Source organism: Seriola aureovittata, chromosome 15 (genome assembly GCF_021018895.1).
Source record: "Seriola aureovittata isolate HTS-2021-v1 ecotype China chromosome 15, ASM2101889v1, whole genome shotgun sequence".
In the NCBI taxonomy this organism is placed as follows: Eukaryota; Metazoa; Chordata; class Actinopteri; order Carangiformes; family Carangidae; genus Seriola; species Seriola aureovittata.
In genome coordinates this window covers 9403867-9475955 of record NC_079378.1, presented here as the reverse complement: position 1 = coordinate 9475955, position 72089 = coordinate 9403867, and the positions used below count along the sequence as shown (strand labels likewise).

General features: G+C 38.1%; 1 protein-coding gene across 1 annotated transcript; it reads right to left on the bottom strand.

Annotated features, from left to right (window-relative positions):
- Nucleotides 1-19402: 19402 nt before the first annotated feature.
- Nucleotides 19403-57631, bottom strand: nsg2 (neuronal vesicle trafficking associated 2). The gene is made up of 5 exons (XM_056398438.1): nucleotides 57291-57631; nucleotides 56754-56929; nucleotides 45889-45999; nucleotides 24923-25033; nucleotides 19403-21174 (listed from the first exon to the last, which is right to left on the bottom strand). Exons 2-5 carry the CDS (start codon nucleotides 56880-56882, stop codon nucleotides 20956-20958), a joined length of 570 nt encoding a protein of 189 aa, XP_056254413.1. The 5' UTR covers nucleotides 56883-56929; nucleotides 57291-57631; the 3' UTR covers nucleotides 19403-20955.
- Between the last annotated feature and the right edge of the window lie 14458 nt (nucleotides 57632-72089).

Genomic DNA, 72089 nt, shown 5'->3' with positions numbered 1-72089 from the left:
CTGGCACTGAGTGAGTAGCCTATCTGTCTTTGGCTCTGATATAGGAGACTGAAATCTTGAAGACCTTGATCATATTCAAGGTTGGTCTCAAACACAATTGGATTACATTACAGATTAAATTTACGGAGGGCAACCGAGGATCGTGACAATGATAAATTATAGATAAAAGAAGTACAATCATAGAAGAAAGGACAGCAGAAACAGAAACTGGGAAAAGCAGGCATTACTCTGGTATCACATGTTTACATGAGTATTACAATTTCAGATTGCACACAGTCAGAAACAGCTCAGCAAAGTCTTGCAACGTAACCAAAAGAATGCTACGAGGCAAAATAAATCGTTGCGTTGTGTGGATCGTTCCTTGTGCTGGTTGGTCGTATGCCATGGCGTACCTACTCCCAAGCCTTGGAATCTAATGTCTACCTAGTTATGGTTCCTAAGCTACAATTGGATAGTTAGTGTTTAGTATTTAGGGTTTAGCGAACAGTCAATTTGAAGCTACTGAACCACTGTACTTCACTGCAGGTAAATGTTATTTCTGCAGAACATGAGAATCTCACTTCCCAAACTTTAACTGAATCTCAAAAGAACTCACCCATCAGGGATTCAGTGACCTTGAGCAGTCCAGTTGTGTCACACAAGCCCGGGTATTATTAATATACTGTAAGTTTTGGTGCACACATGGAGGACCATATTGCTGCACATATCTGCATGCATATTTTAACCCACAGACCCACATGTGTACTTGGAACCACCTGGATGTAGGTGTGGTGAGAAATTACAAACAGGCTCTGTTGCTGTTAGATATTTAAAACTGACACCTCATTCTAGCCTCAGGCATAAAGTCCAACATTTTGATAATGCAGCTCTGATAGTAACTTCTGCAATGTCAGGGATTTCACTAATCTACTTTAGGGCTGGTTTCTAAAATAGTCTGGTATTTGATCTGTGCATTAACATCGGTCTCATGCATTTTTACACCAGAGTGTGTCAATAAAAAAGTTTCATGCTTCTTTTTCGAAAACGGTTGACTCCCTTTCTCTGTTCTAGTCACGGAAATTATGTTATTTGAATCAGTGATAATGTAGAAAATGTCTCCATGAAATGGCCATTTGAGTCTGTACATGTAAATTGAAATTGATATTTTTTTTAAATTAAATACCTATCACAAATGTTTAGGGCTCATTTGCTTTTTTTTATAATACAAAATAAAAAAAAAATCCAAATTAAAGACTAAAACTTTTCAACATAACTTTTGCATTTCAAATATTAATTCTGCTGTCTACTGTAATTACTGGTTGGTTGGTTGGTTGGTTGGTTGGTTGGTGCTTAATTACTGGCTCTTTTATATTTTCTAATTATTATTCTGTTCACTTAGTATCACAGGAGCATTTTCTGAATTGGAGTTCATTTGCTCTATTCTCTGATAGTCTTCTTGTGGGAAGATTTGTGCAGACAGAAAATCCGAATACATCTTTCTTAGACATTAAAATTTTAGTTCTATATGTTCTATTTACCAAAATATCAATTCTTTTTTATTCTCCTTTTTCTCTAATTGTCACATTATGATGTTTTTGGTGTACATGTTGGAATGATTCAGCTCTGATTTCATGGTGACATCAGCAGCAGATTTCAGGGAGGTCGTAGCAACAACAAAACAGGATGCCAGTTAGCTCCACCTTAAGCTACAAGCTGCCCCGGGTGGACAGCTTATCCAGACGAATGACAGGAGTTGGGTTCTGAAATTGTTCAGAGAGTGGGAGTACAAATACAATACCACTGCTGGCCAAAGGCAAAACCTTTCATAATGTAAAGTGAGGTGTTATGATCTCAGACTGGAATTATAGCTCCCATGCACGGTCGTTTTTACGGAGGATGTGAGTGATGCACTGCAATGATCTTATTCCTAAGAGTTCACTCTAAATCATGCATCCTTATTGGTTTATGTGGCCTACTCCCAGAGGTTTTCCTGGCACTGTTGTAGATGAGTCAGACACTTCACAAACACCAGAGATCCTGCAGCCTTGTGGTGTTATTCAATGGTACTTCACAACACAGTTATCTTTCCCCCATCTCCTCCAGCCTTCTTGTTACCTGCACTTTTAGTACTTCCTCTAATTGAACAGCTCTCAAAGCATGTTTCTGTCTGACGTTCAACTCTTTTTCCTGAGGGTCTATTTTTTCTCTTTCTGTGTGTGAGCGTATGTGTTTTTCAGTGTGTGTATTAGTCTCCGTATATGGTTTTTCAGTACAGTTTCTCTAATACCACTCATCTCTCAGAACCTGGCTTTCATATGATAATTCAGAAGGTATTATTCACAAGTATTGTTCAAGGTGTTTTGATGGAAAACCGCCCTGAAGAGTAGATATGACAATGAGGATGAAACATGAACGGGAGAAACATGAACTAAAGATGCAGTGACAGAAAGTCTAAATAATATGCACATGTATGGAGATGCATTTCATTGTACCTTAGAGAGAGGAGATGTCACTTGAATAGGCTGCTCTTCACCATCTACACTTTCAACTTCATGACTAATGCTTAGGTCTGTGAAGTAGTGCATCCCGTGGGAATCAGTGGAGGTATTTTATCTTATGGTAACTCCTAGTAAGATAGCACTCAACATTTTTCATATAGTCTTACAAATAAATCATGTAAATCTTTGAAATAACGTAAGAAAGAGAAATGCAAGAGTAGCATTATCATACACGCCAGAGTACAGTTAAATTTGTCTCATAGCCAAAAAAACAAAGACATTTTTCATTTGCTAACCATATACCATAATCCATTGCCCCAAACACAGTTCTTCTGATATTTCATTCCCACATTCAGTATGTTTTTTTTTTTTTTTCAGGGGAGATTAGGTTTATCAGCGCAGCAATTACCATTTCTAAAAAAGACCCTGTGGTTGTCTTTAAACATAAGGACGATGTGAGAGAGAATTCTCCTGATACCACATTTCCCTCTCAGAGTTTTAGTTCAACGGGGTGGTAAACAGATTATGGGGATTTTGAAAAGCTCTCCTTCACTCCTTGGTGCACATACACAGACTTGACGTAATAATCATACTCTTAATATATTGTCTGGAAATGTGCCGGAATATGTCATTCTTTTTTTTTTAGGTGATTAACTGTAAATTCCTGAAAGGCACACTGTGGGTGCAGTGCTGCAGCTGTAGTCGGTGTTGGATGGTACAACACAATGGGTGGGTAAAAAAAATTAAAAAATGAAGAGCAGGGGAAAGTTGGAACCTATGTAATGTATAGAATGAGTTTTTTTTCTGTATGAATGTAGAAATCTTTAAAGAAGAAAATATCCAGAAAATATTCAGTGAGGCCAACTCAGTGAGTTATAAAGGTGTTGTAAAAGACATATGTGTGTTTTATTCTTAAACTGCATTCAGTGGCAAAAATGTTCCTAAATCTCACATACTTAGTAAGGGCATCAGGTCAATACTGCAACCACGAAGGCCTATGCATGAAGCCATACACACAGGGCAACTGATACAGCTTATATGAAACCTTCCATGCAAGGCATTAATTTAGAAATCAGTTAAAACTGTGACGATAAAACAAAGACGAATTTCATGGGTTATTAGTTACTAAAAAGAAGAAAGTGTGTTTCTTTGTATTTTACCACAGCATCAGTGACAATGAAGTTCATCTGCCATTTATAATTTAGACTTTTTTACTAACCCAGCAGCAAGATACACTCCAGAAAAAGAGACATTTTAAAAACAAAAAATGAAAACTCAGTTAATTAAACAGCATTTCAATTGTGTCTGTCCCCGCTATTCTATTACTCTATCTACACTATTGCCTACCCTTGTCTCCCTATGTGCAATGTGGTGCATTACTCCACACAGAACTTGTGTACCGGTAATATAGTAATGTACTTTTTATTCATCAGTCCATTCATTACAGTTGCTGTGGCAACAAGGGCCAACAGAAAAGCCCAAATACCTTTTCTAAAGGTCTTCCAGGTCCTTCAATAAATTGCTAGTGGTAGTTGGAAGTGGTTGATATTGAGACCTTAATGAGTCACTGAGATCCTCACTCCAGTGAAACCAGCTGTGATCTATGGATCACAGATGAGCTGTACTACAACAGTCCAGATCCAAAGCCTACATTCTTGCTGCTTTACCTTCATCACAACCGCTCCTTCAAATTAATTCGTCATTTTTTATTGAAACATTATGTGTTAATACATTTAGTAGGAAAAATAATCACTTTCTGGATTATGTTCATAGACAGCATAGTTTTTGGACGAATGCTACTTTTCACTATTTCACTATTTGTGAAAAGGTGTATAGGGGTGAACAAAGCACATGACTGTCATATGAGATGCCGGAATTCGAGTCATATTTGCGATTTGCCAGACATGTAAATTAACATATCCCAATTACGTTAACATCAAATGTAATCTGATTACTGTTTCGTGCAGTTTAGTTGTATAGAAACATAATTTTTAGGAGACAGAGGTTGATGTCAGAAGTCAGGGACAAATAAAACCGAAAAGGCAACATCGTCTGCATATAACCGAAACTTTCCCTTATAATTAACAAACCTGATGTGCTTCAGACCTCAGTATCCTGTCCCATATACTCGCATACTGTCTCACCACCTACTAGACCACCTCAGATTAATGAAGCCTACTTCAAATATTCTCTTCCCTTTGTAACCCAATACCAACTCTGCTTATCAGTCTAAGGGACACCTTTTCTCACATCCATGCAGCATCAAAGAAAGGTATCAACCATGTCATTTCAGAAGTGTCCTAAACCTTCAGCACTTCAGGGCAAATGAACGCTAGTGCTTTTAACTGAATGTCACATGCAATAGATTACATTTTAAGCATGGATTCCCTTTGTCTATTCATCCCTCATACCAAGGTCAAGCAGTCTACCTAGGCTGGTTTGAACTTGTAAGGCAGAGTCTTGTAATATCACCTCCTTTCTTCTTACAGCTCTGTTTTTTTCACTTCAGTGGAGCCTTGAGGTTCAACTTATTTGTATTTTCTCATCATTGCGAGCCGCATTTTAAAATTCTTCACATAGTCAGGGAGCTGTCTAGACTTCCTTCTAAAGACACGGTAAGGAAGAAAATGTTAATATAATGCCTGGATGAAAACACGGCTACGAAAATAAAGAAAAAGGAAAAGAACTCAAACAGACAACCATTGACAACTGTTTAGTAGCAAAGACGTTGACAGTGATACATATTAAGGGTGTTTTATCTTTCTGAAAACACATGCTGACAGCCTCAAAGAAAGGTCATTTACTGTATAGTTTGAATTTTTTATCTGTGTCAGTGGAGGGCCATAAAGTAAGCAGAGTGCCCCTGATAAATAACATTAATGATATGTGAACAGTCAAGATGTTAGGACTTACTATAGGATGAATTGTGCATATATCATTCTCTATGTCAATGATAATTTGAATAATAATCCATTCATTGTTATTGATCATCACAGTTTTCTTGACATTTGTAATTGAGATATAATTGAAGCTTGACAAACAGAGATTGAGCACTTGTAGCACTTGCCAGCTCTGTGCCAAACCAAATGAAAAAACATTTTTAACAAGAAGCTAAAATCACCAGATATATGCCATGTGCTTAAATTTTATTCTTCAATCAAACAAGTTGTCCAACAGAAACAACCATATAAGCAATTTTCCCCCTACCCTCGGAAATGGCCCATAGGAGTGTACCACTGGCAGCTGTACCGGACCTTTGTCGTGACATGTGGTTAAGGCTGTGGTATGGCCACGGTTTGCTTAGGTTTAGGCACAGAAACTAACTATAGCCTGCTATGACACCAGACTTCTTTCTTTGCTCCCATCATAATTAGTATGATCACTAGAGGTCACTTTATAATAAAACATAATTATAGTTTGTAATATTCTACTTGCATAAACGACCTATTGGCTTGCACAATCATAACAAGCATTATGCATTCAGGCCCACTCACTGTGTCTAAGAGAGCTACTATAGAGTGTATTTTTTTAGCTGTTGTGTATTTCAAAGCTACTGAAATAGCTTTGAAATTGAGTAAGCTTAACCTTTCATCTTGATACAAGGCTGGGTGTTTACCTAAGTAAAGCACAGTTGGCTGGAAATGATAAATTGACTGCATGAATAGAAAATATCAACAGAATAAATAATGTAACGAATAAATGTATGGACAGCGATTCCTGTAGTACCCTCCCTCGGCATCGGACATGTCAGGCCTGTTTGCCGAGCAGTTTCTCCTTGGATGCACCCATCCAGTTCAGAATCTGCCAACTATATGTCAGCCCCAGGATGTCAGACAGACACCGGAGTCCTCTGTGTGTGTGTGTGTGTGTGTGTGTGTTGAATCAGGACGTACCCTGAGTGTCCAAGTTTTTAGATGCATTTTTGCAGTCAGTGGGCGCCACAGGTTGAACATGTGCTGGGCAAAAAAAAACATGCACATATACAGAGTAAATAGGATGTAAAGATTGTGACAAGAGACAAGTATGACTTAACAACAGTAGAAAAGCATTCACAAGTTCATCCTCCTTTAACATGAGAAGTGTAAACATCTCAGTTATGATACACTGCACTCTGAGTGCCCTCGCTGTGTATGTTCGTGTGTCTTTAGATGCGGGTAAGTACATCCTCTATTTTCTTGACATTTTCCGAGGAGCGAGAAGAGATTTACTTGTGTCAGGAGAAGTGATATGAAGTATTAGTTTCTAAAAATGTCTTGACCTCAGTGAGATTGTCTGTCCTCAATTTTTGTGACACTTTGAGTAACGTGGAAGGACCCACGGCAGCATTTGTGAAGGAGTAAACATGGTGAAGTTTTTCATCACAGTCTGATTGTGCAGAGCACTTCGGGCGTGTGTGGCCCTGCTCAGATCAGGTTTTGAAGTGAGAGAGAACATATGTGGATTTCTTTCTGGTGTGCATCACAGATGGAACATTTTTATCTCCTTCTCCTTCTATCTATTTCAGTTTTATTCCAAAATAGAGACCTTTTTTTTTTTTTTTTTTTGCTGGCGTTTAAAAGTGCAGCACAAAGCAATAATTAAACGATTTGATTGATTGACTGGTTAAAAAATTGATTATTTGAAGACAGAAAAGTGGTTGGATGATTTCATTCTCGCCTCCTTCCCGGGGCATCAGACACTTCAGCTGAGGTCTGCGTTTGTTTAAGTTTTCCCTTGGATGCACCCATCCAGCCAGTCACGTCAGCCTCGGGACTGTGAGACCGACAACAGTGCTTCATGTGTGTTTCCTGTTTGTGTGTGTATGTGTGAGAGAGTGAGTGAGAAACAGAGACAGAAGAAGTCAGACAGAGAGGTCCCTGTGCTTCCTGTGTGTGTGTGTGTGTGTGTGTGTGTGTGTGTGTGTGTGTGTGTGTGTGTGTGTGTGTGTGTGTGTGTGTGTGTGTGTGTGTGTGTGTGTGTTTGGTGTGCAAATCAGAACATATCTGTATCCACCGCATGTTACTGTGGCTGTCTGGTCGAGATCTTGATTCGATGGAGCAAACCTGTCATGCAGCGAGTATGAAATCAGATGGATAAGCCAAGAAAGCGAAAGAGGGAGAGAGACATGCTCCTCTCTTCTCTCATGTGCCGCCTCTCATGTGACTCGCTGATTGATTCACAATTCTGAGTGCATAACTTGTAAATATAAATACATCTGAACTTACTGTACTACCACATATGGTTTATGATTCAACGTGTGCTGGTGGGCATAATGAACATAATGTGGAACTGACTGCCAATCCATATCAGTAACACCTTCCTTGTGACTAAAGCCAAAATATGTGACAAGACACGTGAGTGCGGCGTTTCTGAACACTGAAGAATAATCATTTTCACAGGTGAATTACAGTTTTTCCTGCTGAACTGACATGTTGAGTGTTTGTGTGTACGCCTGTTCAGCTGTGTAAATTTAGACTTACTTAACAAGTAAAGCAAATGGACCAAAAAAAAAAAAAAGGGAAGAGAGTTCTGCAGTGGTCCTCAAGGCAGATGTGATTAAATGCCACGAATTACTTGATATATTTAGCAGCACTCAAACAACAGCAGTATGAGAAATGTCAGCTCCGTTAACTTGAGGGCGCAGCAGTAACATGGAGCCTGTGATGCTGTCTTCAGCTGCTAATTTCTAACTTCCCATTTGAATGCATGATTCATTTTGACAGTGTGAATAACATCAAGAAAGCAGCTAATGTTTGATTAATCACGCATAAAAATAAATGTATTCTATATTGTTAGGTAAATGTAAATGATTTCTGTCTTCAGGTGTGAACATGCTGATAGCTTAGGTGCCAGAGGTTTTTATGTGTTCCATCTCATTTCATTTCATCAAAGCCTGCTGGGCTTTAATGAAATAGCTTCATTGTTTTTTTTTGTTTTTTTTGGAATCTAAATGGGAAATGGGTCCCAATCTGTGACAGTGTTTCAGGAAAAACTAAAGTAACAACCACTAAACCTTGTATGTTTTAGTTTTTGTACATATTGAACATGGCAAATTATTTAGAATGCAAATTCCAGCATGTACATTTTGTCTTAAGTCTCTGCACAAAGTGTCATTGCAATGTATATACTGTATATCTAACAATACTGTATGGTGCATATTGAGCTTTACATATTACATACACTGTGAAAGTGTACCAGATGTACTTGTACAGCAATACTGACACAAAGAGACACAAAAGAACAACTAAACGATGACACAAACAAATGAAAATAAAAACAAACAAACATACAAAAATGAAAAATTAAATATTGTTTATAATCAGAGTCAAAGTCACTTTTTCTTCCATTTCTTCGAATAGATGTTGGTTCATGTATCAGCTTAAAGGGAAGTCTCTTTTAAGAGGCCTCCTGATGGGGAACAGGCACTCAACGAAAGAGTAGAAATTTTTACTCTTGAATGTCAATGTCATTTATTTTGCAGCTGCAGCTCTAAATCTATTCTATTATCAAATGTAACTCAACGGACTTAATAGACGGAGGTCTAAGGTCAGAGTGTGCTGTATGTATAAAATTGCTTTAAGTAATGTATCACACTGTACGTTAATAATGTAATAATGTGCAACAAATGATGTCGTTTTCTTGCCCTGCTGCAGTATCCAGACAGTGAAGGGTGGGTCAGTGGGCAGAGTATCTGCAGCTTGGTCATTATTTATTTATTTTTTGTTTCTTTCCTTTTTAAAATAGCTGCATTTTATCCCATTCTTCACTCATGGTAATCAAATCTCGGTAAGATATATGAAGAGGAGATAGATATTTACACATCTGATAAAGGAACCACAGAAGAATTCTCCTGTCTCCCCTCAGGCTTTCCGTGTGAGTGTCTGTTACTTCCATGTCTTTGCCTTTTTTTTCTCTTTTTTTGATGTCATCTGAAGCTTTTATTTTGTAAAGAAACTGCAACAAAGAGATTATATCTGAATTTCAGTTTTTCAACCTTTGATCTCTATTTGATCACATCATTGTGAAACAGGGTTGCTGTATCAGCATGGGAAAGCTCATCTGACCATTATGACATATTCTCAGACTCAGTGTTGCCTTCCTGTTGTTGTTATTTTTTATAAATAAAAAAAAAAACATGCAACAAGGCTTAAAGGGGAACTTCACTGACTTTACACATCAAAGTCCGTTTACAGGTCTTTGGCAGTAATGCTGCATATACTGAAAATAAGTTGTTTAAAACCTTTTATGACTCCAGAGGGAGCTGTGAGAAGGCTGATAAGTTGCCTCAAGTGATGTCACTTGAGTCAGTGTTGGTTGACCAGACGTTAAAAAAAAAAGCGAAAGACGTGAGTTTACTAAACCTCTTCGGCCCACTCCTCATCTCTGCTTGAGGCTAGCAGCTCAAGGCTACATTAGCGCACCCAAATCTCTGATCTAAATGTCAGCGGCCATGTTGCATTGTGGGTAATGTCGGCATCAGGTTTTGACACAGAAGAAGACTGTGTGGAATTTCTGTGGTTCTGCTGCATTAATCCCTTTCTTTTAAACTTAAGATTGTGAGTCCAGCAGTGTTAAATCAGCAGAGTGCTCTTTGAAGGGCACTCAACTACCTGCACACATATACAGTATATGAAAACACACACATACAAACACATCTACAGTATACGGACATACACACACATACAAACACATACAAACACATCTATGCATCACAGTGTCAATGTCCACATTCACACCTCCTCCTCCTCCTCTGCCTTTTTGTTCATCCTCTCAGGTGGAAAGAGCTCACGTTAGCTTCGTGTGCATGAGAAAACCTCCCCTCATCCACAAGTGATCAGACTGCCCTCCCTGCCTTTGCAGCTTGGCCAAAACTAGAGCGCCTTCTCTCTCTGTAATTATTCCTCTTCCTCGGAGGTAACTCTTTGTATTTTTATGACTCACCCTCCTCTCTCTTTTGCTCCGAATGTTTTATTCTCTGAATTCCCTCTGTCATCTACTTTATACTGAATTCAACTCTGTTTTTCTTTTTTTGTTTGTTTTTTTGCGATGGTAGGAGAAATGATGAGTGGAAAATGTGGCCAGCCCTGTTTCTGATGCAGAACCTACCGACTAGTAGAATACATAAGTTCAAAAGTAAACCATAGGGAAGAACAAACACACCTGGCTCTCTCTCTCTCTCTCTCTCTCTCTCTCTCTCTCTCTCTCTCTCTCTCTCTCTCTCTCTCTCTCTCTCTCTCTCTCTCTCTCTCTCTCTCTCTCTCTCTCTCTGTGATCAGGTTTCATTGCCAGCTGACAGTGTGATGAGACAGATATGCTGGTGAATGAAGGCCCTATTACAGGGTAATTAGAGAGGGAAGTGAAGGAGAAAGAGAAGAATCCAGGACAAAGGATAGTGTGAGGAAAGTTGTGAATGTTAACTCAGCGAGAACACCGCTCTCTCTGACTTTTAATGAGCACGAGGCCAAGAGCCGCAGAGAGAGTCATGATTTAGCACTTGAAAAGGTAGTATCATTAGATTGTAAAGAAAACAGCTTTGTTAAGACCAGTGTCAACACAGACGCCTTGACTGACAGTGACCAGGCAAAGACTGTGATTTAGATTTACTGCAGTCGTTGAGTGAATCATAAATCATACAGTCACAGTCCTGATTAAACCAGTGAATTGAAGCCAGCACAAAATGCCAGTGGTATGATCACATTAGTTAATATTATTAAAACAATGTTGATGGTTGATCGTTTGAGTCATTTATTAAGCGAAGTTGCCAAACATTTGGTGCTTACAACTTCACAAATGTGAGAATGTTTCTGTGGTTTATATAGTCGTAAACTGATTATCTCTGTTTTAGTTTTATACGTCCTTCATTCTTAAATTAAGTTTTAATTTTAAGTATGACATAATAATCCTCTAATATTAAGCACTGTAAGTTATTATGTTTTTCTAGTGTGGAGATCTAACCTTAAACTCACACACAGTGTCCGTCATCCTCTGCTGTATTCAACAGGACCTGCTCAGTATACTCAACACCACTGTAAACATGTTGTACAGTAACACCATCCAGTCCAGCAGTCGTGCAATAAACACTAGCTCTCTATGCCTAACTTGTAAACACAGCTGTTGAGATTGTGTCAGACAGGAGTTGATTGAAACATGAAAAACATTTAAGGCTGAGATTTGCACTGGGTTGCATCATATTATAAAGATACATTTACGCTGTTTTGTGATGATTTTTGTTTTAAAAGTGTAACAGCTTTTTTTTTTTTTTTTTTTATATCATAACAGCTCAGGTCTAAATTCTGAGTCTATTTTTTGCCAAAGCCTTAAATAACCCAAATTGCAAATTAGATTACCTGGAGGGACATGGCTTCCCTCAGAGGTGCTAGATTCTTAAATTCATCATCTGTGGGATCAGAGTGATGTGGACCAGTCACTGGAGCAAAGAGCTTTGCTGTTATAACTGCAAATTAAACAGTATCCAGCTCATGTTGGGAGGTCCAGTCTCCTTGAAAAAAAAACTGACTCACATGAGTCATAAAATTAACACACTTTTAGCCGGGAAGCTCATATGAAATGGATCCAGGTTGGTATTTAACATCATCTCTTGTTAATCCCTGCTCTCATAGAGCACAGTTTGCAGTCAGCAGCACACACTGTCTTGGCATCCGCTCCTAAATATGACTGACATCTGACCAGGGATTATCCCATTGCCCCAGTTTCACTGGGACTAGTGAGCAGAGAGCGCTGTGTCGTAAATAAGCTGCACAGACTACACAAAGACTAGAGAGTGGTTCTGTGTATGTGTAGGTTTGACTGTCTGAATCATTTCCTGTCCATGTATGTGTGTGTGTATGTTTGTGTGTGATCAAGCATGAATGTCTACACGCATTCACTGTAGTCTGTGTGAGCATATGTCAGTGATTGTGTGTGTGTGTGTGTGTGTGTGTGTGTGTGTGTGTGTGTGTGTGAGTGAGTCTACAGCTGTAAGGATAAACAAAGTAGACATGACAAATTTATGTGCTCACCTATGACCTCGTGGGTTTTCTTTCCTGAAGTAACACAAATAACAAAAACCCCGGGTCAGTACATTGTAGAGCTGCGTGTTCTGTTTTGTGCAATAACAAACACTGCAGAGAGCCAAATTATTATGCTACCACTGTCGCCGCTCTATGAGAGAGAGACAAGACTTACATCCCTTAACCCAGACATTTTTTTCTAAATAATTTAACTGTGCTCAGCATTTTGAATATTATATGTACCAAACTCTGCGAGAGCACCCGAGCAGCAGCAAGGGTTCGTGGACTTAACTGATATCCCCCTAAATGGGTGGGAGAAACTAGGCCAGAACAAAGTACTCCCCCACACACACACACACACACACACACACACAGGGACACACACACACTTAAATGCATTAACATCTGAACATTTATATGTTGATTTAATCTTGCAAATTACACAGTTGGCATGGCAAAGTACATTTGCATTTACTATAGATATACCACAGTCATCACTGCCGTAGCTACTTTGTTCATACTCTGTAGATTATTTAAATTCAGATTTGACACATACACACACACACACACACACACACACACGAAGAGAGAGAGAGAGAGTCCATTTTGAAAGCCCAGTGAGTCTTGCAATGAATTGAATTTTACAAGGCTTAACTAAGTACTTCCTTTGACATATTAAAGTCCTTTAAAATACATCAGTAACACACACACACACAGACACACACGTAATGTTAGTGTAGAGGAACCCTACATTTTTAATACAAAATGTTGGTTGTGTTAAATGCTTCATGCTCTTTTTTTAGTGCTGTAAATCTTCTTGAGTATATTGTGGCTGGCCTTTCACTAACATCATCAGTAGTCCAGCAGGCAGGCCAGGACACCAGCAGACTGTGGGGAGAAGGGTGTGGTGGTGTGAGAGACCATCACTCCCGTTCCTTTCAGGCAGTAATAAATCCATCTAATCCTATTTAAAACTGACCTCCACAAAAGCATAGAATCATAAAATCTCATCAGCAGCTACCAGAAGGAAGGTGATGGGCACAGCAACATTCACCCGCACGGCCTCGTGAAACAGGCAGCGCGAGAGGCTTGGTGACATAAGGACTGCTCACAGGGGCTGTTGGTGAATTACTGCTTTGAAAAAGGTGGGAGGGGGTTCCTCTGTTATTTTAATGGCCATTTGCTTAAGACACATCCAGACTTGGGTGACTTTTACAGCGTTTGCTGTCCACTAATCACAGGGTTGGAGGTTTCACGCCCAGCTCCTCCTGGCTACATGTCGAAGGCCAGCACCTTGTATGGTAACCCGCTTCCATTGGTGTGTGTGTGTGCGTGTGTGTGTGTGTGAAAGAGTAAATGACAGGCAAATTGTAAAGTGCTATTTAAATGCAATAGTCATTTGTCCAAATGCTTAAAACATCCCTCTTGTGGTCATGACATTAATTACTGTCTTCTCTCAGAGGCAAAGGCAGAAGTAATCCTACATTATAACACTGCAGAGTTTCTTAGGGGGGAGGCTGGGATGGAGAGCTGGCTGTACAGATGTGTAAGACGTAGACGATTGCACCTCACATTCTGTCTCCTACCAAGAGTCAGCCATCTTTTAACCATGACGGTGATCTATGTCAAAGTGTCACACTTAGACATCAGATATCACAGTTATCCCACAGAAAATTCTCATATGAATTTGTCGTATGGGTCGTTCTGATTCACTGTAGTAAAAAATGTATGATATTTTGAATTGACTCACCCGTATGTGCAATCCAGAGTTTATACAGTGTTTTTATTCAGTGGCTTTTGTATCCCATCTGAAGGCAGCATTTGATTCAGATGGAAGATAATACATTTTTGGATAATGTTTTTCAATTGTCTATTGTTTTTTGTTTTCGTAGTGTAGAGTGCTGTTGTTATGTTCTGTTTGATTGAAAAGTATCCAACTAGTAGAAAAAAAAAACTGTTTACACCAAGGACCAATTCCAGCCAGACTTCAATTCAAACACTTGATTAATATCAAACTTCACAGCATTTTTGTTCAAACACAGTGTTTTCACCATTTAAATCAACAGAAAACGCCGACTTTACAGAGAGAGGGCAGGAAGTCTGTGCATGTTTTCTGTTCATGTTTCTTTCATCATATATTTACATTGACGGGAAAAGCTGAGCACAGAAAAGTGACAAATCAAACTTTTAAGACTGAATGCAAAACTGTCAGTATCTGCCAATGTGCAGCTCCAGTCTAGTGCGCATTACCGCTGCTGCTTCCCCACCATTTACCTGACAACCCGCCGTCCTACCCCACCCCATACCCCCCTTCTCCCCCCTCTCCCCAGGGTCTCCCCCCCTCCTCTTCTATTTTTCTCCTTCTCTTCCTTCTGTTTTCCTCCTCCACAGATCCGAGGGCCAACTGCTGAGAAGCAGCCTTTCTCTGACAGCAGGGGAGATGGCTGAAGGGAGAGAAGGAGGTGTAGAGCACAAATTACACAGATGGCCATACAGTATGTGTGTATGTTCGAGTGCATAAGAAATCTGACCTGTGTGTCTGTCTGTGTGTGTAGGAGAAGAAAGACCAGGTGGAGAACAGGGAGTCATGGGAAAGTCACACAGCCTCACTGGTGCTTTGGCCTTAATAACTCAATTCATTTCATTTTCACTTCAGCTGTTTTGAATTTTTGGGTATTTTTTAAGGGGTACATTTACGATACAGTTAAATAATTAGATTAGATGAGTGTAACCAACAAAAATAAAGCAATCGTGGTTTCATAGTATTAACTGAGGAGACTCAAATGCTGTTGTATAAAGATAAAAAAGAAACGGTACTTGAAAAATCACAAAGATCAGACGGTTGCACAGTCTGGGAATGACAATGAAAATAACTGAAGACTTCACCTGGAGATGTAGAGGAGTAATTCATCAGGATTCACCTGGACATAGAATATAGGGACTAATGAGATTGGTGATGTACTAAAACAGTTATACTGTGCCATACCAATGAAATGTCTAGGTTCTGATTGCTAGGATGCGTCCGATTAACTTTTAGTAGTCGTGTTTTCATTGTCTGACATTTTGTGTTATCAGTTGACACGGACGCCGCAGCATAGGCTAATAGCTGCTGAGAACAGTTCATGTTTGTCATGATTGAAAAAAATGTACTGATTTAAAAGCTGTTAGTCAGAGAACAACAGCCGGCAGGGAGGTGCTGATCTCAACCACTTGTTGCCTTTTTTGTGACAATTTTTCTATCACTATTTCTCATGGATATAGCTTGGTAGCCAGCCAGCTATTAATCCTGCCCACAATGCTGTGATTGCTGACTTGTTTTTTTGACCAGGGGAAATAACAACCAATGAGCATGGTATACCAGATCTCAGCTATGAATATCTGCCCAAAAAAAAAACAAAACAAACAGGAAACTGGGATTGTAAACAATGTTGTTTCCTTCAATGCCCATGGCAGCCTCACACCATGAACTGGTCTGTTGAATATTGATTCTCATGGAGTAATGGAAGCCAGCATTTTTCGAAAAGCTTCACAATAACTCCAAACAAATATTTCACTCCTGTTTTTTCTGTTGTTTCAAATGTGAGCAAATCTCTAACAAGCTAGTTGTTCATTAAAAAATGTATGATGACAGCAGCTGATACATTTGTTAGCCTTGGTATTAAGACATGTTTCCACTACTTCAGAAAATCAAAGCAGTGTTCCCCATCTCAACTATTGATTTTTTTTTTCATGCAGGCTGTTTTGTTTATGCTTGGCTCATAGTTGGATCCTTCAAGGAAGCAAAAAAAAAAGTAGCTTAGAGTTGAGGGAGATGGGAGATGACAGCAGCAGAGGGTGTTTTTGAAATAAAGAGTGTGGAAGGAAGAAAGATATAGAGGCACAGACAGAGAGCTCGAATATGAAACAAAGAGGACAAAATGTGAGCGAAGGAAAAAAAACATACATGAAGAGAGAGATAGAGAGAGATACTCTGCATACAAAACACAAAAAAAAACTACAGAGAGGCGCTTGTTATCTCTCTATAGCGGGTACAAACACAGCACCTCCAGGTCGTCTGAGAAGTTCCTGTGTCGGGAGACAACAGGATGGACATATATGGCTGTTCATTTCCAGATGTCAGGCTTAATTTCCCTCCGTGCCAGTCAACACTGTGCCTTTCTTTTCTCTCTTCCCATCTTCTTCTACCTTTTCCCCGTCCTTCCTCCTTCCTCAGGAAACACCACTGACCTGTCGGCTACAATTAGTACTCCTTCACATCAACATCTAATATCCTGCACTGGAAGGAATTTAGCACGTATTATACCACTAGAAGCTATTTACTGTTATAATTAGAGAGCCATAGAGGGGATTAAGCCACAGTTCATCCTATAAATGATTGCCGATTGTCCCCAGTAAGTAATCAGGGTCGTAAGGTCTTTCAAATGAATGGTCTAATAAGCTTGGTGAGGATTGTACGCTTCCGCAGTGTGAAGAGAAGAAAATGGTTCTTAGGCTACACCGAGCAGCTAAAAATCAGTGAGCTTCCAAAATCATGCATAGATGCTACAACGGTGTCAAAAGAGGATGAGCTTCTGCGAGGTTTATCTCTACACTCACTTCTCTCTCAGTTTAGACGTTGTTGATTACAAATGTGTAGCTACCAAGGCTCTTTTTTGCCAACCTGTTTTGGCCCTTGAAGGAAATAGAACATGTCAGCATTATGGTAGCATGGTGTAAGCGCTGCATAAGCAACCATCTGTCCGGTTCATCCAGACTCTGAGTCAGTGCTGTTGTGTAATCCACGTGGGAGAAAAGAAGACAGCAAACATCAGGAAAATCATCTTTTATGATCATTTGTCAAGATTTAAGTATCAGTTGTAACTGTGCTCCGTAACAGCTTTTTTTTTTATTTGCAACTGTTCAGCATCTGTTATTCATGTATTTTAATGTCCTATGCTTTACATCATATTTCCATCAGCCTCAGCTGTACTTTTGCTAACTTCTACTAATTAGCAAATATGATACTAAGATGGTGAACATGGTAAAAATTATAGGCTTACCTGTTAAACATCAACACGTTAGCATTGTAAACCTGAGTATGTTATGATTGGGTTGTTATATTTAACACTTGTTTGGAGCGAATGGTAGTAATACTTGCTTAACATCACATGAACCTTTATTTATTCCAGTTAGACAGAAACTGTTCCTGAAGTTGTTGCTGCTTTATTTATTTTCTAGAAGGATTCAACACCAACACAACACCGTCTGATTGTGAGAAGTCAAGTTGTTGTTTTTTTTTGGTATTTTGACAAACACATGCATTGACTGGTTAGTCCCACACTTTATACTTTATACCTTGTTCAATTCCCCTCAGAGACTCAATGGGAAATCTTTTTTGTGTACCTGGTTGATAACACAATGTAGAGGATGTAAATTAGTCTATTGTTATCGAACTACTGTATCTCATAAACATTTGTAGGTAAAGTGTAGACATTATGTTTTATGGTAAAATTGGATTCTTGTGGGGTTTTTTTGCATCAATGTGATGTAGTACTTTGGTTTTTCAATTTTTTGCTCCATTAGCCAAAAACAGGTTATTTTAGTCATTAACAATTTCTCAATTGTTGATTTTCGAGAAACTGTATAATATTATCATATATTTTATATTGATTGCAACATAAAATTGCAACCAATATGCCATGATATAGGATTTTTGTATATCTCCACGTTTTTTATATTCCCCTAGCAGCACTATACTGTTTATGTTAAGATAGGAAAGCAGGTAATTCGAGGAGGAAAGAAAGAAAAACCTTGTATGGGTCTATTGTGAACTTATTATGGAACAACATGGCCATGAGCACAGAATAATGAATTAAGTGGGACATTGTTTTAGAGAAAACCTGTCTCCTCAGTGTGAATGTGAAAACATTTAGTTTTATGAGTGGATCATCATCTGTCATTTAGCGATATTTTTGTTTCATTCCAGATGATAGCAAACTGTTATGGTTGGTTCAGGGTTGAAACCCAGAACAGTTAAGTATTATATATTATTGCAAAAAGTAGACTTCAACAATAGTAATACATTAAACTAGAAGGCTTGTATTATTGCTGCTACTATGTCTTGGAGACATAAAATACCCAGGTTTGCTTGGTATTTAAATCCTACGTCACAGACACTACTGGTGACTCATTTAGTCAAATGCTTAAACACAAGGTCCAAAACTTCAAACTAAGTATTACTGCCGCAGTATCTATGTGATTATGTGTAACATGGAGGGATGGTGTCTGTCTCCTCCGTCATTCATAGATGCTGATAAATCTAGTTATTGCTTACTGATGCCAACTTTCTTTACATTTTTAATCAAATGTGTTTATATTAGTCCAAAGTGATACACATTTTCCTCTCTCTCTCTCTCTCTCTCTCTCTCTCTCTCTGTCTCTCTCTCTCTCTCTCTCTCTCTCTCTCTCTCTCTGGCTTGCCTGTTTTACTCCTCAGCAGGGAGAAAACACAGACAGCTGACAGATTCGTTAGAATACAAGCCTCTAATTAGGGAAATCAACTATTCATGTCACTCACTGAGGACACTGTTGTTAGTGCTGCACATAAGAAAAACAGAGGCCTTATCTGCCATTGACAGAGGGCCCTGTAGATGAATAAATAAATATATTCACTATCTATTACAGAAACAGCTATTTTTTTGCCTGTCAATCACAGGTGCTCATCATTACAGCCTACAAACCTGCTCTCCACTGCTGTGGAAAGTTCCACACATGAACAGTAGACCACATTTCTGATGTAGTATGAATTGGAGTAGAAGTATGAACATTTGAATAATATGACGTGCCCTATGAAAATTCATCACTGTCATTCAGATTGCACTGCCTCTGGGCTGCATTAGGCGCCGTGTGAGCACTAAAGAGACACAGCGGTAAGCGGGACTGACAGGCACACTCAGCACAGGTCACAGCTTGTTTTTATTTTGAATTCAAACCAAGAGAAGAGGGACGAGGATGCACACTGATAAATTACACCAGGTATCGCTACATATTAACTGACGACATCACAATATCTCATAAAAGCGCTCTTGACAATGGATCCAACATTACAAAATGAAAAAAACTAACAAAAAAAAACAGTACAGGAACAAAACTTGGCTGCAGTTGAAGCCCATCTATAAACATAAGGAAACACAGCGGAAAATAAAGAGTTTTGGTGAGGGACGGTGGTACGCACAGTATTTCCTTCCCCATCTGCAACACTGTGTTTAATGGAGCTACAAGACTGGCAGTTGAAGCAATATGTAAGTAACTTGCATGGAGGAATTGTCGGCCTGTAAAAAAATAAATAACTAAATAAAAAAGAAAACGAAAAACCTCCTAATAAAAGCTACTACAATGCATACACACAAAAAACTAGCCTGAATGCACAGTTCTATGTACAGCTTGGGTCACTGGGGGGGGGGATTTAAAAATGTATAGCACAGCACATTGAAAATGTCACCGAATGTGAGCTATCAAACAGCCATGATGGAAAAATTCATTCAATCCACTCGGGATGTGTCGTGGATGTGGACATTGGCATTACGCCTTCCTCAGAGCTGAACTTTTGTATTTAAAAATGTATTACAGCAATACAAGACCATACTGACGTATTTTGGGTTGGAATATGACGTTGTGTGTGTGTGTGTGTGTGTGTGTGTGTGTGTGTGTGTGTGTGTGTGTGTGTGTGTGTGTGTGTGTGTGTGTGTGTGTGTGTGTGTGTGGTGTGTGTGTGTGTGTGTGTGTGTGTGTGTGTGTGTGTGTGTGTGTGTGTGTGTGTGTGTGTGTGTAGTGACTGACAGATGTGCCTAAGGTTATGCAGCTCATGGCAAGAAAGAAAAGGAGCTGTGAATGAATATACAGTAACTGCAGTATACACACTTGGAAAAAAACAAAAAGACTCCAAAGTCCAAAGAATCTCACAGAGAGGAAGCGTGAAATTCAGCATTTGACTCGTGCCTTTGTACAAAGAGTTGCCTGGTAATCACATACAAAACATCCATACATTACAGTAAAAAATAAATATATCATGACCATCAATAATAATAAATGAGAGGAGGGTAACAAGAGAGCAGACCGTGTGTTTGTGTGTGTGTGTTTGTATATGTGAGTGTGTATCAGCAGTTGATGATATTCCCGAGAGCAAAAGATCAATGGGAAATGCTCCTCGATAAGAGAAAAGAGCATAGAAATGGGCAGACAGGGTAAATCAGAATATGGCCTAGCGTGTGCTTGTGTTTTCATGTCTGCATGCATGTTTTCACTCTATATTGGCATTAAATATGTAGCTGCTGTGTTAATGTGCATCTCTTTTGTCTAGTTTTCTACATATTCTCCTACGTGTTTGTGTGCGTGTTTGTGTGCGTGTATGTGTGTGTGTGTGTGTGTGTCTGTCTACACTTGCCTGTGTCTGTATGTGTTTCTTCATGTCTGCGTGTGTGTTTACAACATCCTTTAACCCTTCAGCTAACTCAGTGGCCCTCACTGCTGGGGGGTTTAGTGTCATGCTGCTGCTGCTGCTGCTGCTGCTGCTGCCCCCCAACCCCTCCAGGAAGCCAGGGGGAGACAGAGTGCGAGGTGGTCTGCTTGGCCATGCTGTAGTGGCTGATCACTGTGTAGAAACGGCCCCTCGAGTTGGCATCCTGGGCAGCGTAGTACGCCTCCAGAGAGGCTGGGATACACCGCTTGTGCTGTGACAGAGAAAGAGAAGAGTGAGGTTCAGAACATTTTGTTAAAGGTGCTACACCTAGCATCTTTTTATTACCTATTATCAAGATAGGACAGTTCCACTGAACAATTTTTAAAGCACTGAATGATTTGAGGAAAATATCTAAATACAGATGTTCTGACAAAAAATGCAATTCTGACTTAAATTGTAATTATTTTCCATGACTTAAAAAACAAGTCTGTTGGTGGGGTATACATCGTTTTGAACCATATTTGTTAGTTGTTATTATAAGTAGTGTAAGTACAATCAGAAGCTTATCTTGTTTCTACATTCACAGAATCTGATAAAACTATGCTGTTGTTGTTTTCAAATGTTCAGTTTTTAAATAACATTTCTTGTTTCAAACCTTTTCACATTGTTTCTTTTAACCACTACCGTTACACCACCACCTGTTTATTATTATTGCCATGCCAATAAAGGTCCTCTAACCTTAATAAAGTAGGCTACTTAATTTATCACGTCATGCAGAACGCATTAATCAGAAAATACACAAGATTGATTTTTTTTTTTTGGCACATAATTAAGGTTAATTTACTACAACTGAGCAATCTTCCACTGACCACTTAAACGATTGCTCGCTACAGGTTGTTAAAAACTGTTAATTAGGTATAATTATGTTCCAATTAAAATCAGCGCTCTTGCCATTTGAAAATTGCATTCATTCAATTCACAGTTTTGATATAAAAAATATTAATTGTGCAGTTATACCATTTTGTTGTAAAGGAAAAAAAACCACCAATCATAATGTAAAATATACGGTAGGCCTACATAATTTCAGCTAATTTCAACTACAATGTGAACTAAACAGCAGAGAAAGGAAACTGATAAACGGCTTATTTCTTCATCTTTCAGACTTTCTACAGTATAAGTAACTGTCTGAGTTTGATGTTTTGTGTGTGAATAGCCAACTCAGTCTGTGAGGTTTAACCATGTTTGAAAAAATCGCTTTATCTCACTAAACAGTCAACATGGTTCCCATTAAATGGAACAACAGAAAAAGAAGTGGAACTGATTTTCTATATAATTCAGATACACCTGACACAGAACGTTGAATTACCCTTAAATACTACATGTTGCAGCTGAATAGTCTTTTTTAATGAAGCAAGAAAAAAAAAACACAGCGAAAAGAATTTTCATCAGTGACGCTAAATATTGACTTGAGACCAAAAATGTCTCACAAGAAATTCAGGTAATGGACTCTGAATAGCTTTGAAAAGAAGAGAAGAAAAAAACACTGTTTACTGTCCCCATAAATAACAGCCTCAAACCAATAATCTGGATGAGTGGGAGTAGTAAAGAGGAAGAAGAAGCCACTTACAGTATATAGCTGAAGCTGATAGCACAGCTCTGTGTAGTAACATATAGAGGAGAATGGAGCCCATAATGCTATAATGGAGTGTATTAGCATATTTTGAGCCCATGTATATTCTTAAGTCTGTATATATCTCCAACCTTATGTGTCATTGTGTAGTGTATGTGCGTGCAGGTGAATGCACACGTTGTTCTATTGACACTTTTTGCACCTGGTGCGCATGCATGTGGCACTGCTAATAATACCTCTGCAGACTGCAGTCTGAGCCCCTGCAGAGTTTGTGAGCCTGTGACTAGATTTATTCCGCCTAAAAGACCAGATTTGACCAGAAACACAGACTTCCAAGGTGACCTCTCACAAAGTACTGCGAAACTTATAAGTGCAGTGCAGGGGTAATCTGTAAGTACCGGAGAGGAGAGGAGAAGCTGGAGAAGACGGTAAAACTTAAAAGATTTAACTGTAACACAGTACATTTCTGAGCAGGAGATTTTTGGATGAGGATGGCTGTATGTGACATTTCAGGAGTTATCCATAATGTGGTACTAATTATTGTAAAATAGGGAATTAAGACTAATTTGTGTAATTTTCATCTAATAGTCAACATAGCTAATGACATATGTGATCGCTCTCAATGCTCAATGGAGTCTCTTTCTTCAGCTTCTGTGTCAAGAAACAAAAGCATCGAATTACACTTGATTACACTGGTCATGACAAAACCACTGATACCATTGATTGATGACTGATAATCCTCGTTAGCCTCTTCCTGTATCCTGACCTCACAAATTAATAAAAGTAGGGCAGGAGCTTTTTTTTTTTTTTTTCTCCCGTAGGAGACTGGGTGGTGAACTCATCCTAATAGGAGGAAAGTAGAAAAGGAGATCGTGAAGGGCAGAGAGGATTCAGTGTGTTGCACAAGGACATAGCGAGGTGAATATTTGGCAAAATGGCTGACTGAATTTAGTGGTGAATCGAATAATCAATAGATCAGTTACTGAAGTGACACAAACTAATGTTAACTGATTAAAGGTCCCATATTCTACTCATGTCCTGTTTTTTATTTGAAGTGGATATGTTTGTGGTTTTAAGAACCAAAAACCATCTCAGTGTAGATTTACATCTCCTCTCTCAGGCTTCTCTCTGAGCTCTAGTAACAACAGGTCGGTGAGCCAACTATCTAATTGGCTGACTTGATTGTTTTCTGAGTTATGTAATAAAAATATAGCAGATTTCAGGTTAACACTCAGAGAAACCAAATCCTGCAAGGTTGGAGAGTGGGTCCAGGTGGGCGGGGCTTGGGCATGTCTGAGAGCAGAGACTCTGCTTTGTTGTGACATCACAAAGTTACAGAAGTCCTGAATGCTTGTTTTTATGCTCGGTTTCTGAATACAGGCTGTGTGCATTTCTCTGTATTAATATAGAACCTAGACCTGCTTTATAATCAAAGAAGAAACTGACATCCATCTTAATACAATATGGGCTCTTTTAGTCACTTCTCAATCAAAATACAGATTTGCTGCTTTTGTCTGTTTTTACATCACTGATAGTTGAAAATCTTTTGGATTTGACTGTTGGTGTGATAACACGAGTACCTTGGGCTGGTGGACATTATTGGCTGTGTACTGTTTCACATTTCACATACATTGATTTATTTGTAGCGGCCCACCACAATATCAACATTGAACACTCCATATTGATTTTCTTTTCATTTTTTTTTTTGTATTTCAAATGGGTAAAATGTTATTTCATGTGTGCAGCGCATTGATTGCTCAGCCCCCCCTTGCCCTGCTCTCTCTCTGTATCTCTCTCACACACACACACAAGCTCATTGACAATGGACCTGTCTGTCAAAATCAGACTGGCTACAAGGTGCACCGGGAGAAATCCCACTGCTTTGGTGAACTGGTGGAGTGTCAAAAAATCCATAAACTTTTTGCTGTCCCTGTCTGTCTCTTTCTCGGCCCTCTCTGTGTGCCTGTCATTCATGTTGCAAGTGAGAGTGTGCAGCATTCATGTGCTAGGGCTTGTCTCACAAGCCAATGTAATCAACCCTCACCAAACTTGCTCGCATCAGTGAGGGTTTTTCTTTGTTTCACACAATGTGAAGCAATGGAGCTGTATATATTGTTCAGTTATTTATTTGTCACAAAGTAATTGGCAATTAAAACATTTGCAGTGGAGAAGCTTATATACTATTTGATTTAACAAGCAACTGTTTATATTAATGTATACCATGAACATGAACACTAGCACATACAGTAATCACTAGTTACAGACCTATTTAATTGTGAAGAGGCTATCTCATGACCCACTGCACTGTTAACCACCTGTCTATCTCAGGGCTGTGGAGTGATGTGTTGTAACACTAGAAAATGAAATAAAGGCCAATTATGGCTGTTACCTTATAAATGAATCCATCTGGGCAGGCATGGTCATAGGTGAAGGCTTTATAAACCACCAGGAACACAATGCAGGCGAGGAAGGCCAGGGCCAGGATGATCAGGATCGTCACCTGCAGGGAGGACAAACACTGGTCAGTGTGTGTGTGCGCCACAGCAATAAAAAAGTGTTTTGAGTGTATGGTTTATACTGTATATGTGAGACGGGGTTAGGGTTAGACAGTGAGAAAGATGGAGTGTGTGCACTAGTGTGTGTCTGTGTGTGCGTGTGTGTGTGTAATCATAATAAATGGTAAGATGCTGCTGACTGAGGTCAATGGCTCCTCAAGGCAAGGTGTTCCTGTTGAGTTACATGATGAATGACTCAGGTCACTGTTAAAACTGCTTTGTTTCCACGGACACAGCCGCCTCAGTTTGGATAAATATAAGGCACCAAGTCAGTAGCATATGAGAATAAAATTACTCCACCGTTTACCTGTGTGCTTGTTTTCTATTTTTACATTACATACCTGGACACAGATCAATTCATTCATAAAATCGTTAATTTCATTATTTATTTCATTATTTAATATGAGGTTCCTTCCTCATTAAATTACCAATGTCCTGCAGAAGTGAAAGAACAAAGTAGTCTCAGTACAGCTACTGCAGACCTGTCTCAGCTTTCCTAAAATCTTCCTGTAATCCTCAATGATATCACCTCCTGTTACGCAGATGGTGAAATTTTGTCATATGACGTGAGCTCAATATACAGAACTTAATTATAACAAGCTGTGTTTCCATAAAGGTCTATCAAAGTAGGACTGGGCAAGAATTAATTAGTCTATCAATTTTCAGTGGACTATTATTATTCATTCATTACATTGATTTGACAGACGCTTCTGTCCAAAGCAACTGAAATGTCTGAGTTTTACTTTGATGATGATTTCAGTTGTGGGTATTTTGTTTTTGAATCAGCTCTCATGAATCAACCAGTGTAGCTCCTGCCATCAAACCTGTGCTGACTGTCGGTGCTCTCCAGTCAGCAAGAGAAATCAATTACAACCTTCATCTACTTTCTGAATGTTTCCAGCTGTTTACAGCCAGAAGCATAAAAAAGAGAGGGGGGGCACTTCTTTTTCTCACTGGTGGTGAACAGATTTATGAATCGCATTTTCTGACACTGCAAGCAGCTCTGAGGCACTCAAGTGTGCAAATTAAGCCATTCAATAGCTGGTCTAAACAAAATATATAATTTAGGAAAAAAAAAACTGGAACAAACTAAAATGTTCTGGTCAGTTTTCACAACAATGAACTATGAAATGTTATCAGCGTTTGCTTGGACAAGCATTTGTACAGAATCAAAATACATGCAGTGTGAAAAAATGCTTAATAGTAAGCAAAAGCAGAGCTAATCTAAAATGATGGAAATAATACATTTATTCCTGCATATTGATGTCTCTGTGTAGTTTGAGGTGTGAAATATTTATTTCCCTGGCAGGCTAGACAATGTCATATAAAGCTGATTAACATATAAAAGGATTTGTTTCCTCCTACCTTTGACTTGACAACATGATCGGGTGCTTCTAAGCCAGCATTTAATTAGAATTATGTAAATGAAGTGCAAAGGATAGCTGTGTTTAAAAATGGTATTGTCTGCCAAGCCATAAATGCCACCATTGGTAGCCTATGTGTGTGTGTGGAGCGGGCATATGCCTGCATGAATGTGTCTTTAAAATGCCACTAAAAAGTCAGATTTACCCCAGTGAGTGAGTTGAAAATAGAACCTTCTGTAATGGGTGAATATCTCTAATTTCCTGTTTTCATGTCTAGTCAGAGACCGGCATTAAAGCCATCAGCAATTTCCTGCTCTCTATACGATCTGTCACAGCGAGACGTCAGAGCAATTACACGTGGGTGTGATCATCAGTCTCCATCAGCGTTATGGGGGTGGACAGGGACTCGCAAGTTAAGTGACTGTTTACTTGGTGTCAACTGGGGGACACGACTCTCAGCCTTGGTTGCCGCTGACACTCTTGGTAAATTACATCTCCCACATCACACACTGCGATACATTAAGGTGACACATCTTAAAGTCACGGCGATCCGCCTTTTGGAGCGGCAACAGACGTGGAATGACTGATTAAGACCCACCCTGACCCCCAATTGAATAGTGGAGTACATGAAATGGCTTATTAAGAAGAGGGATTACTGTAAAGCTCCTCATATCATGGAGCGAGCAATGAGAGTGTTCTGTGCATGGAGAGACCCAACTTTGCTCAGACACTTTGAAACATGAAATGAAGACTGCAGTCGCTAATAACTGAGGAGATTTGCTCTGTTGCTCAACTAAAATGGAGGAAATTTGTCTCCATATATGCATTTGAATGATTTATCAGACACTGAGATAGTCATTCAGCAGATTGCTTACTGAATGAAACCGCTGCCTACAGGATATGTGGTCCAGCCGCTCTTTAATGATACTTAATATTGGGTTATGACATTGCACATACACATGCACATTAAACAGATTAGTGGGATGAACACACTGTCATGGAGAGTATGGCCTGTGTTAACATTCAATGATTCAACACAGCAGTAGCAGCAGTCGGAGCAACAGTTCAAGCCAGAACATACCCTCTATAATAGAAATGATCGCTCTGAAATCCCTGTTGATGCAGCTGCAGCCATGTGGTGTACAAATCCATTAAAAATCTATCCTGACCTTTCTCCATTATTCATAATCTGGCTGAACTCCGCAGTAAACCTTAGGAGGTCGTCAGGGCAACACCACAGCTCGAGGATGAAGACTCCCTCCATGCATGAAGTGGATTCATACTTTTAGCTGCCGGTGTCTGCTGGCCTGATGCAATATTCCTCTATGATAAGATAACACTCTTACACTTATTTACCTGATATCAGCTGAAGCTGTGCCAAGGGTGTGGTCACAGAATAGAACAAAATAGAGCAGAAAAAAGCTTTGCAGGTCAATATGAGGCCCTGATATTTCCCTACATGGCAGTTTCTCCCACTCACATCACCATCATCCCATTTTCGATGTGGCTGTTGTGTCATTAGTGCTGCAGTATGTGCCATCCTACACCACTATCGCCACCAACACAACCATCATCCTGTGTTCTGTGCGCCACAGATAACAGACAGGCGTTTGTTTTTCTTGGATGCAGGTAGGCACGCAGCAAGCGGCTATAATTTGGACAAAGAACAACATGTCCTTAACAAGGATTGGCTCCATCAGGAGAGATTGGATTGACTGCATGGCAGGTGACTGTGCCCGCTGGGCTTTAATCGTTTCCCCGAATCCACCCAGGGTCGATAGAAACCCCATGTGTCTCTTCACATGCATAAAAAAAAACATCATTTTTTCCCATTCATTTTTTTGGGGGCTTTTATTAAAAAAAATGCATTTTCACCACCACTGCCAAATGAAATTGGAACTGACAAATTAAAACTTGAAAGCAAAATTAAAACTGAACACAGATAAAACTTGAAAAGACGGACACATCTCGTAGCCTTTTTATATTACACTGTGAAGTGAAACCTCACAGGTTCAATGTTCCTTGTGCAGCAGTACTTTATTTTATTTAACAGGTAGTTAACTTTGATATGAAAGAATCTCATTAAATAAATTGATAATAACGATCACAAAGATCTCATCTTTGAAACAAAATGAGGTGGCACCCTAAAGACAACGTAAAGGAAAAGTTTAGGACATTTTATACACTTTGTTGCTGAGTTGCCCACCCTGGGGCAAATCACATATATTGTCAGTTTTTGAAGTGAAAAGAGGAACACAAGCCCTGCACCAAACAGACATTAAAAATGACCCCTTCTTCAAATGTTAATGCACTGTTACTTTTTATGTCATGAACTTGGAAAAATAAAATTATCAGTAACAGTAGTGGCATGTGCAAAAGTTTAGGCTAAGTCAGATAAGGAGCTACTTTGCAGCATCTGCCAGGTAATGAGTGGAGACTCCAGGATATACAATTAGTCCCAACCAAGAAATAGTCAGGTACATGACCCCATAGGAAATGTCATTTTTAAACTATGTGTTCTGCGTGGATCAAAAGAAAGCTTAAAGGTGCTGTTAGGCAGATTTTGTCACCTTTGAACAGACTAGACAGACAGGCTAGCAGTTTCCTCCTGATTCCATTCCTTATGCTAAGCTAAGTTAGCCGGTAGTTTCATATTTAATGCAAAGAAAAGCGAGTGGTGTATATCTCTGCAAAACAGTGAACTAGTACATCTCCCAAATTTTTCCTTTAACATTTTGTTGAAAATAAAATGCTATCTACTTTGAGCTATAAAACTCCAAATTGAACTATATGCTACTGTTTTGATACATACGATTTTCCCTGTCTTTTGTTCTTGCATCACAGAGTCCTATCAGTGAAACAACAGGCAGGTGCAGCTGCAGACAGCTCTGTATTATGGAGAAAGACAAACAATCAAACCGGATTACTGAAGATCCAGTAGGATTGTTCCTCTGCTCCCCTGCTTTCTCATCTCTGACTGCAGATTAAGCATCTACACCTATTGTTTATGTTTACCCACATTTTTCATAGCACACACCACAATTTTGCTTATGCCTTTGGACATAGAAAAGAAAACCCTGCTTCATACAGTATATGTCTCATTTCCACGAAATACATTTCCCTTTAATTATTTATTGCTGTGCACGGTGCATCATGAGTTCAGAGGCAGTCTCCTGAATGGAGATCCTGTTTCACAGCCTATTTCACCACAGTACAACATATGATTTCTCTCCTGTTTTTATTTTTTTTTTCATAACACCATGTTATGTTAGCTTGCACCACACCACCCACACTCTCACTGCTGGAACTTGACAGGCCATATGGGGGAGCAGACACCTCCTCAGATTCACTCGAGGAAAAGAGGAGAATATGTAAGTGTGTGTGTGTGTCTGCAAGAGAGAGAGAGAGAGAAAAAAGAAGATAGGGGAGATGTGGGTGTGTGACAAGGAGAGGGATGTGAGAGAAAAATGACGCTGATAAAAACAGATAACGGAGCGACAGAGGGAGCAAAGTGAGAAATAAAGGAGGAGATGACAGAGACAATAAAGCAGTGAGCAAAAAGGCAGACAGAGAGCAAATGATAGAGATCCAGGGGCAGATGGAGAATCTCGTTGCCTCTCTTGGTAGCAGGTGGCGCAGACAGACAGACGGACAGACAGACAGACAGAGAGGCAGGCAGGCAGGCAGGTGGGCAGCAAACACAGTGGGATATCAGTTGATGCATCAATCAATACCACCACTAAAAGCATAAACAACTATTTTTCATTCATCTTACTCTTACCCCTCTGACACCTTCTCGGTAGCAGCACAAAGGAGGCTCAGCTCCCTGTTTTTTTTCATGGATATATCCTGCTCTTTTGTGTTCTCTGCAGCGTGCAAGATATGCTGAGCTACGTGCATAAAAAGAGCTATTAATATCAAATGTGAAAAGTTAGTCTTTTAGATATTAAATACATTTTATCTCGGCTGTAATAATCTGTAATGCCCTCCGGGCAAGTTTGTTGATTAATGAAATTAATGAACTTCTTGACAGGTTGAGCCAGAGCGGAGAGAAAGCCTCCCCTTAAGAAAATAAATTTAAAAAGCTTAAAGGTCAGATTGCAGCAAAAAGCCAATGCATGTTCACCAGATTTTCACATCCAACAGTAAAAGGACAAATGAGTCTCAAACCCTCCAGAAAATGGTGAAATGACTTAATATCCGTCTATAGACCAAATTCCTGATTCAAATTTCACTTACCCTCCTTCCTGTAGTTGTGTGCACACAGTTTTGCTGTTGGGTGTGGTATTATTACCAATATTACAAGTGCACACACACATAATGTGGTTTAGATGATATCATAACTGTTGGCTTGTTTACAACCTGTCTGATCACCTGAACAATTGAGTGTCCTCCTCCAAATGACCACTTATTCACAATGTGGCTACGTTTTATTACAACAGATAAAAACACACCACAAAAACAAGTTGAAATGGATTTGGTTTTAGAGAGTTTCTCTGTCCTATCCTTGTAAATTGCATGTGTTTTGGGTTTTGGGACTACATTGAACTTGTAGGTATTTTTCTCTCCCTTCTCTGTAAAGTGTTTCAGCTCGTGCAGGAATCAGGAGCTGTCCAGCCTGGGGTACGTCCTGCAGCAGCTCACACTAGCTCGAAGCCTCAGTGTGAGAGCAGCAGTCGACCAGAAGCTCGTTCATGCACTGACTGACGTCTATGAGCTCCCCTCCCCTGACTTTGGCCCTCTCTGATTCGTTAGACCGGTGAGGCTCGCTCAAAAACTTCTATATCTCTGTGCTGCTGCTGGGCTGCTCAGTGAGCCTGGGTCTTTGATGTACCTCTGCACATTCAGATATGTTTTGGAGCAAATTTCAACTGAAGAATATTAGAAAAAAAGCTACACACTGCAGCTTTAATATAAACGATTATGTCAGACATCAAATTGTTCATACAGCTCAGCTCAGAACATTAAAATGCAGATTTAAGTAAAAACATTCTTCATTCATCCCCTCTGGGAACATACCAACCAGTGTAGCCTCAAGATTCAGCAGTGTGGATGGAAATGTGTCCTGCTGAAGTCTCTAACCGAGACACTGAGCCTTCACCAATATGTCACATGTATAAGCGTTTAAGTCAGGGATCAGCAAGCTATATAAACTTGTAAATGAAATACCCTCTTATCCTCTTAAGGCAGTTTTGCACTGTTGAAATTAATGAAGTGGGTCGCAGGATACCTGTTAGGGCAAGTGGGTGGAAACAAGGACCGATAACTGAAAGGTCACAGGTTTGATCCCTGTGTGTCCTTGAGCCAAACACAGAGCCCCTACCTACTCTGTCACTGTACATGGAATATAAATGTGCAGGTTATGGATGAGGGCATTATGTAAATGATGACAGAAAAAAAATAAATGGAGTATTGCATTAACGCCTCAGGGCTGCTTGGTGATGTTTGAAAATCAGGAACTAAAGTAGTTTGGCAAACGACAGCGGTGGGCATTCTGGCTCTGAACCAGCTTTTTAAATCTTGTGGTTTTTGCAGTGGTCGATGAAGCATCTGGTTCCTTCAAGTAAAAGTAGTGTGAAAACCATCCACTATGACAAAAAAATTCTGCATCTATTATATCAGGAAAATGTACTTTAATGTATTAAAGTGAAAGTAGTTTTTCTGGGACTGATATATCTTTATATATTACATTATTAATACTGGTTCATTAATGTATAAGCAGCATTTTCCTGTTGTAGCTGGTGGAGCTGGAGCTAGGTCAAACTACTTTACATGCATGCAAGTAGTTTAGTCCAGTGACCCCCCCCCCCCCCCCGAAATCTGCAGGGTAGCACGATGCATAATGGGGTAGGATGTTTTAATTATTGATGATAGATTCTTTTCTGTAATCCTTACCTCTTTCAAATGAAATACTAATTGACCTATTTAGGCTGTGAATACTTATCTAAATGAAATCATCTGAAAAGTTTATGGAGTGATCTCTCTTGTGGAACGTCTGAAATGTGACAACAGGCCTAATATATGTGTTGTTAATGTAAAATCTAACATGAAAGGTAACTGGTAACTGCAGCTGTTGTAAAAATGTAGTGAAATTAAAAGTAAATATCATTTCCCTCTGGGTTGTACACTTGCGTTCAGGCACGAGCAAGATCCAAGAGAGAGAGAAAAAAAAACACCTTTTTTCTACAATGATATTTCTAGCAGGGGGCAGCACAATGGAGCACGACACTCTGGTGTATTTGAGAGGAGCACACTTTTTTCATTGATTTTCCTCCAAAATGCTTTTTGCAGTGGCGCCTGCTAACCGTGTGTGCTGTCTTTCCTCCCGGAGCGTCTCAGTGCAGAGATTCTTTGTTTTTAGCCAGTGGAACAAAGACAACTCTCAAAGCAGAGAGCGTTCGGGGAGCCGGCTACCTCAGAGCGGAGTGTATGAGACAGGGCAGAGGGATGTCAAGGAGACTGTGTACAGGGATTTGGGGCTCTAGAGGACTGGCTATCCGGTTGAGACGAGCGCAGCTACAGTAGTGTGGCAACAAAGTACAAACACTCCACTGTCGAGATGCATCGCGTCTCGGATGGAAACACAAACTGTTAAAATGTCAACCTGAGAAAACACAAGATTTTCCTCTGATCTCGGGTCAGCTGAGGTCTGTCCCCCTCAGAGCTTTGCGGGAGGTTTTGTCTAGTAGGTCAACAGGCTAGGTGCATTGTCTGATCTCATCTGTGTGTCCGTGTATGTGAGGTGATTTTATTATAGATCCACCCTTTCATATAAAGGTCACTCGGATGCAATAAGATTTGGTCCTGTTAAAGCATCTGTGCCACATACATGGGAAAACTACATCAGAAACTGTTGTCATTTAAAACTAGATTCTGTCCGGTATGACGAATATAAACTCCTCTCCTCTCTGTGACAGTGCACATCCAGAGGGGAACCACTTACAAACATTTCGTACTTGAGCGTCTCCTCCATGAAAGCACAGTAAGTTGCTGAAATTTTCTTTATAGCCCGACCAAGTTGGCCGCTGTACTGACTAACGGGAACAAAGCGAGGGCTCTGCTCAAGCTACAAGGGAGATATTCAAGCCAAAAACAAACTAGGGAGGACTTTTAAAATCCGCCCCATGAAAAGTACCAGCATCACACGTGTGTAACAACTGGTTTACTGCAGATTACAGTCATCTCGTTTCGAAAAATGTTCAAATTGTAATCATCTTAAACCGCAGGATCACACCAATATTAGTCCGTTCGAGTTATAGGAATCAAACATTCCTGATGTAATCTTGAAGGATCCGACCGCTCTTGATGCTTCTTCACTGGGACACGAGAGATTTAAATCCAGCGCGCTAAAAGATAACGTGCTGACTGTCAGCAGCGGCTTGGCCTATTTTCCAGGAGGCCAGCGCTCTCAAAAACCAGTCTTCATGGGAAAGTTAGGATGATAATCAGCCTTTATGTCATGTATTGTGGTTCCATCTGTAGTGAAGAACAGAAGTGCATTGGTATTTTCCGTGTGTGTGTGTGTACAGAGGGCATCATTATGAATTTTTACTTCTGTTTTGTAGTAAGACATGTCATTAAAGGACATCAAAAGTCTTCCTTTCACATGCACGCAGAATCCACAGGCTCTGTACCGACTGAGACAGTGCATGTTCAGCAGGAGATAGATGCTAATTATGCTAATGTATCCCAATTAAGCGAGGTCTCTATGGAGACAAAACTTCAAAGGTTTTTCAGAGCACGCTGTCATATTGGTTAGAGACGCCGCTCGGAGGAGAATGTGCTCTCGGGGTATAGACTCCAAATCAAATAGCAGGTGGGCTTGAAACGCCAGAAACGAGAAACACAAAGTGACAGAAAGGGTGAAAGAGACAAAGACATAAACGCACAAACATGACCACGATGAATAAACATCATCTCATGCTGTATCCCTGAAAAAACCCTACTCCAAGGACTCAGTGGTACTCACGTCTTCCTGAAATACAGTATGATGCGAAACCTCGTGTGCACTCTCACCTATCAAACATGTGCACCGAGAAAATGAACAACACAAATCAATAACGATCACAAATCCAAATGTATCCTCAATAATATGAACGCATGAGCGCCCACATACACACACAAACAGACACACACAGACAAACCAACACGCACACACAAACACATGCTAATTGTGAATCAGTAATAAGTCTCTGAGGAGGAACTTAACATCTGCATTAGATTTGCTAATCAGCTCCTTCTCTGCTAGATGAAGATGTTGCAGAAGAGGAGATATTAATAATGGTGGGATCCGCCTTCTAACATACACACACACACACACACACACACACACACACACACACTTAGCACACCTCTAAACAGTTGTTTACATCACAATACAAGGTTCATTACTCTAATGTCTCCCCAGCTCTCAGTCTCCTGGGTGTTTTTATGTTCCTACACCATGTGCAGAGCGCTGCTGTGTGTGTGTGTGTGTGTGTGTGTGTGTGTGTGTGTGTGTGTGTGTGTGTGTGTGTAATGGGTTACTTAATGATTCTTAGTTTAAGTATTCACCCACTTTAAAGTGTTCTTGTTTTACGGCTCTATAACATTAACTAAATTTATATTTTGTTTGGCTTTTTTGACACTGATCAACAGAAGGTCAGTGTCAGTTGCACATTTTTTCTTTTCAAAACATCTTAAGCTGCTTAAGGTTACACAGGTGTTTTTTTTTACTCTCAGGTTTTCCACAGCCAAATTTTAATTCAATTTAAATCAGACCCTAAAATTTATAAATTTATAAATTACAAGACAAATTTTTCTTATCCTGTATGACTACTCTAATTTTTAGTGTTAATTTTCATTTTAACACATGCTTTATCTTCTCTTTTACCCTTAAAGCACTTACAAAATCTTATTTCGTATTTACATAAAAAGTAATAGCAGTAGTGTTATCTTGCTATTTTAGCATTAGTTTTATTACTTTTATACTTTTATATTATGTATTGTTTTAGGTTCTTATATGATGCTCTTATCTAGAGCAATTTACAATGAGTACAAAACTGAAATTAGCTTCAGCTACTGGATCATCCAACTTGAAGTACATACAATAGAAATGGCAAACTCAGAAGCAATGGGACCTGGCAATCCTGCTGTTACAACAGAATGAACACATGAGAGAAATATGAGAAATAAAAGTTGAGGAGACAGATAGAAAGGGCTTTTGTACTTGGAGAGAGAAGATTGGGAGATTTTTGCGAGGGATATGATTCAGTGGGGAGAGGGGAGTGTGGGGATTTGTCTTGAAGAGCAGAGCTTTCAGGGTAAAACAAATGATGGGGTGATGCTCTAAGCTGCCGTGATCATAGTTGGAAGGTCACTGCACTATTTCTTTTTTAACTATTTCGCAGCCAGCTGTCAAATCTGTCAGTCAACATGTGGTGGTTTATCAGAGCCCTTAGTTACATGTGGGGAGACAGAGGAAGCTGAATTACAGTAATGACAATAAACCAGGAAGACAAGTCATGATACTAATAATAAATAAGGACAGTGATGACAGCATAAGTGGCATAAGAAGCATAAGATTGGTGAATCACAGATAAGGACACAGACGTTAAAGTGAAAGGAAGCAACAGAGGAGTGAGAATTGGAGGGTCAGACGAGTCATCCACAGTCTGTCCGTCCCCTAATCGCTCCCATGGCTCAGCTTGTCAGAACAACAGCAGCGGAGTGAAGGACTCAGCGGAGGACACGGGACACATTGACCGCTCACTTTCTTTCTTTCTTCATTTCACTACCATTTTTCAAAATGGAAACATCAAAGCCTGACTTTCTTCTTGGTTTACGTCTCCATTTCTATCGTGAACAGATAACTGGCTGGCTGTGAACCCAGAGTACACACAGTGAAGCAGATGAGATGCAGCAGGGATTTATTCTTTGAATTCATATCTGCACAGGGCTTCAATTAATAGATTACCTTTTCACATTCGTATGCCTTGGATGATCACCGTCCACCACAACCACCTTTTGAACATATGTCGGTCTGGGGTGATTCTTGGGAGGACAACCTGGTTTGAATTCAGTAAAAGCTAAATATCCACACATGAATCATGGTCTTTACCTCTAGTCCAAAATGCACAGCCTCACATTGTTAAGAAATCCTTTAAAAACTGCCGGATCAGCACCAGACGCTAATTACTTTTTCCTTGGGCAATGACCTAATTTTCAACCAAATTTCATCGAAATATGCTAAAACATTTCAGAGATATCCTGCTGGCTATCAAAATAAAAGACATAGATAATAATTATATTCACAGGCAGTTTCCAGCCAATTAATTAAGACCTAAAGAAACTTGGACTTTATTTAATAATATCTAAATAACAGAATTGGATTAGTGCCGTGATGAGCCGTGTGCGGTGGATTTAAAAACAAAATGATGAAAACTGACTGATATATTCAAACAAGTCGGGCCGCATATGAAAAATGTGTGCCAAGAGATTTAATGCTGTCAGATTGCATGAGTTTTGGGCCATCGATCAGGGTCAGAAATCCTTTGTAGTCTTGGCAACGTCTGACAACTGACTTATTAAGTCCGACAAATGGAGTTTGGATGCAGCCACCTTCATGTATAAAAACAAGACGGGATCTGAGATAGATTGTTCTTCTTTCTGTAATCGCAAATTGGATTTCCTCTGCGCCTTGACCTTTGAGATAAAATAGGACGTGCAGTTAGAATTTTATTCAAGTGTTCCTTATATATCGAACGGATGAGAGAGATGATTTATGTATATGTATTCACATCTGCTGATATTGATAGGCAGACAGTGATTGAAGTCCGCTGTCCTTTGAGGTGCTGCTTGATATGGGATCTGAGGCGAGAAGTAGAGCAGAACAGAAGCCATCTGGACTTATAAATCATCCTAAATATCACTCACACAGCGGCAGTGTCTTTCACTGTTGTTATCTGCCTGTCTGTCTGTCTGTCTGTCTGTCCAGCCTGGCTAAGTGTCTGTCAGCGTGCCTTTGTAAGGCAGCTGACACGGGGGACCTCTTTGCGATGACAAATGACTCAAACTTGAGTCGGCTCCGAGGCCTTTTGGGATGGCAGACTGACCTAACCAGGGGTGCGTTTGTGGTTCAGTGGAGCGTAAAGAAACACGCGCTGCCACCGTCCTGATCTAGGCTGGTTTTGATTTCCAAAGTGTTCGATTTTCATCCTGTTAACTCCGTCCTCTTCCTGTCTGTTTTACACTGATAACTGATTTTCTCCCTCGCATAAAGCCAATACAACCATCGTATCCAGCTGTGATCTAAGCTGAACACTGCAGCCTGAACCAATTCATAATTTAACAATGAGCAGTCAGCAACCCAATGTGTCTGTGTGTACTTCAAGTGTGTGTGCACGCCAAGGCTGTAAGATCTACGGAACACATCTGGCTAGTTCATTTTATCAGAAGCCAATTTGGAACAATAAGATGTCTGTGAATATCAGCCAATAGGAGCTGGCGCCGTTATAACAGGAACTGAGTGTGTTTGTGTTCAAAGTGTTGTAAAATGCTTCCCAGCAATGAGTTTGATGATGAGAGAGTGTGAGCATGCTGCCACTGATTGCTGGTTTGTGATGACACAATGGAGAGCGAGAGAAAGGGAGAAGAGGAGGGAGAGGGTGGAAGGAGGCAAAATGGCGAGCAAAAGCACGAGCCGGACAGATCATCAGAGGGAGGAGAATAAGGTGAAGGAGGGAAGATGGGAAGGAGAGAGAAAGGATGGGTGTGAGGAAAGATGAAGAGAGGGTGAACAACGATGAGTTAGACAGTGTGAGGGAAAAAAGACTGCCAGGCTGAATCCAAGAACAGGTTAAGAAACTCTCACCTCTGTCACCAATTACTTTCAAGTTGCCTTTGGGCAAAACCACATCTGCTGAGGAGCAGATAATAATAAGGCAAGACTATTACTACATTCAAGTCAGCTTGGTAAAAATGAGCTCATATGGGGAAAAAGGAAGGAAAACCCAAAGTATAAATAGACAGCCCTTAGGTGTATATGTTTTAGGTTGTCTGTCTGTAAATGCACTCACTTAATGCACATGTTCCTACAGGACCTGCAAGAAGCATATAGCGGTGTGTATACTTATCATAGGCTCTCATACGGAAAACGAGTGTTTGCATTTCCTGCCAGATTTCTCTTGAACGCAGCACATATCCAATGTTATTTAAAGCTATAAATGTGAGGTCAAAGGTGCTGGAATTCTTTATTTTGTGAATCTTTTGTGACTGCGATGGCGATTGCCCATTAGAGTGAAATATCTCCACAGATATTGGATGAATTTCATTAAACTTTATACAAACATTAATGTTTCCCCAGACGATGAATCCCCAGGATTTTGGTGATCCTCCGACTTTTCCTCCAACACCACCATTAGGTTGACATTTGTGATTATGAAAGAAATGTTTCAACAACTATCAGATGGATTGCCATGAAATCAGGTACAGATAATACATTGACACCTCAAGATCAGGATCATCGGGTCAAAATTCCAAATGATAGCATGCCAACATGCTAAACTAAAGGAATGAACCCAGTAAACATTACACTTGCCATTAATCGGCCATAGCGTTGTTATTGTGCGCATGTTAGCATGTGGATGTTAGCATTCAGCTTAAAGCACAAATAGAATCCAAGTGAAAATCAGGTTTCAAAAACACTTTTGTTTGTTTACTTCCTCAGAGGGACGCTGGTGCATAATCAGCAGCTTATTCGTGTTTTCTTTTCCACTTTCTACATAACCATGTTCTGACCTGTCTTTACAAGAGTATCTTGATTAAAGTGAGGTCATCACTGTCCTCTTGCGGCTGACAACCCAGCAACTTTTGGATGCACTGGGAAATACAATTCTGATGCAAAACTGTTGAAACAACTCAAACACTTAGCCTTACATACACAGTATTTTTAAATGTGTGGTAGGTTTGAACAATTAACCGAAATATAATCGAAATGACATTATGACCAAGTGAATATCCAAATAGCAGGAGCTGCAATTTTCTATTCTTTTTTGTTGATAAAGGTAAAATGTGTCTCAACATACCATAAATGAAGCATTGTGTTGGCACAGAGACACTCTGGCCTACAAATAATATTCTCCAGACATAAAGGAACATGCCTGTTGCTAAGACCCAACAAAAATTACATCATCATCATTTTTTTTAATAGTTTTTCTGTGGAGATCAAATTCAAAAATCACCATTCCGACTGAGATCGTGACTCATATATCAATATCTGCCAAGATAATAACAATATGATTTTTTTCGCATATCGTTCAGCCCTAATGTATGGATTCAAAAAATAAAAAGGAGCATGACCACAGTGGGAGCTGATGCCTCTGTACAGGCACATTATCATCTCTGTTTTCATAACACCTGCTGTGCTCCGAGTGCAGCAGAGGAGTACAGATGCAGTCACTTCCACATAAGCAAAAAAAAGCATCCGCCCTCTCCTTTCCCTCCCTCTGATGTTCTCCTTCCTTCAACAGCACACAGGGTTCAGAATATAATACTAGTGCTGAAGGTAAATCAATTGTTCCCCCAATTGTTCACTTGTGTGTATGTGTGTGTGCGCGCGTGTGTGAGCATGCGTGCGAGCATCAGTGTGGGTGTTTAACTGAGAGTAGACGACTGCTATAAACTCTCCCTACAATCAGCGTACTATTAGTCATCCATACAAAACAAGGAAGAACAATATGTGGAACGGGAGGCTGCGTGAGGTTTCGAACCACAGCAGTAATTACCTCCAACCTGACAAACAGTGAAGGCCTTCTGTGGAGGCGGCAGACTGCAGCAAAGCTTTTATCTGAAGGCGAAGTGGAGGTAATAATGGGATAATTGTTTTGGACGATGGCAGCCTCTCCCACCGCTACCTGCTCAGGCCTGCTAACTTCTGCTGGCGCCAATGCGTGTTCAGCTTGGCAGTCACGGCACTGCCATGCAGTCAGCGTATATGTGCATGTATGTGTGTGTGTGTGTGTGTGTGTGTGTGTGCATGTTGAGGTTTGTGTTGGCTTGCATTCGAGAGTGCCAGTCCTGTAGGAGTGTGCACGTAGGTTTGAAGTGTGTGTTGGGCGAGAGCCGGCCAAGTACACCATGTTTTCTGGATAGCGAGCCAGCCAGAAAACCAGGCAGGACAACACGAATTAAATCTCCCCTTCATCAGTCTCTACACCTGCATCTCTCAATCCCCGCCCCACTGAGCCAGACTAATCCGCTCTTCTCTTCCAAGTCCTCATTTTCAGAGATGCTCTTCATGGCATTTTAGTTTTTTTTTTTTAATGGAAAGTCTGCAGTTGAGCGTGATGGAAAAATGCAAAACAAAGAGAACAAGTCTTTTGCAGCAAAGGTCGTGAGTTGAATTTAAACCAAAACAGTGCATATGCCTTAACACAACATCTTTCTCTATCCCTCGTATTAGAGCCAGACCAGCACTGAGTTTCTGAAGCCAAATCCGATAACAATATTTTTGTTTTCAGACATCTGATAAAGATTCAATATATTGGCTTTTTTTTTTACATAGCAGATAATATAAAAAATTTGATGAGGAAACCCCAAAAACATTATCTTTATATCACACATGGCTTTACATAATATCTATGATTTAACATATACTTTATCTGCTGTCTCTCTGGCCTTAACCTTAAGGTCTTTCAGTGGCCTGAAAAAACCCTAAAAACATTAATAACGCTTCAACTGCCTCAAGCTGAAACTGCAGGAAAAACATGACAAAATGGATTACTGTATATTGTCAATAACATTTTGTGACTTGATTATAAAAACATTACAATTCAGTTGTATTTAAAATCTCTTTTGTGAACAGATTTGATGTTGCATCTTAATAGTATATAAACATCTTGTCTTATGTTTTAGTTTTAAAAAAAATTATGAAAACAATAAGAGCAAATTTAACAGTCACTGTACTGTGAATTTAACTGAACTATAATGAACATTAAATGTAGGAAACAAAAAGTAGTGTGTGGTGTGGGAAGACTGTACTATGACATTTAATACATTTTTTTTAATTAAAATGCTTAACTCATTTTGCTCCCCTCTATTTTTTCTATTATTTATGTCAACAGACTGAAGTCTAATCACTCCTTTTCAAATCATTTTGAGCATTTCTGCCCTATGTTTTATGTTTTATCAGCTGAAATATAATAAACTCTTATGATAATATCAGCTCAGTCACTGTATCTAAGGACAAGTCTCTTCCTCCTCTTTCCCTCTCCTCTTCCTCCTCCATCCATCTGAGACCTCTCCTGGTTGAGTTTGCGCGACATGCAGTGAAATCCGGGGCCTTGAAGTCTGGCTTTACTTGAGCTTCCTAATGAGCGGTGAAACGTGCCCTCCTCGGTTTGTTCACGGAACAAAACAACTACAGGGAATACGCTGCGGCTCAGGTCTGCTGGGAGAAATCAGAAAGACGGGGGGGAAGGGAGGGGAGGGAGGTAGGGTACGAGACAGGCAGCGAGGGATGGGAAGAAGAGTAGGAGGGAGGAACGAGGGAGGGGACGGGGACACGGGAAGCGATGACACATGAACCTGGTCTAGAGGGAGGAATCTTTGGGAAATAGAGAAGGGTGGAGGCGGGTTGTGAGGGATGATATAGAGGGAGAACAAGGGAGCAGGAGGGAAGGAGCTCACATCATCAACTAGATTAGGTCTTATGTCCTACTTCCACCAAATTATAACTGTATTTCATATTCTTTGTTTTGGGCTTCTCCTCACTTGCTCCTCTTTTTATCTGCTTTCCTTGCAGAGGGATTATTCTGTATTCACCGGAACTCTGCCATGGCCATGTTTTGTCACTGTGGAAAAGAGCTGCAAGCTAAATGTCTGAAATGTAACACGGCCTTTATAAATGAAGCTGCAGTGCATTTCAAAATAAAGCTGTTTAACTCAAAAAAGGAGAAAGCGACGCAGTAAGCAGAAACATGCGAGGAGAGGAAAGAAAGCAGCGGTCGGGAAGGAGAGTGGAGAAAAGGATGGAGAGCAGTAAGCAGGAGCAAGGCAGTGAGGGAGGGCAGATTAGAGAGCATTTTACACTCTGAGCTCTTCATCCATCAACACAATCTGCAAAGCTTTGAAGAGAGAAGAGATGTGCAAGCTTTTCATCCAGAAATGTTTGCTCTGCACTGCACAGCACGCTGCGCTCTGTACTGTCTGTCTGTGTGTGTGTGTGTGTGTGTGTGTGTGTGTGTGTGTGTGTGTGTGCGGACATGCCTGTGTGCCTGCAGAATCAGCTCTGTCAGTCAAGCAGAGCGAGCGGCTCACCCCAAAACCAACCGACATCGCACAAAAATCACACAGACTGAAATGCATTTCTGCCTAACAAAAGGTGATGGGGTGTGGCAAACCACACGGCTGTAAAGTCTGCGGCAATATTTTGGACAACTCTGATAAGCAGCATTGCAACTCAGCGCTGCTGTTGGGCAGAGTGTCGGCACTGTGTCCTGATTTGATTCCACTGCTGTGAGTGTCACACATCCGCAAATCCTTAAAACACCTGTCAGGCCGATCACAACGTGAATGTCAGATTGTGGCGTCTGGAAAGTGGTCGACACAGACATCCCCTTATCTGACACTGGAAATGTGTGTGTGTGTGTGTGTGTTTTTCCCTCTTCTTTCCTCTTTGCATTTGTTTCAAATGCAGTTTCTGGAAACTGATCAACCGTTAGAGATGTTGCTCCCCTTAATATCTTATTGTGTTAGGCCATTGTCGGCAACACTGACAATCAGTCATTAGGCAGTAATGACTGATTGATATTGTATAGTTTTCTGCATCAGTGTGATGAGGTACCTGGATTGTGCATGGCTTTAATTCATTATATTAATGAAAAATATGCATTCCTATCTGGTTATCTTCATGTTCTCAATTGATGTCTTATATCATTATATATATGTATATCAATAATGTGGTTTCACAAAAACAGTAGACCTGTGTCACATATACTGTGATTTTGTTCATATTGCCGACGCCTCTCCCTGTTTAACCTGTATCTTTCCAAATACAGCTCATAGAAGACTGGAACACTTGCTCCCCTTTACACGACTGTAGTTGAAATCAATAGGGGACTCCAGAGCTCAGCTGGACTCAGTCAACTTCATGGACAAAACACACATTTTCTCTACACACAGGATTCCTGACATGCTTGTCCAGCAATGCTGCCGTTTCCAAGACGCCGAGCTCATCGCATCGCTTTCGAGTGCTGGAGAGGCCCAGGTGATGCGGTTTTCCACTTAACCTTGGCAGTAATACCCTGAAACTGCTTCAGTGTAGCAGTGTGTGAAACATGTGTGAGTGTGTGTGCGTGTGTGTGTGTGTGTGTGTGTGTGTGACCACACTGTCTCATCCTGACAATTTCACAGCCTCTTTGGGTGTCCGATATCTAATTCTGCTCTCCTCGGCTTTCAAGGACCTTTCAGGCCAGTGTTACACCTCTCATGTACACACACACACACACACACACATACACACACCCACACTGAGACATTTGCACACCTCTGCTTGCACAGTGCTCACTGTCTCTCCTCTCCCTCTGTCTCTGTCAGGGTTGCCATGGAGGGAGGTTTTCTTTGCTGCCATGACAACGTGGGTTCTCTTTGGTCTCCCCTAACGACAGATGAATGGAGCAGACAGCGCCTGGGTGATGTAGATGTTGTTGGAACGGTAACTCTGTGATTCACACTCACAGCTGAAGTCACCTGTCCTAACCCATGCTGGGGAAGTGCAGTGGTGGAAGAAGTTCTCAGCCTCTTTAATCAAGTAACAGTACCAATATAACAACGTACAAAATACTCCATTACAAGTAAAAGTCCTGTATAAATACTTTTTCTACAGTAAAACGGCCCCCGTAGCTGTATAAATATATATATATATTATTCTATGTGACATTCTTAGATTATTTATGCTAATGCGACAGTGTGTACGCAGCATTTTACTGTTGTACTGCAGCTGGTTGAGGTGAAGCTGCTTTATCCACTTTAAGCTTGAACAAACCAGAAGTATGGCCAGAACCCAGAAAGACAAGACAAACCATACACACACAGATTGTTTCACCGAGTTGTAACACATCTTTTTCAGTCTTTAACTGTCAGAACTGAGTAAATGCACTGGACAACACATGGAACGACCGGTCAGTAATGGCTGGGGCTCTGGTGGTAGACCAAACTGCAATTACCTGCGAGGACGCCAGTTTTCGCGTGTTCTTGTACCGAAACGAACATGGATGACAACCAGCTGCTTGCACTGTTTATATGCAGTGACATTTGCGCTGATAAGTTTTGTTTACCAGTGCGTCTCCATTGTGTGACACACACACACACACACACACACACACACACACACACACACACACACACACACACAAAACAAATGAAAGCAACTGGACCTGGGGACTTAAGATTACAATCTTGACATATCACACATGAAATGATTTTATCAGCCGACTCTAAACACCAGCTGATCCAGACTGGAACAGACCCAGTCCAATTCAACAGTCGTAATGTTTGTCTGCACCTTTAGATACAATCAGGTAGACTTGCTCAGTAGGATTTCAACCAAGGGCTCACACCCTTTCTTAGGGGTCACCAGATAAATCTGAGAGGTCATGATATGATGATTGGGAGAGGAAAGTAGAAAAACAAAGTTCTTCTGCACACATCTGTTTGCTTTTTTTTCTATACTCTTTGCTTTTTCGGTGAAATGCTGGATGATATGTGCCTCAAATAGTTAAATACAAGAAACCATTTGAGAAGTTTGGAGGGGAAATCTGTCTTCGGTGGAACTGCTAACAACACATAGACATCTGACATGTGGCAAAGGGCCCCAGAAAGATAAGATTTTGTAAGGGGTCCCAAGCCAAGAGCCTGGAAACCTTTTACCAATGTGTTGTATTTTATAAGCATTATAAGTTCAATATAGTACAAGTACATCGAAATTTTACTTCAATACAGTTCTTGAGTAAATTTACTTGGTTATTTTCCATCACCGGAGAAGGGTGTGTGTGTGCTTGCAAGCTTGATTATGCATATGTGTGAGAAACAGACGGAGCATGATGTTCAGGTCTGCATAAGATGTGGATATTATTACCAATTCTTCCATTTGTTCGTCTGCAGCTCTGCTCCCATCTCTACTTCCTGAGTATTTACATAGTGAACTGAATGAACTGCAGGTGTATTTCTAAACCAAACTGTCAGTCCAACCTGGTCACACTGACTTCAGTCTGGTAAGCCAAGCGAGGAAATGTCAGATGAATAAATATCCTGCTTCTAATCAAGAGCGATGATGACAAAAAATTAGCTCAGTACACACACAAAGATGTGCATCACAGGTGATCATGATAATCAAGAACAGCATGTTTTTTTTTTGTTTTTTTTATTCATTACAAGTTCCCAGATTCCCTCATTCTTACCTTAAGTCTCTCAGACACCCCGTCAGTAAAGCTGATGGTGAACTCCTCCACCTTGGGAACCTTCAGCCTCTTCTTCTCTGTCTGGTACTCTGTGCGAGTTTTCACCACCACCTTGGAGGAGAGAGAAACCGTTGAAGCCGTTAAATACTGAGGGATGCTACAGGCACTGATGGATGGACTGGTGCACTGGTGAAACAGTCAAGTCAAGTTAAAGACGTAGATAACAAGATGCAGAAGCACATAAATGATTGAGAACATTACGCTCAAGACACTATGCTATGGTGCATGAACTCACACATCTGAGGCCCAATCACAACCTTCACTACATGATGTCATCTATATTTTCTCGCATCTTCCTCTAACTGAGACCTTTTACTATGTTATAACTGGAGGTATAGAACTGAAAGGACAAAGTTTCAGAGAACTCTGTGTGTCCTCTGAGTTCAAAAGTACAAAAGTATTACCTTGGAAATATAGCCATCATTAGTGCATAAGGTTTTATATTTACAGATATTCCTTTGTGTGTTGTTTAAATACAGAATAAAATGTGTTTATTGCTACCTCTAAAAATTGGATATGTACAGCCAAAAGGTTCCTGAGCCTGATAAGACACTAGAAGCGCATCAGGAGCTCAGACACCGTTCCACAGTATATATTCTAATAAAGCACAAGTGTCATAAAAAAGTAATTTTAAAAAGAAAGATTGAGACAAGTGCAGAGCTCAATACCCAGAGGTGTAAGTAGGGAGAGAGAGATGGATGAGAGCAGAGGTTGTTAACAGATACTGAATTTGGAAAAAATGAAAGAACACAGATAGCACACATATCATGCTACACAGTAATAGCAGTGAATTCATGGACTTCTATTATTATATTTTATTATATATATTATTATAGCACACCCAACACAGCCAGAGACCATCCAGCAGACGCTGGTGCCAGGCATCTGCTAGGGCTCCACTGTATGTTAATAAGGTCTGGTACCCACAATCCAATACCCTCAGTCTGAGGGGAAAACACTGTGCTTCGGGCTGGCAGCTAGAAGGGGAAAAAAAGAGTCATGGTAGTGCAGGCTTGCCCCAGTACTGTCAGTCTAACACTCCTCAAGCAAACAGGTTTAGAGCTGCGGTCAAAATACAGGAGTCTGGTGGAGAGGTACTCAGGGGAAAGAGACGGAGTTCAACTCTTAAACTAAACTCTTAGATTTGTCTACTTTTCAACTTTCCACTGTTTGAAAGGCACCGGTTCAAAAACAGTAGGTGGGGAGAGTGGGTGAGATTTCTGTATTAATTTAGAAACTGTGACAGACACAGAGAGAGGTGTGCAAATGACAAGGCAGAGGAGAGGTGAATGGAGAGAAAGAGAACAATGTCTAAGTGTCCTTGTGGCTAATTGCGCTGCTTCTGAGCAGCTCTCAGTCACTTTGAGACAAAGCCCGAAACTGCTGTGCACACAAACTGGCTCCACTATCTGAATAACAAAGCTGTCAATTGGCCCCTAGAAGGAGTTGAAGGCCGCAGTAGGTGTACTGAATACAGGGCATTTGATTGGACCCCTGAGGCTCCTGAGCCTCTAGGCTTTTCAGCGCAGCAACACCATACGTCAGTCTTGTCATACGTCTCATAACTAATGTCTCAATTTTGCCTCAACTTTCTCATTCTCTGAATCATTTCACAATAACGTGTTCACAGCCTCTAGGTTCAAACACTCCAGCTCTTCACTTGGCTTCATTACTCTACCTCTCGCTCCTTTATTTCATATTAACTAATGAAGTGGCTATCAATCAACGCTGCCTCATTTACACAGCCCGTTAGCTATGAGCAAAATCTAGTGAACACAGTGCCTCCTTCTCTGATTAGACAGGTCCAAATACTCTCTGGTAAATCATCAATTCATGAACAATAAAATCTAGTTTGACAAAGCTTGATGTAAAAAAAAATATTAAATGATGCAGCCATGAACAGTTATGACAGGATGAACGAAGATATAATTACAACTTGCTTACTTATTACTCCATAGAGGTAGCATCTCATTTTTCATTTGTAATTTCTCCTAAGGATCTATTAGTGTGTAATGTGTAGTTTAGTTTTCAGCAAAAGTAGCCTTGTGGCTTTGTGACATGACATTTTGTGCAGGCATTCGTGGTCTGCAGAGGATAAACCTTAATGACTTTAGGTACCAATAAAATACATAAAATGTTTGCTGCTTATACTTACAATCATTCTCTGGATGACCAGGGAGAAAATATGGAGTGAAACTAATTGGAATGAATATGATTTATGTGGGCGAATAAACAAACAAAACCTCGCTCATACTATCGTGCTGAAATGTTTACTACAATTTCACAAAGATTTTATTTGTTGCTTTTCCTATCCATGCCTCATCTATTTTAAGGGGGGGGGCATCCAACAAGTCCTCCCACTTGAACAACCATAGAGGTCGTTTTTTTTTCAACCCTCTGATACGATCCATAGGAGTGTCTTCTGGGTTGGTTACAATAATAAACAAGTGGACTGTACCAACAGCAGCATACCTACCTTCGTCGCCATGGTTACAAGAATAGGCTTGGATAGATTCAGGCACTTAAACTACTTGGTTAGGATTAGGAGAAGATGGTTATTCAGGTTAAAATAAGTACTTCCTCAACATTAGAAGATCTTTGTTGTCATGGTTACAATACTAACAACAACGTGGTTAACTTTTTCGAACGCTCGTGGATAATAGAAACAGCAGAAACTGCTGGTTTCACATGGAAATCGAACACCACTCTCCTTTGTCATATTCCAGTGCTTTGTTGACCCATCTATCCACCACAGCCTCCTCCCGACGTGGACTTTGTCTCTCCTTATACTACGTCACCGCACTTTTCCCTGCTCCTCTCATAATTAGTAGCGTCTCGGGCATGCCAGAAAAAGTTTGAGAACCACTGCTCTACTCCATAAATGACTGACAAATCCCTACTATTCCAAGATTCTTCAAGCTTACTAACCAAAAGCTACTACTGATGAGTGCCCGTTGTCGCGTTTTGAGATTTTCCCAAAGCTCCTTCATTAACTAACTGCGCTTGGGCAGTTTTGGCAGCATTTACTAACTGTGAAATACATTTTCTCCTGTCCTCTAAAAAGTCCAGTTTTTACTCCCTCATTCCTCATGGTATTTTTCTTTTTTTAACTGTACCTACATTTAAGCACTAGTGGGAACCATTAAGTATTGTATTGGTAACTGACCATATGTTTGGTGATTGGCTGACGCATTGCAGCCACGCGCGGATGGTAGCATGGCTTTAGCTCTGCTATAATTGAAACTTCTTCACTTACAGTGACCTTTAAATGTGTTAACAAGACTAACCGACAGTTTCTACATCAGTAACAGGCAGGGAAATGATTCCAGCACATACAGACGCACAGTGAGAATCTATTTACAAATGTTCAATTAGCCACGTTTATTTTATGGCCACGTTTTGATCCACTGTGACCTTTTTTAATAACTCCATGATTGACACAGTGTCACTTTTAGATCTGCAATGAAGCTGCGGCCACAAAATGCCATGCTTGATGTTTCTGAAGTCAACAAGATCTGTATGTTCTTAAGAGCTGCACTTTAGAACTTTTTTTTAAGTTTTCAAATGAATGAGTAACAAATAAAATAGTACATTTCAGAAAAGATGGTTTTAGCTTGTCAAACTCAGCCAGCCACTTCTTCTTTGTGTCTCTCAATCTTTTTTTTTCTTCTCCAATCATAGTATTTTTTTGGATTTGATATTCCCTATGGAAAAGCTGTCAGAACTTTTCTTCCCTCCCCGTCTGCACCACTATGTTATTCCTCAAACCTGTTATCACTATGATTTCTGTTTCATCTTTCATCCCCAAAGACTGAGCTGCGGGAGAGTCGGTCTTTGGTGAATTTTCGGTGTGTGCAGACATTTCTCTTCACGTGCAGTGTTTCCTTGTGAATAGAAAAGTGAATGAGATCCATTTAAGAAGCAAAGGAGGTCCATCCTTGGAGTTGTACTAATACAACATGAGTTCTAACAGGGTAAAGTCAAAGGTGATAAATGTTTAATGAGCTCCTCTTTTAGTGTTTAGATGAATTAGACAGCCCGGCAGATACAGAGCTCAAATGTGTGAAATGATTCTAAAATAAGAATCCTGTGGTTATATGTATCTGGTTAGAAACAATTTCCAAAAAACCTTTTCTTATAAAATAAAACCATTTCAGAGGATGTAATAATAAACAATAAGCCGCATGCACACCTCATTGAACATTATATCTTTGTATTTTTAAACCTGCAGTAATGTTTTTATGGCCTCTTGGGGGTAGCGAAAATAAACTGTGAACTTAATACTGGCATTTTATGTTGTGAAAGGCAAACCTGTTAGCTAGCAGTGGCCTATTTATACACCCAGCAGTCATGGAGTGTGGTGTCATGTTTCTGGCCACTAGGGATGCCACAGTGTGGAGATAAACTAATAATAATCACCAGTGTTACCGATTGCACCGGGCATTTTACAAGAAAACACGGGACGGCTCAATATCTGTAGATTAGAAGTGTTACCTCCAGATGTTGCCAGCTTGCCACATTAATGTTATAAGGTTTCCTGTCAGCTTTACATTTTTCTGAAAATCTGGAAATGATGATAAATGAAGAGTAAAGCTGCGGGCCGGAGAACCAAAACAATGAGCTGAAAGACGCTAAAAATCTCCATGGAGCTGTAGGGACGAGTTGGGTGGTAATCTTCTTTGGGTTCATCACGAGGAGCAACACCTTCTACATACATGTCGTCAATTGCTTCATTAATATAGAATATTAAGAAAAAGCTCTCACTTCCATCATTGGGCTGTTCCCGAAACCTACTGTTGCACCACTGGTTGTTCCTTAATCCAGGTAAGTACAAGCAGTTATTTACACTCCCCTGGCATCAGAGGTGTAAATCAATTTCTGTTTACACAGCTAAGATGAAAACCAGCAGGCCTTTAAATCCTGAGTCCTGCAACCAACAGGCAGCAATGAAATGCCATTGTATTACAGAGTATACTGTATAGTGTGTGGCTGCAAGAGTACAGTATGAAATAAGGCTACAGTGACTATATTGATGGTGCAAAATGGTTCCACATGCTTGTTCCTGTTGGGATTTTTTTTTTCTTACTTTAAATACAGAGAAACAATTTCCGCTTCTGTTTCGTACAACTTGTAAAAAATATAAACGGAATGGTTTGTGCTTATTTCTACGGTAGATAGTACTTTCCTTTATAATGGAGCTAAAACAAGCAAATAATAATCAATTAGTTGATCAACAGAAAACCAGTTCCAACCTCTCAAATGTTTAATGTTTTATGTGAAAGTAAGCTGAATATCTTTTTTGAACCATTTAGTTAGTTAGTAGAAGATGTTGCATTGCCTATTTTTCACATTTTCCGGACATTTCATAAACAAAACAATTAATCGATAACGAAAATAATCATTAATTATGCTGACCTATGGTTTTGACTGAACTAGGGTATGTAAAATTAATATGAATGACTACACAAAAACAGACATCTGCATCTTAGGAGCTAACAGGAGCTCTCATACACAAGTTAAGACATTTGGTTTGTCCTCAGAAGTCACAGCTACTCTGTGCACAGCCACTCAGAGGTTATGTATAATTAGTGGTGATTTGTCAGATTAAACTTGGATGGTTCATCTCGTTATGTGGCCTCACATCATCAGAACACATGAGAAATTATTCAACGGTCCATTACTGATATAACAAGTTGACTGCGGCTTCCTGCTCCCAGGAATTCCTCCCTAATTTATGAGGATAAGAAAACACAGCCGTAAAGAATGAATGAGACATAAAAGCTACGCCAAAGGAACTGAGGAGAGAAAAAAAAGGAAAGAGTGAAGATGTGTAAGGAGGCGTGTTGGACAGGAATAGAGAATGATTGTAAGTCTGTCATAGTCTTTGAAGCGAGGTCTTTGTATCTTAGCTTTGCTCTCAGAGAAATGACAAACACAGAGAAAAGATGTGCCCGTCTTCTGCCTGTGAGTCAGTCTATTTATCTTTCTCTCTCCACCCTCCTCTGGTTGTTGTTGTTGTTGTTGTTGTTGTTGTTGTTGTTGTTGTTGTTTTTCAAACTACCAGCAATCCAATCAGGATATTGGTGACCCAGCGGTGGCTGTGACGCATCTCTGGCCAGATGGAACCAAATCTAATACCTCTGTAATGCCTCAGCCTCTGTAGGCCACAGCAGCATTGTTATGTGTGTGTGTGTGTGTGTGGGTGAGTGTACGAACCTTGCTTCACTGCACCCCGCCCTTGCAAATATCCCTGGGTAACCCTGTAGTCGGGAGGTCACACAGTCATCAGGCAGGATCAGTGTGAAAACAGCTGGGGTTGTATTTGTAAAGCTGCTCAGTACCAGACTGTGGATCTGGGGTGCTAGGCAGGTCACATGACCCAATAAACCTCCCTTTAGCTTCAAAGGACAGAGGGGAAGAGACTCGCCTCGGATCAGATCCTGAAAGGCCGATAAAAGCTGATTTAACACTGAACTCTCTCTGGTTGAGGCCAGTGGCAAAAACAACAACCTTAAATTCAGTGAGATTTTAGAGGTTTTGCATCACAAAGATATTATTAGTGGAGCATATTTTAACAGAGGTATGACTTCCCACAAAAACAGTAATTTTCCTTTAAATTATAATCCTTAAGATTTTAATCTGGAAACTGCTGCTCATTTATGTTGGCACTGCCCTTTTGTGAGACTTTGTATTTTACTCGTTGCAGCCATATTGATGAAAGTTTTTTTTTCTTTTGGAAACATATACTGATTGTCATAGAAACTATAATCTGTATATCACAATTTTTTTCATTTTAATGGATGAATTTCATATTCATGAATAATAATTTACAGGTAAAAAGCCAAACTTTTTCCTCTTAGTTGTCATAAAGGACCTCAAACAGTACACTGATTCAATTTATAAATCCCAACACTGTTAAAACAATTAACACCTGTTTTTTTATGTAATTGTAACTCCGCCCGACTCACAACTGTTGATTTTCTTTCCTTTACAAACCATATGGTCTGAATTTTCTATATGGCCATTTTAATGCAAACAAATAAAGACTTAAGTGCTGGTTGATTTGGCAACACCTGTGGCTGCCATAGCAAAAACATGTGCAGTTTAATACTACAGGTCCCAGAAATCTGTGGGCAGCAAACACTCCTCCAGCAGCTACTTTGTAGTCTTGTTTTGAGGTAGAATCGCTGTCACGCACAAAGACACTGTGTGTCCTGAGACCGCTTCACAATAAAAGCCACCAACTGTTTGATCAGATGAATCAGCAGTGGGAAATGTTTGTTAAGTTAATACTGCTCTGGCATGGATGTAAGAGAGTGAGCAGTAAACAGTGAGGTTCATATTAATGAGATCAAATCAAAAATAGTAATGACCAGCATGCATTGCTTTCTGTGAATCCCTTGTACCAGCACGGAAATGGCAGACTCTGCCACTTCTGTAATTATAGAGGTAATTACAAAATGTAATGAGCGCTAATCTCTGTGACAAACACACTGTGTTTCCTATGACTGCTTCACAATAAAAGCTACCCTGTGTTTTGCTTCCTTCAATGTTTTTGATGTGAACCATCAGCGGTAGGAAATGTTAGGTGAGCATTAGCAGTAACGTCATACAGCTCTGATACAGCTGAGTATTTCTACTGATTACAGAATGTAAATACATTGAATGGCTGAAAAAATGTTATCCATAAAAAATTGTAAAAAAAAAAAAAAAAACAGGGTTTGATTCACTTAAAATCTTAATTGAATTATAAATTAAAAGCAGGATTACAAGGTTATACTGAAAACTAGCATCAAAATGCTACATGTTATTATTAAAGACAGAGGACTGTGATCATACATTTATACAGCACTGTGTGTTTAATTTCTATTAACTGATCTGCGCTAGCCATCATCAACACCCCCTACGCTCTGATGTTTAACTGCAGATTTCATTATTTCTCTTATCCTCTGTTGTGTTCACACATCACTTCAAGACAAATTCTGTCTCAACCTTACAGCTGAAGACAAATTCAAAGATGTCGCAGCAAATTGACCTTTTCAACTCCCATACTGTCCCATTTAAGAACAAATGGAGCCATCTACAAAAATGTTTTTGTTTCATTTAATGCCTTGAACTTGAACTAGCATATTGTGAAAAAGCAATTTCTCAGTCCTGTGAGCAAGTGAGCAGCACACATCGAAATGTGTATCAGCTGAGTGTATCCACAAGCAACAGCAATCTTTGTGCCCGTGTCTCCAGAGGCATGTAAAACTTATACACTGATAGTCAACAGAACAGCAAGTCTTCTTCTCTGACCTTTTTTTCCCTTTCAAATGTCAACGGCTGCAACTCGCTGGTGTCGCAGCAGCTCGTACTGGTTATTCTCTCCCTCTATCTACCTGCTCATCAGTACAGCTGAAACACACACTTGAACAATCACTCAGTACACTGACACAGTATGTGGATGTCTGTGCGTGTGTGTGTGTGCCATAATCTCAATACATTGGCAGCTTTGACTACAGTATGTGGCGATGTTATTGAGTCTAGTGGGACTGATTTAATCAGTGTAAAATGACTGACAGCTCTATGAATGTCATGTCACGAACTGGTGGCTGCTGACAGGAATGACTTGTCTCACACACACACACACACACACTCACACGCTCACACCCCCTGCATTGTACCCACACACACACACATACACACAGTGCTTCAAAATGTACGCAAGCACCATCATTGTGAATAAAAGTGCAAGCATGCCTTTTGCTGTGTGTGTGTGTGTGTGTGTGTGTGTGTGTGTGTGTGTGTGTGTGTGTGTGTGTGTGTGTGTGTGTGTGTGTGAATGACAAGCCTCCCCACTTAACAGGTATATGAAATAGAAAGAGACTGTGCCTCCCTCAGCAGAATACACAATGAGGGTTCAGGCTGTGCTGTATGTCTCTGTCTGCAGTGGTGCGAGTGAACGGCCGTTTTTGGGATTATTTTTAGAGTTCTCTGTGAACCCTCGACAATAAAAACCACTTGAAAAGCTCCAGTGCAAAAATTACAGTGGGCATCCATCATATGAAAAACATGACCCCGGCTCCTGTAAAATGGTATAAAATTTTGGTGCTTTTCAAAAGGCCGGCAACTCAGGTCCTTGGCTGACACAAAGACATAAAAGGCTTTTGCCCACTGAGGTTTGCTGTATTTTACAGGCCCTACATGATTACATCTTTGCTTCCTGGCCGTGTTGTATTTCTCGTTTTTCCAGGGATCCCTCCAAACTTAGTTAAGCAGAGAAAAGCTGTTTGGTGGGATGGGATTTGTTCAACAACTGTGATGTAGGGCTGCAACTAACCATGATTTTCATTATTGATTCAAATGTCAGAAATACTAAAAAAAAAAAAAATGGTGATCACACATTTCCAGAGCCAATGCTGGAATCTTTAAACAGCTTCTTTTTTTTTTGTCCAACCAGCAGCGCAAATGTATAAGATATTTAAAGGAATAGTTCAACATTTTGGGAAATACACTTATAAATCTTTCTGTAGAGACTTTGAATAAAGTGTTGATACCACTCCTAATGTTTTTATTGTATATATTAGACCACAACCAGCATCCAGTTAGACTAGCATAGCATAAAGACTGGAAACGGGGCAACCGCTAGCCTGACTAAAATTTACTGTACAGACATGAGAGTGGTTTCAATCTTCCCTTCTAACTCTCAACAAGAACACGATTATGCATATTTCCCAAAATGTCAAACTTTTCCTTTAAATTTACAACAACTCAAATCAGATTTAAGAAGCTGGAATCAGATATCGTTTGGCATTTTCTCCTGATAAATGGCTTAAACGATGATTTAACAATCAAATTCTTTGGCGATTATTTTTTTGATGGTCCACAAATCAATTAATCAACTATTCATTTCAGCAGAATTGTGGTGGCTTTGTTGAAGTCAGGTTTTCCAAGAAGTTTTAGTTACAGATAGAAAACTGCAAATCTCAAGTAATCACTGTAAACTAATCCCCGTTCTGTAACATCATAAAGTCGCATTAGAGTCTAAGCCAAGTATAGGCTACTGGCCCAGATATTGTTGTATGACTGTATCCTTGTGATAATAAGATGAGAACTAAGTGGTGCAATGATGTTATGATTAATTTTGTTCTATAATAAAAGATTGATCAGCAGCTCAGACTAGAAATATGGATTCACAGAGGTGTAAAATGAAATCATCAAACCATAACTGTATCCTTGAAATGATCCAAACACTGTCACACAATGGGTGAATAATAAAGCTTTCATATGTGCAGGAAGCATCAATGAGCTTGCCTATTGTCTAAATCCATTAATTTTCATAATGTTGCAATCAGCGCAGCTCTCTGTCTCGACCCCATAGAAATACCAATCGGCTCTCCACGTTGCGGTGCCACCATGGTAACTGGATTAACGCACGGCAGTGCACTTACTATGGGATGTCGAGATGATAAATGACAGCCTGTCTGGCACCAAATCTGTCTCCTAATCTCAGCTGGAAAACAAAGGACACGGCTGGGAGACAGCAGAGATGAATGAATATGTGAATGAATTAAAGCGAGAGAGAGAGAGAGAGAGTGTGTGTGTGTGTGTGTGTGTGCGTGTGTGTGTGTGTGTGTGTGTGTGTGTGTGTGGGGAGGGAGGGGGGGGTTATTCAGCATAAAAGGGTTTGAGGATGGTGTAGGACAACAACACTGAGTTAATAGTGACAGGGGAAGATTTAAGAAAATGCAGACAGATGCACAAACAAGCAGGAAAACTCTCTCTTTCACACACTCACACACCATTGGGCCGTAGCTTCTCACCTTGTCAGGTGCTTGGCTCTGGAGGCTGCCAACATCCAGTGGAGTGATGAGGGGCACATTTTGAAAGCCGTCCTCCACGCTCACAGGTTTGGCCCCTTTGTCTTGAAGATTACTCCCCAGTTTCACCATCTTTCACCGACCTTAAATATATTCCCTTATTTCCCTGAAGACTGCTCCTGAACAGAGGAGGTGTTGGAAAAGGATGGTTTTACCTACACAGCTCTTTCAGGTCAATGAAATCTGGCAGACACCTACAGGCTATTTGTTGGAGAAGCTTCTAGTGTGTTAAAATGATATGATGATGAGATATTGATTGTAAGTACACAATAAATATGAAAAAAAAATGTTTTTAAATTACTGTTTTGTTGAGAAACATGCGACTGATTGGTGACTGATTAGAGGAGCAAAACACTCCAAAAAGCAAAATGACGGGAAACCAAACAGGAAAAAATACGTTCGTCAACAGCTTGTTAATGAATCGCACAAAAACAAGAATAGAAAATTTATTGAAAACGGGTAAAAGAAGCAGTTACTCACAGCGGATCGTCCTTGTCCGTCCGTTCCCTCTGTGCTGCGGCAGTGTTTGTGTCTGGACGGAGGCGGAGGGGAGCGCAGATGATGAGCAGAGCAGGAGGTGAGGCTGGAGGCTGCGCTGCTGTGTCGCTGCTGCTGATGGTGCTGATGCTGCGGGAAAGCGAGGCTGCACCGCCGGAGACAAACTGGGTGTCTGGCGGCAGGTTTTCCTACCAGCAGGCAGTCCAACCCCCTAATCCAAACACAGCCTCTTCTTCACCGTGTGCTGCTACACACCCAGCCGCTGGAGCTGCCACTAGGGGGAATGTTTTTTTTTTTTTTTTTCTTCTTCTTCTTCTTCTTCTTCTTCTTCTTCTTTCGGGAGTCTCGTTTGTTTGCTAAAGTGGAAGACGAATTAATGTTGCCTTTCATGGCCCCTCGTCAACTCCTGAACTCCAAATTGTAATTAGTGTTTATTATGATTGTAAAGATATATGCTCCATTGTATGTTGTAGGCCTGTGCTGTTGTTTCATCTTTAATAACCTGGGCTAATCATAGCTTGGTTTGACTGTGTGAATTCAGATAGCAAAGTAGGATAGTGATTGTAGCTTAATGTCTGGGTGGCAGCTCAAATTTAACCCAAATTAAAGACAACAAAGTACATGAGCCAAATGAATTAATCAATGTCTTTTGCAAATATTGATTCAATATCAATGATCTACGCCCCCTGATTGTAGCTCTAGCAAAAGTAGAAAATTCAAGCATTTCTAATGAGGCAACAAATAAGATACGCAATATTTCCCACGGTACTTGAAAGCAGTAAAACATGTGGCGCTCAAACTGGTTCTTTTGGTCCTACAGCGCCATCTGCCGGTTTATTTAGTGACACACAGGCAGTCTGTTCAACAGGAGGGTGTGTCTGTACAAAAACTATCTGTGACAGAAACCATTGAGAAGATAGATGTGACTGTGTGAAAAATATGAAAAGATTTATGGTTTGCCAAATTGAATAAGACATGCTCAAATAATAGGCTATAATAAAACTCTAATGGCAAGTGAATGCAGCATAGCAGAAAAAGGCAAATTTGTGCAGCTGTGTTATAAAGATACACATTTCCTAAGGTGGTTTAGAGGCTAGATAACAGGGAGGGGCCTGGTTAGCATGATCCTTTAGCATGGTGTGTTAAACAACCTCAAAAATGTCATCACCTGCTCTGTCTCTCTTTCATCTGACTAAATCTTTGTTAGATGTTTGAAAGAGAATCCTAAAGTCAAGATTTTCTGCTTCTCTCTCTTTCGCATGAGTTTGTTGATGAATGTCTGTTACAATATAATCAGATTATCCACATTATCGGTTACAGGGAATTAAAGGTGCTAGGTGTAGCATCAATTTATCACCATCAAATTAACTGTGATAACTTAGTGTAGTGTCAGTGGAATGAGATGATGTTTCAGACAATATCTGACATCAGTGGCACTATCATATTCCACAGAGGATTCACTCTGTAGATCAGCTGGTTTAAACCAATGAGGGCTGGCCCTACACCATGTGTATTGTGTACTGTAACATTGTGCTCTGTTTCTCACCACATTTCTTCAGTAACATGAACCACTTCATCTAATTACTCCCAGCCTTCTTGCCTTTGTGGACACTGCTCACCAGCAATGCTTAACGTGTTCCCATCCAGGTTTTCTTATCTATCCGGTACCTGAACCATCACTTCCTGTCTGGTCTCCTAGGTTTCAAGCACAGTTGCAGGGACAAAGGAGACATATTGTCATATCTTCCACAGGGGGGAAGCAGCATTCTTTCCTTTGCCAGTGTTCATGCAGGACTTCCTCGACTAAAATTGATTGATTGTCTACTGCTGTTTGCAATCTTTTCCCTCCCTGCGTTGATGAGTTGTGGTATCTCTGGAAGACTGACAAACTACAATGTGGCATTCCTTTAGTTAACAACATGCTGTCCATCCACCTCATCTCTGGATCTATCTGAAAGTAGTGAACATAACCTTTCACAGATTAAACACAAGGAAATTGAACAATTTAACAACCCAATCCTCCTGGCAGCCCAGCTGGCAATGGCACTTAATGACAGGGTGTTATTTGATGTCATCCTTAAAGACATGCAGGTAAACAAGTCTGTCTCAGTCAACACTGATAATGCCATGGGCCTTGTCATGTCCCTACCTATTAAGCAAGTGCGAAAGATTGGTATCAATATTGGTAGGGATGGAAGAACCCCGCCACCCCTCCAAAAAAAAGAGATTGACTTTTTAATGCCATCAACCAAACGGTATATTAAATTATAAGATCTAAATCTAGGTAGGATCTAAATTTACATTCAGAAATGCCCATACGCGAATGAAATATATGTACATGTATTGAATATCTTAACAGATGTTAAAATATATATAAGCTAATATTTAAGTATGAAAGATAGACATGTATGGTAAAAAAATGAAGAAATTATTAGTAAAATCATATAGAGAAAATAATAGGTATTATTAATAGGTATGTTGTTTTAATGAAGTTTTCAAAAAAATGTCATAGTATAGTAAGGCATAAAAATTTCAAAAAATGTCATAGTATAGTAAGGTATAGAAATTTCAAAAAAAGTCATAGTATAGTATGACATTAAAATTTCAAAAAACGTCATAGTATAGTAAGTCATAAAAACATCAATAAATGTCATATAATTGTAAGGCATATAAAAGCATAAAAAACGTCATATCATTATAGGGCATAAAAACGCCAGAAAATGTCATAGTATAGTAAGGAATAAAAACGACAAAAAATGTCATAGTATAGTAAGGCATAAAAATTTTAAAAACGTCATAGTATAATAAGGCATTAAAATGTCAAAAAACGTCATAGTAGAGTAAGGCATGAAAATGTCAAAAAAAATGTCATAGTATAGTAAGGCATAAAAACGTAAAAAAATGTCATAGTAGAGTAAGGCGTAAAACGTCATAGTATAGTAAGGCATAAAAACATCAATAAATGTCATAGTATAGTAAGGCATTAAAATGTCAAAAAACGTCATAGTATAGTAAGGCATAAAAACGTCAAAAAAAGTCATAGTATAGTAAGGCATAAAAACATCAATAAATGTCATAGAATTGTAAAGTGTATAAAAACATAAAAAAAACTGTCATGGCATAATAAGGTATAAAAACGTCAAAAAACATCACATTATAGTAAGGCATAAAAACGTCAAAAAATGTCATAGTAGAGTAAGGCATAAAAATGTCAAAAAACGTCATAGAAGAGTAAGGCATAAAAATGTCAAAGAAAATGTCATAGTATAGTAAGGCATAAAAATTTCAAAAAACGTCATAGTATAGTAAGGCATAAAAACATCAATAAATGTCATAGAATTGTAAGGCATAAAAACGCCAGAAAATGTCATAGTATAGTAAGGTGTATAAAAACATTTTAAAAAACGTCATAGTATAATAAGGAATAAAAACATCAATAAATGTCATAGTATAGTAAGGCATAAAAATGTCAAAAAACGTCATAGTATAGTAAGGTATTACAATGTCAAAAAACATCATAGTAGAGTAAGGCATAAAAACGTCAAAAAAAGTCATAGTATAGTAAGGCATAAAAACGTCAAAAACGTCATACTATAATAAGGAATAAAAACATCAATAAATGTCATAGTATAGTAAGGCATAAAAATGTCAAAAAACGTCATAGTATAGTAAGGCATTACAATGTCAAAAAACATCATAGTAGAGTAAGGCATAAAAACGTCAAAAAAAGTCATAGTAAAGGAAGGCATAAAAATGTCAAAAAACGTCATAATATAGTAAGGCAATAAAATGTCAAAAAACATCATAGTAGAGTAAGGCATAAAAACGTCAAAAAAAGTCATAGTATAGTAAGGCATAAAAATGTCAAAAAACGTCATAGTATAGTAAGGCATTAAAATGTCAAAAAACGTCATAGTAGAGTAAGGCATAAAAATGTCAAAAAACGTCATAGTGTAGTAAGGCATTATAACATCTAAAAATGTCATAGAATTGTAAAGTGTATAAAAATGTCAAAAAAAATGTCATGGCATAATAAGGTATAAAAACGTCAAAAAACATCACAGTATAGTAAGGCATAAAAACGTAAAAAAATGTCATAGTAGAGTAAGGCATAAAACGTCATAGTATAGTAAGGCATTAAAATGTCAAAAAACGTCATAGAAGAGTAAGGCATAAAAATGTCAAAAAAAATGTCATAGTATAGTAAGGCATAAAAATGTCAAAAAATGTCATAGTATAGTAAGGCATAAAAATATCAAAAAATGTCATACTATATAAAGCATAAGAACATTAAAAAAACGGCATAGTATAATAAGGCATAAAAATCTCAAAAAACGTCACAGTATAGTAAGGCATAAAAACGTCAAAAAATGTCATAGTATAGTAAGGCGTAAAAATTTCAAAAAACGTCATAGTATAGTAAGGCATAAAAACATCAATAAATGTCATAGTATAGTAAGGCATAAAAATGTCAAAAAACGTCATAATAGAGTAAGGCATAAAAACGTCAAAAAAAAGTCATAGTATAGTAAGGCATAAAAACATCAATAAATGTCATAGAATTGTAAGGCATAAAAACGCCAGAAAATGTCATAGTATAGTAAGGTGTATAAAAACATTTTAAAAAACGTCATAGTATAATAAGGAATAAAAACATCAATAAATGTCATAGTATAGTAAGGCATAAAAATGTCAAAAAACGTCATAGTATAGTAAGGTATTACAATGTCAAAAAACATCATAGTAGAGTAAGGCATAAAAACGTCAAAAAAAGTCATAGTATAATAAGGTATAAAAACGTCAAAAAACATCACAGTATAGTAAGGCATAAAAACGTCAAAAAATGTCATAGTAGAGTAAGGCATAAAACGTCATAGTATAGTAAGGCATAAAAATGTCAAAAAACGTCATAGAAGAGTAAGGCATAAAAATGTCAAAAAAAATGTCATAGTATAGTAAGGCATAAAAATGTCAAAAAATGTCATAGTATAGTAAGGCATAAAAATATCAAAAAATGTCATACTATATAAAGCATAAGAACATTAAAAAAACGGCATAGTATAATAAGGCATAAAAATCTCAAAAAACGTCACAGTATAGTAAGGCGTAAAAATTTCAAAAAACGTCATAGTATAGTAAGGCATAAAAACATCAATAAATGTCATAGTATAGTAAGGCATAAAAATTTCAAAAAATGTCATAGTATAGTAAGGCATAAAAACATCAATAAATGTCATAGAATTGTAAGGCATAAAAACGCCAGAAAATGTCATAGTATAGTAAGGTGTATAAAAACATTTTAAAAAACGTCATAGTATAATAAGGCATAAAAACATCAATAAATGTCATAGTATAGTAAGGCATAAAAATGTCAAAAAACGTCATAGTATAGTAAGGCATTAAAATGTCAAAAAACATCATAGTACAGTAAGGCATAAATACGTCAAAAAAAGTCATAGTATAGTAAGGCATAAAAACGTCAAAAACGTCATACTATAATAAGGAATAAAAACATCAATAAATGTCATAGTATAGTAAGGCATAAAAATGTAAAAAAACGTCATAGTATAGTAAGGCATTAAAATGTCAAAAAACATCATAGTAGAGTAAGGCATAAATACGTCAAAAAAAGTCATAGTATAGTAAGGCATAAAAACGTCAAAAACGTCATACTATAATAAGGAATAAAAACATCAATAAATGTCATAGTATAGTAAGGCATAAAAATGTCAAAAAACGTCATAGTATAGTAAGGCATTAAAATGTCAAAAAACGTCATAGTAGAGTAAGGCATAAAAATGTCAAAAAACGTCATAGTGTAGTAAGGCATAATGACATCTAAAAATGTCATAGAATTGTAAAGTGTATAAAAATGTCAAAAAAAATGTCATGGCATAATAAGGTATAAAAACGTCAAAAAACATCACAGTATAGTAAGGCATAAAAACGTCAAAAAATGTCATAGTAGAGTAAGGCATAAAACGTCATAGTATAGTAAGGCATAAAACGTCATAGTATAGTAAGGCATAAAAATGTCAAAAAACGTCATAGAAGAGTAAGGCATAAAAATGTCAATAAATGTCATAGAATTGTAAGGCATAAAAACGCCAGAAAATGTCATAGTATAGTAAGGTGTATAAAAACATTTTAAAAAACGTCATAGTATAATAAGGCATAATAACATCTAAAAATGTCATAGAATTGTAAAGTGTATAAAAATGTCAAAAAAAATGTCATGGCATAATAAGGTATAAAAACGTCAAAAAACATCACAGTATAGTAAGGCATAAAAACGTCAAAAAATGTCATAGTAGAGTAAGGCATAAAACGTCATAGTATAGTAAGGCATAAAACGTCATAGTATAGTAAGGCATAAAAATGTCAAAAAACGTCATAGTATAGTAAGGCATAAAAACATCAATAAATGTCATAGAATTGTAAGGCATAAAAACGCCAGAAAATGTCATCGTATAGTAAGGTGTATAAAAACATTTTAAAAAACGTCATAGTATAATAAGGCATAAAAACATCAATAAATGTCATAGTATAGTAAGGCATAAATACGTCAAAAAAAGTCATAGTATAGTAAGGCATAAAAACGTCAAAAACGTCATACTATAATAAGGAATAAAAACATCAATAAATGTCATAGTATAGTAAGGCATAAAAATGTCAAAAAACGTCATAGTATAGTAAGGCATAAAAACGTCAAAAAAAAGTCATAGTAAAGGAAGGCATAAAAATGTCAAAAAACGTCATAATATAGTAAGGCAATAAAATGTCAAAAAACGTCATAGTAGAGTAAGGCATAAAAACGTCAAAAAAAGTCATAGTATAGTAAGGCATAAAAATGTCAAAAAACGTCATAGTAGAGTAAGGCATAAAAATGTCAAAAAACGTCATAGTGTAGTAAGGCATAATAACATCTAAAAATGTCATAGAATTGTAAAGTGTATAAAAATGTCAAAAAAAATGTCATGGCATAGTAAGGTATAAAAACGTCAAAAAACATCACAGTATAGCAAGGCATAAAAACGTCAAAAAATGTCATAGTAGAGTAAGGCATAAAACGTCATAGTATAGCAAGGCATAAAAATGTCAAAAAATGTCATAGAAGAGTAAGGCATAAAAATGTCAAAAAAAATGTCATAGTATAGTAAGGCATAAAAATTTCAAGAAACGTCATAGTATAGTAAGGCATAAAAATTTCCAAAAAATGTCATAGTATAGTAAGGCATAAAAATGTCAAAAAATGTCATACTATATAAAGCATAAGAACATTAAAAAAACGGCATAGTATAATAAGGCATAAAAATCTCAAAAAACGTCACAGTATAGTAAGGCATAAAAACGTCAAAAAATGTCATAGTATAATAAGGCGTAAAACGTCATAGTATAGTAAGGCATAAAAACATCAATAAACGTCATAGTAGAGTAAGGCATAAAAATGTCAAAAAATATGTCATAGTATAGTAAGGCATAAAAATTTCAAAAAACGTCATAGTATAGTAAGGCATAAAAACATCAATAAATGTCATAGTATAGTAAGGCATAAAAATTTCAAAAAACGTCATAATAGAGTAAGGCATAAAAACGTCAAAAAAAGTCATAGTATAGTAAGGCATAAAAATTTCAAAAAATGTCATAGTATAGTAAGGCATAAAAACATCAATAAATGTCATAGAATTGTAAGGCATAAAAACGCCAGAAAATGTCATAGTATAGTAAGGTGTATAAAAACATTTTAAAAAACGTCATAGTATAATAAGGCATAAAAACATCAATAAATGTCATAGTATAGTAAGGCATAAAAATTTCAAAAAACGTCATAATAGAGTAAGGCATAAAAACGTCAAAAAAAGTCATAGTATAGTAAGGCATAAAAATTTCAAAAAAATGTCATAGTATAGTAAGGCATAAAAATATCAAAAAATGTCATACTATATAAAGCATAAGAACATTAAAAAAACGGCATAGTATAATAAGGCATAAAAATCTCAAAAAACGTCACAGTATAGTAAGGCATAAAAATGTCAAAAAATGTCATAGTAGAGTAAGGCGTAAAACGTCATAGTATAGTAAGGCATAAAAACATCAATAAATGTCATAGTATAGTAAGGCATAAAAATAACAAAAAATGTCATAGTATGGTAAGGCATTAAAATGTCAAAAAATGTCATAGAAGAGTAAGGCATAAAAATGTCAAAAAAAATGTCATAGTATAGTAAGGCATAAAACGTCATAGTATAGAAAGGCATAAAAATGTCAAAAAACGTCATAGAAGAGTAAGGCATAAAAACGTCAAAAAATGTCATACTATATAAAGCATAAGAACATAAAAAAAACGGCATAGTATAATAAGGCATAAAAATTTCAAAAAACGTCATAGTGTAGTAAGGCATAAAAATATCAAAAAATGTCATACTATATAAAGCATAAGAACATTAAAAAAACGGCATAGTATAATAAGGCATAAAAATCTCAAAAAACGTCACAGTATAGTAAGGCATAAAAACGTCAAAAAATGTCATAGTAAAGTAAGGCGTAAAACGTCATAGTATAGTAAGGCATAAAAACATCAATAAATGTCATAGTATAGTAAGGCATAAAAATGTCAAAAAACGTCATAGTAGAGTAAGGCATAAAAATGTCAAAAAACGTCATAGTATAGTAAGGCATAAAAATTTCAAAAAACGTCATAGTATAGTAAGGCATAAAAACATCAATAAATGTCATAGAATTGTAAGGCATAAAAACGCCAGAAAATGTCATATTATAGTAAGGTGTATAAAAACATTTTAAAAAACGTCATAGTATAGTAAGGCATAAAAACATCAATAAATGTCATAGTATATAAAGGCATAAAAATGTAAAAAAATGTCATAGTATAGAAAGCATTAAAATGTCAAAAAACGTCATAGCATAATAAGGCAGAAAAATGTAAAAAAAAAAAAAAAGTCATAGTATAGTAAGGCATAAAAATGTCAAAAAATGTCATAGTATAGTAAGACATAAAAATTTCAAAAAACGTCATAGTATAGTAAAGCATAAAAACTTCAAAAAACATCATAGTATAGTAAGGCATAAAAATGTGACAGAATGTCATTGCATAGTAAGGCATAAAACATCATAGTATATTAAGGCATAAAAATGTCAAAAAACGTGATAGTATAGTAAGGCATAAAAATGTCAAAAAATATCATAGTATAATAAGGCATAAAAACATTAAAAAAAACATCATTATATAGGAATGCATAAAAACGTCAATAAATATCTAAGCATTGTAAGGTATAAAATGTCATAGTATTGTAAGGTGTATAAACGTCAAAACATCATAGTATAGTAAGGCATAAAGATGTCAAAGTACGTCGTAGCATAATGAGACATACATCATCATAGTAGAGTAAGGCATAAAAACGTCAAAAAAAGTCATAGTATAGTAAGGCATAAAAATGTCAAAAAACGTCATAGTATAGTAAGGCATTAAAATGTCAAAAAACGTCATAGTAGAGTAAGGCATAAAAATGTCAAAAAAAATGTCATAGTATAGTAAGGCATAAAAATTTCAAAAAACATCATAGTATAGTAAGGCATAAAAACATCAATAAATGTCATAGAATTGTAAGGCATAAAAATGCCAAAAAATGTCATAGTATAGTAAGGCATAAAAATTTCAAAAAAATGTCATAGTATAGTAAGGCATAAAAATATCAAAAAATGTCACAGTATAGTAAGGCATAAAAATGTCAAAAAATGTCATAGTAGAGTACGGCGTAAAACGTCATAGTATAGTAAGGCATAAAAACATCAATAAATGTCATAGAATTGTAAGGCATAAAAATATCAAAAAATGTCATACTATATAAAGCATAAGAACATAAAAAAACGGCATAGTATAATAAGGCATAAAAATTTCAAAAAACATCATAGTGTAGTAAGGCATAAAAATATCAAAAAATGTCATACTATATAAAGCATAAGAACATAAAAAAAACGGCATAGTATAATAAGGCATAAAAATTTCAAAAAACATCATAGTGTAGTAAGGCATAAAAATATCAAAAAATGTCATACTATATAAAGCATAAGAACATTAAAAAAACGGCATAGTATAATAAGGCATAAAAATCTCAAAAAACGTCACAGTATAGTAAGGCATAAAAACGTCAAAAAATGTCATAGTAAAGTAAGGCGTAAAACGTCATAGTATAGTAAGGCATAAAAACATCAATAAATGTCATAGTATAGTAAGGCATAAAAATGTCAAAAAACGTCATAGTAGAGTAAGGCATAAAAATGTCAAAAAACGTCATAGTATAGTAAGGCATAAAAATTTCAAAAAACGTCATAGTATAGTAAGGCATAAAAACATCAATAAATGTCATAGAATTGTAAGGCATAAAAACGCCAGAAAATGTCATATTATAGTAAGGTGTATAAAAACATTTTAAAAAACGTCATAGTATAGTAAGGCATAAAAACATCAATAAATGTCATAGTATATAAAGGCATAAAAATGTAAAAAAATGTCATAGTATAGAAAGCATTAAAATGTCAAAAAACGTCATAGCATAATAAGGCAGAAAAATGTAAAAAAAAAAAAAAAAGTCATAGTATAGTAAGGCATAAAAATGTCAAAAAATGTCATAGTATAGTAAGACATAAAAATTTCAAAAAACGTCATAGTATAGTAAAGCATAAAAACTTCAAAAAACATCATAGTATAGTAAGGCATAAAAATGTGACAGAATGTCATTGCATAGTAAGGCATAAAACATCATAGTATATTAAGGCATAAAAATGTCAAAAAACGTGATAGTATAGTAAGGCATAAAAATGTCAAAAAATATCATAGTATAATAAGGCATAAAAACATTAAAAAAAACATCATTATATAGGAATGCATAAAAACGTCAATAAATATCTAAGCATTGTAAGGTATAAAATGTCATAGTATTGTAAGGTGTATAAACGTCAAAACATCATAGTATAGTAAGGCATAAAGATGTCAAAGTACGTCGTAGCATAATGAGACATACATCATCATAGTAGAGTAAGGCATAAAAACGTCAAAAAAAGTCATAGTATAGTAAGGCATAAAAATGTCAAAAAACGTCATAGTATAGTAAGGCATTAAAATGTCAAAAAACGTCATAGTAGAGTAAGGCATAAAAATGTCAAAAAAAATGTCATAGTATAGTAAGGCATAAAAATTTCAAAAAACATCATAGTATAGTAAGGCATAAAAACATCAATAAATGTCATAGAATTGTAAGGCATAAAAATGCCAAAAAATGTCATAGTATAGTAAGGCATAAAAATTTCAAAAAAAATGTCATAGTATAGTAAGGCATAAAAATATCAAAAAATGTCACAGTATAGTAAGGCATAAAAATGTCAAAAAATGTCATAGTAGAGTAAGGCGTAAAACGTCATAGTATAGTAAGGCATAAAAACATCAATAAATGTCATAGAATTGTAAGGCATAAAAATATCAAAAAATGTCATACTATATAAAGCATAAGAACATAAAAAAACGGCATAGTATAATAAGGCATAAAAATTTCAAAAAACATCATAGTGTAGTAAGGCATAAAAATATCAAAAAATGTCATACTATATAAAGCATAAGAACATTAAAAAAACGGCATAGTATAATAAGGCATAAAAATCTCAAAAAACGTCACAGTATAGTAAGGCATAAGAACGTCAAAAAATGTCATAGTAAAGTAAGGCGTAAAACGTCATAGTATAGTGAGGCATAAAAACATCAATAAATGTCATAGTATAGTAAGGCATAAAAATGTCAAAAAACATCATAGTATAGTAAGGCATTAAAATGTCAAAAAACGTCATAGTAGAGTAAGGCATAAAAATGTCAAAAAACGTCATAGTGTAGTAAGGCATAATAACATCTAAAAATGTCATAGAATTGTAAAGTGTATAAAAATGTCAAAAAAAATGTCATGGCATAATAAGGTATAAAAACGTCAAAAAACATCACAGTATAGTAAGGCATAAAAACGTCAAAAAATGTCATAGTAGAGTAAGGCATAAAACGTCATAGTATAGTAAGGCATTAAAATGTCAAAAAACGTCATAGAAGATTAAGGCATAAAAATGTCAAAAAAAATGTCATAGTATAGGAAGGCATAAAAATTTCAAAAAACGTCATAGTATAGTAAGGCATTAAAATGTCAAAAAAACGTCATAGTAGAGTAAGGCATAAAAATGTCCAAAAAAATGTCATAGTATAGTAAGGCATAAAAATTTCAAAAAACATCATAGTATAGTAAGGCATAAAAACATCAATAAATGTCATAGAATTGTAAGGCATACAAACGCCAGAAAATGTCATAGTATAGTAAGGTGTATAAAAACATTTTAAAAAACGTCATAGTATAATAAGGCATAAAAACATCAATAAATGTCATAGTATAGTAAGGCATAAAAATGTCAAAAAACGTCATAGTAGAGTAAGGCATAAAAATGTCAAAAAATGTCATAGAATTGTAAGGCATAAAAACGCCAGAAAATGTCATAGTATAGTAAGGTGTATAAAAACATTTTAAAAAACGTCATAGTATAATAAGACATAAAAACATCAATAAATGTCATAGTATAGTAAGGCATAAAAATGTCAAAACACGTCATAGTATAGTAAGGCATAAAAACATCAATAAAAAGTTATAGTACAATAACGCATAAAAATGTCAATCTACGCCATATAGTAAGGCATAAAATCAATCATAGTATAGTAAGTCATCAAACGCCATAGTATATTGTCTTTGACTGTTTAGGTGAGTTTGTTTGTTTTAGGTGAGTTGTATGGTGAGTTGTATTGTTTTGGAGAGTGGGGCAGTAGAGGGAGGTAGAGCACAGCCTAATCCGGCGGGGGAGAGTTTAGCCCAACAAGGCATCTCTCCCTGACTCTACCTCCCTCATTCAAACTGGCTCCCACTTTCTGGGAAAAAAAACAAAAAAACATCTAGTTCTACACAATAGAACAGAACTGTTTAGGGGAGTTTTTGTTCGTTGAATCTGCTAGTGTGTTTTGTCCTAGTTGATGATAGTGTTGTTTGTGGTAGCATAGGTAAGATGAAGGAGAAAATAGTTGTGGTGTGAGGAGCAGTGATGGCTGGCATTAGGGGAGTAACTCTGGGATGCCAGTGATCACTGTCTAGCCTCCTGGAGGTGTCGTGGGACCAACTAGACGAAACATTGGTGAAAGGAGGTTCCCACCTGATGACCCCAAAGACATGTTAACTCTTTAGTCTGTATAGCTAAATTAATAGTTATCATAGGACTTAGGATGTTATAGGATGTCATTAAAAAAGTAAGTCATAAAAACGTCATAGTATAGTAAGGCATAAAAAGATACCAACTTATCACCAGCTGAAAATCACTGACCTCTAGGTGTTCAACTTCTCACTGTGTTGTGTTGATGTAGAAGTGTACTACAGGGAGTGGCAGTACACTGTGACATCATTTTCAGGATGATTTACAGACTACACTTCTAACCACACCCAGCAATGAAACACCACCTTTCAGCCTATTGCTAAGTTACTCTCATGAGTAAAAACCTGCTTCAAAGCCAGTTTTAAAGATGTAGTGATTGTTGGAGGCTCCAGCTGTAACCTGCTCCACTTGTGTTATGTAGGGCCAAATATGTAGATTTTACTCTTCAACACAGGATCATGAACATGTGATGATTCTCTCACATTTACAGCTAACGCTAAATGTTCAGACTGACTGCTCATATGAAAATATCACACTACAAGACGACACAGAAAGATGTGGCGAAACTTATCAGGGTCAGGTAGTGGTTAGTAAAACCATCTTAAAACAGCGTTAAATGTCAGGGACCTAACGTAAATAAGCACACCAAGCACATATTTTCATCACAGTTAATATTTATTTCATTTAACATTTCACATTACAAATATTTAAAAATAATGCATACTGTTATAAATAGTTGACTGCAAACAATTAAATAACATTAGATTTTTCTTTTTCGTTTCACTAGCACTTTTACAGACCAACTCCTAGAATTATGGACATATCTGTATTACATAACTTAATTAGAAGGAAAATACAAAAATAGGAACTTATAAATTGAAAAATAAAAATAAAAATTAAGGTGATATCTTAAGTAAAAAATGCTCTTAAAATATCATAGTATAGTAAGGCTTAAAAACATAAAAAAACTTGATAGTAGAGAAAGGCATAAGAATGTCATAGCACAATAAGGCATAAAACATCATAGTATAGTAAGACATAAAAACTTCAATAAATGTCATGGAATTGTAAGGCGTATAGAAACATCAAAAAAACGTCATAGTATAGTAAGACATAAAAACGTCAAAAAACTTTGTGGTAAAGAAAGGCATAAAAATATCAAACTACGTCATAGCATAATAGGACATAAACCATCATAGTATAGTAAGGCATTAAACGTCATAGTATAGTAAGGCATAAAAACGTCAAAAACATCATAGTATAGTAAGGCATAAAAACATCAATAAATGTCATAGAATTGTAAGTCATAAAACGCCATAGTATAGTAAGTAATCAAAACATCATAGTATAGTAAGGCATAAAAAGAGACCAACTTATCACCAGCTGAAAATCACTGACCTCTAGGTGTTTAACTTCTCACTGTGTTGTGTTGATGTAGAAGTGTACCATAGGGAGTGGCAGTACACTGTGACATCATTGTCCGGACGATTTACAGACTACACTTCTAACCACACCCAGCAATGAAACACCACCTTTCAGCCT

Excerpts from the sequence above, each read along its gene's own strand:
- nsg2 (XM_056398438.1), bottom strand. The coding sequence starts at position 56,882 with ATGGTGAAACTGGGGAGTAATCTTCAAGACAAAGGGGCCAAACCTGTG. Across the intron at positions 46,000-56,753 it reads AGAGCCAAGCACCTGACAAG|GTGGTGGTGAAAACTCGCAC; the intron begins GTGAGAAGCTAC and ends CTCTCCTCCAAG. Across the intron at positions 21,175-24,922 it reads CAGATGGATTCATTTATAAG|CACAAGCGGTGTATCCCAGC; the intron begins GTAACAGCCATA and ends TCTCTGTCACAG.